The 72,089-nt window shown below is 39.5% G+C and overlaps 2 protein-coding genes across 2 annotated transcripts; one reads left to right on the top strand and one right to left on the bottom strand.

Moving 5' to 3' along the window:
• Window positions 1-23,999: 23,999 nt before the first annotated feature.
• Window positions 24,000-30,408, bottom strand: TIMM21 (translocase of inner mitochondrial membrane 21). Its single transcript, XM_082045575.1, has 6 exons — window positions 29,888-30,408; window positions 28,209-28,271; window positions 28,011-28,108; window positions 26,628-26,701; window positions 24,589-24,694; window positions 24,000-24,491 (listed from the first exon to the last, which is right to left on the bottom strand). Exons 1-6 carry the CDS (start codon window positions 30,183-30,185, stop codon window positions 24,399-24,401), a joined length of 732 nt encoding a protein of 243 aa, XP_081901701.1. The 5' UTR covers window positions 30,186-30,408; the 3' UTR covers window positions 24,000-24,398.
• Window positions 30,409-31,940: 1,532 nt separating this feature from the next.
• On the top strand, window positions 31,941-56,717 carry FBXO15 (F-box protein 15). Its single transcript, XM_082045270.1, has 10 exons — window positions 31,941-32,183; window positions 34,681-34,800; window positions 36,739-36,843; window positions 41,084-41,326; window positions 41,605-41,814; window positions 44,405-44,534; window positions 46,918-47,000; window positions 47,948-48,093; window positions 51,921-52,045; window positions 55,544-56,717. Exons 1-10 carry the CDS (start codon window positions 32,020-32,022, stop codon window positions 55,811-55,813), a joined length of 1,596 nt encoding a protein of 531 aa, XP_081901396.1. The 5' UTR covers window positions 31,941-32,019; the 3' UTR covers window positions 55,814-56,717.
• The last annotated feature ends 15,372 nt before the right edge of the window (window positions 56,718-72,089 follow it).

Genomic DNA, 72,089 nt, shown 5'->3' with positions numbered 1-72,089 from the left:
GTTTCACTTGCGTTCCTTTACCATTTATTTGGATACTGGCAGTGCTGGCTCTGGGCACAGGGTGTGTCAGCTTCATATTATTTTGATAAGAGAAGTCTGTCTCTTTCGTGACTGCTCAGGTCTAAAAGCACGGCTCACAATTTTGGGATACAGTGAAATGGTGGGTGTGCGTGCGCTGGCTTTCTGCAAAAAAAACCCCATTATTGTGCAAGTACAGAGAAAGGTCTTTGGATTTTAAATTCTTGGCAACTCATGAAGTTAAATCCATGCTGAGAACAGCTGCTCAGAAGAGACGGAGTAATTGCCTTAATCAGACTTGAGAGGAGCCATGGCTGCTGCCTGCAAAGCAGAGGGGACGCGTTAGTGAGGGGGTTGTGGGGAGAGCATCACTGTTGCCTTTTCTGGGGCACCAAGCAGTGTGTGATGAGCAGATTTTGTTGTGGGGTTACATATCCTGGCATTTTGCATACAGTGTTCTGACATAGTTTGGTTGCACTGACCTTGTGAGGTCCTATAGCTACTTTTTGCCTATAATGATGAGTTTAGCAAATGGGAATGTAAGCATTAAGGTCAAAGGCAGTGTTAACAGCAGATTCCAGCAAAAGCCTTTGATGAAACAGAGGCAATCCATAGCCATGGGGGATTTGAATCACAGACGTGCTGGTTGTGCGGTTTGTGGATTCAGAAAACATCCTGGGTGTCCTCCCTGTCCCGTGCAAAAATGGCAGACCTCACACGGGGTCTGCACAGGCTTTTTGGCAAAGCTGGAGGAAAATTGTTGACCGTAGTTTCTGTGGGTGCTGGTAACTTCTTAAACTGAAGTCCATTTTGATTTTATCTGTGGTTTTGTCTGTACAGTACAAAGTGTTTGCACTGGGCTGAGCGGCTATGATGTCTGGCCCAAGACACAGCGTGATTCAGTGTTGTCGCAGCATGACACTAACACACCTGTGCAGCTTCAGCTGTTGCAGCTGCTGCAGAGGTCTCTCCAGTACCATGTTGTTCAGTGAAGACATAGCCTTAGTTTTACATGCTGCCACAATACACCAGGAGGTACACGCCTTCAGCATATATGTGCTTTGTGTTCTTTTTAAGCCCTTTTGAATGTACAGGAGGGGGTTGGCTGGTTGAAAAATGGATGACTGCATTTCAGGGAACGTGCAGAGGACTGTACAAGTGCTAAAAGCTGCTGTGATTTCATTTAATATTCTTAACATTTTCTCCTAAGTGACTAAGAATTCCATTAAGAAATATTGCAGAGGTTGTACATTGGCTATACTATCATATAAACTGGTGTGCATTTTCTCTTTAATTTTGCCATGATATGCTAAAACATTTTACATCTACACTAGAAAAGAGGCACATGTTTTGAACTAATAGGCTACTTCTGCTTTAGTGGCATCCTGACAGAGAAGGATTAATAGTAATTATCTCTCAATAGCTACTATATTTTCTTGCGTACATTCTTGATGGTTACTGTGCAATGAACACATCTTAATTAGTATATTTGCATCTATGCCAATGTAGCAATTCCATATTTCAAATTTTCTTCACTGAGAAGGCAATCAGCCACTGGAACAGGCTCCCCAGGGAAGTGGTCACAGCACCAAGCCTGTCAGCGATCAGGGAGCATCTGGACAATGCTCTGAGTCATGTGGTTTAGTTTTAGGTTGTCCTGTGAGGAGCAGGGAGTTGGACTTGATCATCCTTATGGGTCCCTTCCATCTTGAGACACTCCGTGGTTCTATGATTCTATGAAATTCTTTGTTCCTATGTTATTCAGGGTTGGTCCCTGCAGGCTGACTTGACAGGATGAATTACAGGCAAGTCTGCAGTTAAATGTCTGGGAAGATCCATCCAGTCAGAGGCAGTTCAGCAAAGTCAGTAGGAGTTTTGCTGTTGACTTATTGACTCAAAGGTGCTACCCATGGACTCTGAAAGATATTTCTTCAGCTCTCTGAAACTGTCAGGCATATCCAATAAAACAGCTCATTCCTTTACCTGCCACAGCCCCTTTGTGCTATGTTAGTCTCAGTTATAACAGACAATTTCTGCGGAATCTGTTTCTTGTTCACACACAAAAATGTGGGGTGAGTTATTTGGCTTTAGCCAGAATTAGTATTATCCTCTTAGGGGCTACGTGAATTTGGTATGAGTCATAGTTTTTAGGCATACAGTACAGAAAGAAAAATGTTAAAGGTCTAGCGAAGTCTGCTGGTCGTCAGGAAAAGTCTGTGAACTTGTCAGCCTTGTTGGGGACCTGTTTTCCAATTTTATAGTATGTAACTGCAGGTCTGTAATAAGTGATGCGTGATGCAGACAAAAGCACTCTGAAATCCTATATCTGCTTTTTGTAAAGATCAGCTGAACAAATTAGGTTATGAATAGAGAAAAAATATCGATCTGATTCAGAAAAACAAACAAACAAACAAACAAACAAACAAACAAACAAACAAACAAAGAAACTGCATTTCCAGATACCTTTCATCTATTTTTCATTCAGGAAAAAATGCCTGTCACTGCAACACTGCAAAGTAGTGTGAAGCGTTGGTTGATAACCACAGAACTGTTTTGAAGCAAAGACATAATTCACGGGTCTGATTTTGTATGTGGTGATAAATCCCAAAGAAAATGGAGCATCAGGAGGTCTGAGGGCATCAGTTTGTACACTCAGTTGATGTGAACCCTCCTGGTGTCAATAAAGTTCAAGCCTTCATCTGCATGTCCTAAATTCTAAAGAAACCACCAAAGGGAAGAGAATTTTTCATTTCTAGGGAAGAAAGTAACTTAGAATTGTTCTATACTTCTACAAGAAAGAAGAAGCCTAACTCCACATCTTTAGGAATTGCCATCAGATTTTCATTGCTCTATGCTGCCTCATAGACACCCATTCCGTGGGCAATACATGGGATTAAGCACTCTCAGTGGAACCAAAACAATGAAGATTAAACAAACTATACTTTCAGTTATAAATAATCCTTATCTTGTCTACCAAGAGTTTTTATATCAAAAAGAAAGACTTAAATTATCTAATTGATTTTTCCTACTTTATTTTCTTATCTACTCCTTGAATTTGATTAAACTTGGGTAAGAAAAATGAACTATTCTTTCCCTTTTGTTTATAGACATTTACTTGCAGTGCCACTCTTTTTTTGAAGAGAAGAAGTGCACAAATTTTCTGTTTCTGGAGCCAACTGATTTATCCCAGATTCTTGGTTTACAGGTAGGCTCTGTGACCGTGATGAAAATCAGAGTACACTAAAATTTAATCCAAAGCATAAGAATCTAAATAAATAAAATAAAAGGAGAATAAATTTGTGAATAGGCAGTGTTAGCATCATTGTTTGCGACAAATTAAAACAACCGCTTCATTTAAAATATGTGTTAGTGTTGATAAAACTCCATTTTCCTGAAAGGGGATTATTTTTTTTCCAAAGTCTTAAATTCTGGGCTTGCAAAATCTAGAAATGTCCTCTGAAACATAACATGTATTCCTTATGGAGATTCTCGTTTTCCAAAGTTTTCAGTCAAACAACTGAAGACAACAAGACTTCTTATGTGGAGCATAAGGAACCTGAATAGACAACAAGGCCACCAAGTAAGAAAGTCCTATAGAGACACTTGGATATTTGGAATAGATGAGATCAGACCTAAGAATTCTACTGACACTTTCAAAGTCTGAAGATAATAAATAATGAGAAATTCTGAAACCACTTACCTTGTCAAATAGCCTACCTAATTAATGGTCTTCCAGAGTAGGTAGATAAAAGTTTAGAAGTGTTCTGCTTCAGAGCTCTTCACTAAGCTCTGGAGTGCTAGAGGTAACTGTAAAAATAATAATGTAATGATTAATAATGTTACTAACTGCTAAAATACTACTTACAGAAGTCTGAAAATCAGTTGCCGTAAGCCACAGAAGGTCAGGTAGTAGCAGAGAGACAGACAGTTGTGCTAATGAAATCATTAATGAACACAAACATGAGCACATCGGGTGCTGAATGCTGCCCTTGAACAGCCAGGCAGGGTAACCTGGCTCCTTCCAGTTCTGCATGGAAGTTGTACCAGGGGAAGTCAGAGCACAAGACAGGGAAGAGCAGGAAAAACAGTTCCTCGGAGTGTGCGATAGGATACTTGGAATTTACAGCAAAAAATGCTCACTGTTTTCAGCACTGGTAAGTGAAGAAACCAGTTGCATGTACAGCGTACAACCACCACTGCTCATGAGGGATGAATGCTGAATATGGCTGGATCTGTTTCCAGTAAAGCAATGAACTGTATTTTTTGTTCACCACTCAATGGCAGACTGGCATCAGGTCAACCAAAATGACATAGAGGCTGAAAGAATATGACATGTGGGATAAAAGGTCTCATTCTTTGCTCTTAAGTTAACTTCTCTCTAGTATCTGTATTTGTGCATCTCACTGCTACTGGCTGTTCTTTTATGGATGTCATTTTCTGGTGCCTGATTTATAGCTCTTCAGCACTTTTATTGCCCTACCATCTGTGCTAAACAGTTAAAGACACTTTTATTCTCAATTTTTCTTCAGGGAGTTAGAAGAGGCATCTGTCTCCAAACATTTTGAATCTTCCAATATACGTTTACAAATTATTTATGCAAAATAACTCAGACATGTTTTCAGCAGGATTTACAGATGCTTGACAAAAATGTAATTTTCTTACAACTTTAAATAAAACATGGTTGAAATCTGGCATGCATGCCCACATGGAAAACTGCTCATTTTATAAAAGAAATTAATAAAGTTAGGCTTGTAATTAGGGGAGTTCTTAACCCAAATCCTTAACTGCAAACATGCTCTTAAGTATTTCCCTGAATGAGGATGCTTAAATAACTTCATATTGCAATTTTTTGAATCTGTAGTCCTAACACTGCTAAACCTACAGAACACATTTTATCAAGTCTTTTGATCAAAAAGCTCTGCGTAAACAGCAATTAATCCAGTTACCACTTTGGGAACTCAGAAGTGGAAAAAAAGACTTGTTAAGGGCATCAGGGTGGATTTAAAGAGTCTGAGCGGGGCTTAAAACTAAGGAGTTTCAGTTGTCAGGCCATGGAAATAAATCCTCTCCTGACCCATGTACCAAGGGAAGAGGTGATGGTGTCGGTGGGTGTTCACTGCTGTCTGCTGGCAGCCTCCTCCCCAGCATACATGCAGAGCACTATCTGTGGGAGTTAAACTGTTTATGCAGGTGACCTAACACAACTTGGTAATTTTTTCAGTTTTTTCAATTGCTTGCAGTACATGGGAGTTTACAAACATTTGATACAAGGTGTTGCTAAACAGCGCTGGAAAAGCATCCTATTGCATTGCTATAGACTTCTGCTTATCACCTTTTCTATGGCAACAGCAAAAACATAACAGTTTATGGACATGACTGGGTGCAACTGAGACACGGTGGCTGAAGGAGCCACCCATCCCCAGGGTGAGCTGGGACCTGCTAATTAAACCAGGCCTGCCACTCCCTGCCCCTGCCAGGGACGTCTACTGAGGCTGCTGCAGTTACTGAGAATGAGTGGCCTGTGCTCTCAATGTATAGGAAGACAAAAAAGAAAGACAATAAAGAAAAAATCCATGTCAGAATAAATGTCTAAATAATTTAATCAGAAGTTATGCTTTGGGTGCCCAAGTAGAGGTCCCAGGCTCCCCACGGTAGCTGTGTTGGGTCTGCTGATTGAGTTTTGCAGCTGCACAGGTCTGATGGAACAGCAAGCTGCTCAGCTGGCTTCACCTTGCCAGGTGTGAAGGTTGCCAGGATCTGTCAGCATGCAAAAAGGCTTCAGTCAAGAACAAGCAAGATGTCACCTTCTAAAAATGTGATGAAAAAGTTTTCCAAGAGGGCGATTCCCTGTTGCTTGCCATAAATCCTGTAGGCAAGGGTGAGGTTCTGTTTGCTGTTTGAGAGGCTCCAGGGGATTTCCTGATGCCCGGTGGGATATTCACACAGATACGACCCAGCAGCCAGGGTTGCTTGGGTTTGGGCACCCTAGGGCAGTTGATGGTGTCACAACCCAGGAGGGGCTGCCTAGTCCTGGTTACTGGGAGACAGCCACAGGCAGAGGGCATTTGCATCAGCTTGTGGGAAGCAAATAACAGTTATCAACACTTTCTGGTGTGTTGGCAAAGCTCGCTCAGATTTTCTTGGGAATAAAAGGTTACATTTCTGCTGCAGAAGCTGTGCAGAAACATATCTGAAGTCCCTGCTTCAAATCAGAGGTTGCTGGAGCTGCCAGAAGAGAGTCTTGGTATTTTATGTCAGGTGGAAGAGAAATGGAGTCACTTTTTTTTGTTCAGCCTTAGCCCCAAAAATGGGCAAACTATATTTGCTGAAGCTTTTGGTGAAGCAGTGTGGGGGAAATCAGCTGATAACAGATGTTCATTGTGTAAAATTTAATTTCAAGTTGTTAAGCAACTGTAAGCAGGACTTGCTAGCTTTTATAGTTGGCGCTACCACTTTGTATTCATCAAACAATAATTGCTAATACTGTGTGCCTTATGTTCTCGCTGTTCACCCTTTGTTCTCTTCAAATTTCTAACAGCACAGCAATGCTGTCAAATTTGAAGTGCAGCAGCTGAAAGACAAAAAGAGCATCCTTAATGGCACGATTTCCATGCAAATACCATGCTCACGGAGCTAATTGCAAAGTTCACTTACCTGAAAGACAGAAAACTGCTTGGCAAACAAATGCCTTCACCAGGGCAGTACATTTGAGGTAGAAATATCTTACTGGCCACAATACTTTGATGTCGTTTATGAGGGAAGGTGGGTTACACTGAAGAAAAGCATTAAATCAATGTGACTGAGTTCATAACATGGGCAGACCACAGACCCTTCTCCAGCCCCCAGTTTTCCAAGGCCCAGGTGCTGCAATCCCCTTTGTGCGGACAATCAGGCTGTGGTGTTCGCCACTTCCAGCAATGAATCTCCACCAGTCCAGGGCAGCTGCCTGCTCTGCAGGCTGCGCTGTCCAGGACCACAGTGTTTGATGGACAAGAGCTGTAAAGGGCTTGCTATTCAGCATTAACACCCCTGAGATACCTGTTGGCGCAATTTCAGTGTTATTGTTTTACTAAGAGTGGTCAGAGCCTGCCCAAATCAATTCAGTAAACTGGGGATATTAACATCATAAGTAAAAAATGCCAAAACACTTTAGTTGTCCCCGTGGCTTTCCTAACTGAGCTACCTGTCCCACTCTGTGGCTGGTCTGGACCTGATACTGAGAGGTTTTAGAAATAACGATTCATGTCTGAGAAGGTCTGGAGAGCCAAGGGAAGTACAGACATTTAAAAATAGTTTCCCTGCTGAGTTAATCTGTTTACCATGGGCATGTCTATATGAAAAACAGTTATTTCTGCAAGTGTACATGTCACATACAGTTGAAAGAACTCTCTGATACAATACATTTTTTTTGTGTAAACTGCAGGTGCAATTGAAGTGAAATTCAAATTTTAACAGAAGCATCGAAAATATGTGCCACGTAAACACACAGATCTGTTTATGCAGTTGCCTCTACTGAGCAGAAATGTCTATGGAAATATTTATATGCTCCATTAACTGGGACAAGAAAATAACATATATCTGTTTAGCATTGCATGCTATCATAACATTCTTCAAACAGTAATGCATTTGGTGTTTGTCTTCTCAGGGCCACGCTGGAAATGCAGTCTAAATAAGCTAAAAATATGAATTGAAATGGCATGGATTGAAATGCATTACACAGTGTGATGTGGACACTCTTCGCCAGAACTAGTGTCCTTAATTCAATCTGCTTTATTTCTTCTTGAAAATTAAGGAAATGAAATCAAGACCACTTTAGTGTTTTGTTTTGTTTTGTTTTTTTAATTTTGCATGAGAACATCCAGACAAAAGTGTAAAGAAAATAAACTAATTCACCTTAAAAGATGAATTCACATGAATTTTCTGGAGGCTGCCTCCAGAAACCATACCTGATTCACATGTGGAGTTTGAGGAAGATTTTAAAGGCCGACACTTGCTGCTCCTCTCTTCTCATTTATCATCTTCTCTCTGTGTTGCCGCCCAGAGTCAGCAGACGTAAACGTGCCCATTCCTTAGCTCACTGCCATAACTAAAATCACTGTTGGTTGCCACGGAGGTTCTGAATTTGGGAAATTAAGTATGTGATAAAAAGGTGAAGACTTTTAGCAGGGAAAGTGTGATGGTTGCTTCATATACAATATAACTATTTTTTTCTTCCCTCAAAGAGACAAAAATGAGGGGTTGCTTTATATTCACAGTCAGGTGACGCTTGAGTAATTGCATAGGCAAAGAAACTAAGACACAGAATGCGTAAGAGGTTTCATCCATATTAAAAGCAACAACTAGAGAGGGAAGCAAAGGATTAAGAGGGGATGCAGCTTCAGCATCCAACATGGCACTAAGTGGCTTAGCCCCCAGGCTGTCCCAAGAAACACAGGCAGGACTGCCACCACGTGTCACCCCGAATTTTGTGACCACATCTTGGGGAGTACCTGCTGTGAGTCTGAAGTGCTGAAGTGAAGCACAAAACCAAGAAAAAGTACACAGAACTCTGGTTTCTTTTGAAGTATCAACATGTGAGGCATGTCATGGGGGGTATACGCAGCTTCTGGGTCACAGGATAAGGAGGTCAGCCTAGGCCTGCAGAGGGTGACTGTAAGGTAATTTTGTGATTAAGCTTATTCTTGGTTAGCTGATCCTGAACATGCCCCATGCAAGTGAGGGCATGCTGGGGAATGAGTAGAAGGGGAAATCTGGAGAGCACATTGAAAAAAGCCTAGATGCTTCACTTGAATTTTCTTTGAGGTATGGGCTTAATTTATATGTTAATGTAGGTCAGTTACCCCTGCATCTGTCACCTTTACTGTTTTTCTTATCATGCCCTTGGATTATGGAAGAAAATATTTATATTGTGTACTATGAGGCTTCCAACTACCATTGGAAATTCTGTCTGTTTTTCAAGGAATCATTGAAACTCTTACCACAACAGTTGTTTATGACAAAGTGTAGAAAATAGGTTGAAACTTATTGCGCAGAACGTTGAGCAAATGGGCTGCATTCAGATCTGGCACTCACAATCTCCTTTTTAATACTAAATTATGCTACATTCAGCATAAACTACAGTTTGCATTAGAAACTTCAGTTTTCATGACTTGGAAATGTAAGCCACAGGCCTTGAAACTGTGACAGCACAGATTCACAGCTGTTGATAGACCTGTCATAACTGAAGTGTTACAGGGATCACCAGTCTGTGGGATAGTTTCTAAAAAATGCTGAGGTCTGAAAACTACTGAGGATGGAGAACTCCATCTCATTACTAAAAATGTCTAGTAATTAAAACAGATCTGGGAATAGTCACTCTTCTTTGTACTTTCCTTTTTCTTTGCTTTTGTGTGAAGGCTTGAAGGCAAAAGAGCTGGCAGTGCAAAGCTGTCACTCTTTCATGTCTATGAAGGTGCTGCTAAACTGCAAATTAAGGCAAAAGCTGAGGGAGTGTGCATCCTTTGCAGATAAAGAAGGACTTACTGATGCTAGTTACCATTTCTTGAAATCTGGAAAGATTGTAGAAGGAATGTTGTAGAGAACTGAAAAAAAAAAAAAAAAGTGAATGGGCTTAGGATAGTATTATTTATCTTCTAATAAAGTTCCCAGTTCAGTATTAGGAAAGCTCATTCCTTTCTGCAACATCTCTTATTTTGTCATGTAAGAAGAATCAATCTCAGAACTAAGATCTGCTCTCAATTTCCACCCATCCCTACCCCCTTCCATGATTGGTGGGAATCTATTATGAAAACTTGTAGAAAGCTTAGTTCACGGGTGTGAAATCATGTAAAATTTTCAAATGTTGTTTAAAAAGTTATTTGAAGTTTTAAGTGTTCCAACTTACTTCCACCAACTTTTAATCAAAAGTTCAATGAGATCCAGGTATGATGCAGCTGCACCTGCTATTAACAGCGAAGAAATATTCATCAGTTATTGCTGTCCTGTTTGCTTGTGAACTACACATGGGCAGATTATCACTTTATTGTTGCCATATATTTGTTCACTCTTAGAAATAATTTGCTCATTGCCAACACACTTGTGTTTGTGGCCGTTTACTGCCATGCGCGGGTTAGTTTGGAGCCCCAGGCTGTTGGGAGAGGCAGCAGCTCCTGGACAGGGATCATCTGCATAACCCTGGAGCCAAAGCAGCTGTAGATTAAGGTCAGTGAGATGCATGTCCAAGGCACAGACCTGCAAATTTCTCTTTGCAAATGTTTCACAATATCCAGTAAGTGTCAGCAGAGGGAGCAAAATCGTGACAAGTCTACCTGTTAGACCACTTGCAGTGCAGGATAATACACCCGTGTTCAGCTGGATCTTGTTTCCAGACCTGCTTTTGCTCCCTCCCTCTCACCTCGGGCAGTTGTGCTCATGAGGGACTGGGGGTCGCAAGCTCCGCACCCTGTCCCTGTGCTTGGAGATGAGGAGATGTGCTTCAGCCTCCACCTCCTCCTCCCCAGCCAGACCCACCGCGTTAGTGAAAGAAACGCTTCTGAGGAGTTAAGCTATAAATGGGCAAAAAGGAAGACCCACCAGTTAGGCTTAAAATGTTCTTCCAGAGCATATTTTATCAATTACAGCATTGCCATTTACAGTAGGTGGCAGTTCAACGACTTTTAATTGCTATTAGTCATGCAGCCCCTTGTATCGTGGAGCGATGTGTGTGCTCCCAGTCACAGCACACACTGCTATGGCTTCTGTTTGCGTCAGAAGAAAGCTGCACCCAGCTCAGAGGAACGTATTTTATTCTTTATATGCATAAAGAAGTAAATGCTGTCCCTGAGTGATAGGTTTAGCTCTGTTATGCATAAAAATCTTTGGTTTGTTTTGTGGTGGGTTTGTTTTTTGTTTTGTTTTGTTTTGTTTTGGTTTTGATCTAAGCTTCAAAGTGAGCTTCTGCTTCTTGACATACTCTTTTTCAAGCATGAGGAGCTTTTCACTAAAACCAGATTAAATGCAGTGCAGGGGCGTGGGATGTCCAGGATACACTGGACATTTTGGCCCTTCATTATCAGCACTAATGCTATCTGCTTCCTATGAAATTTCCTGTATAACCATGGATTTCTTGAGGTATGGCCTGATAGAAAGGTTGGTACTGTGGTTTTTTTTTCCTGTGACGTGACATATTATGTAATAATTTCTGTTCTCATCACTTAAATTGACAGAGTGATGAGATATTCTTCCCAGAAAAATGCTTTTGAGTATCTGACTTGAAATGTATTTAACAAATGTGCTCAAGAGTTTCTGTAAACGTGTTCCTTTGGGTTTTTCAGGAAACTCATGCTTTTGTTCTGAGGGCTCCTGCCTACTGGCCCAGGCTTTCTGCAGCTTCAGTTCATTACCTCATTCTCACATTATTCATCTGGGACAGGTGATTATTATAGCTTTCATTCCAGGCCTATACATAGCATGAATGACAGAATTTAGTTTAAAATCAGTATTTCCTGAGTCCCATCCCTGTGCTTATTCCTGGTTGCAGAAAATATCTGTATCGTTACTGACAAATCCTTATTTCTACTAAGTAAATTATTTCTGTGTGAAATTGTGCTTCTCATGTAACCCTGTATATTGCGGCAGAGATATATAGGCGGTTCCAAAAATATCCATGGTACTTCTTGTCTTTAAAATCACATTGTGACCTGCACGGAGTCACACAGTGCACGGCCACAGAAAGCATATCCTGAAGAATGCGCATGGTATGCAGAGGTCTGAAGGACCACCCTGCAGCAGCCCCCAGCAAACCACCTCCTATTCCCAAGGAGGAGATTAATCACCCTTGTATTAAAGGCAGGAAACTTCCCCAGGGCTCCAAGACTGAACACAATATAGTTTTGAGAAAGCCATCAAATGTCAGCCAGTTGCAAGGCAGAGACTCCCATGAGTATGACACCAGTGGGCACAGCAGCAAAACCTTTATAAGTCATCACTATCACCTCAGCATGGACTGGTATGTGCTCCTGAATTTTATCGCAATACAGCAATGTAACTACATCAGATTGGACATATAGCAAAAGTATTTAATGCTCTCCACAGCAAGATTACTCACTGACTATACTGTTGCCTGACAATATTTACAGAAGTATGTTACATTTAAAAATATGGACTTCACTGCATGGAATACATAGTCTCTTTCTTGACATTATGATGGCTTAATTTTTTAGAGTGTTACTTTTTCTTTGATCTTGTGCATGTATGTGTTGACATTTATGTTGTGGTTGATAATTATGTTGGAGATGTCATGTGGGAGCACTTCACTTAAGAAGCACAGGGCCAGTCCTCCACAAAAAGGAGGTCACTATGTTGTAGGATCAGCAGGATGTGTGGTTCCAGCTAAAGGGCCTTGGACATGTTATAAAGAAATATGTTTTTCTTGAGTGGAAGAAGTGATAGCCCAGGCCAGTGAGAATGATATCTCAGGTCAGAAAACTGCCCCTGTATGCATGATGTGTGAATGTTGGGCCTGGGCGTTTGAACGAGTGGGTCAGAACACTACCCACAAGATATGCATGGGAACATGACTGAAAACAGTCACAACATGAGTGTGGTGTGTTGGGAATAACATTTTCTGAAAAAACATCCCATCTAACCTCTTGGTCCAGGCCCATATCTGTAAACCTATAAATTGAGAACTGCCTGGCTCAGCTCAGCTCTGCTCTGCCTGGCTCTGCTCTTGCTGCTAACAAGAACTCTGTGTCTGTGCATCTGTCCATGTCTGTCTGCGTCATTCTTCATCAACGCACTATGTCACATCCCTTGTGTGGGTAGTGCAGCGGGATGGCCAGGGCAGGCTGTGACATTGCAGTTGGTTCAGAATTAATACTTTCAATATGAAAAATGTAGGTTTTTACATTAACACAGGAAACATAGCCATCTTTCATCTTGGTATTCCATCCAAAAAATCTGACAACTGCCAGTGAATACAGCAGTATTTTTCTGGCCTTTAGCATTACAATGCAGGCTGGAGTGGGGCATCATCAAGGAAAAACTGCTGTCATGATTCAGTGCAGGAGAGGAGATTAGAATTGACTGCCTCTAATCTTACCACAACTCACATACTTTAGTGATTTCTTCTTTCTAATTCCCCTTGAAGTATTTACCAGTGGACTATGTCTGGAGCTTTTTTAGCTGTCAGCGCCTGGAAGTTTGGATGGGATGCAGAACATCAGTTCAAAATGAAAGGGTTGATCTGACCCACCATCCAAAATTCACATTTGTGAGCTCTGCATGGCCTCCGCAGATCACAGCGATCTCAGGAGCATCACTGGAGATCTGCCCTCCCATATGACTTGATCAGTAATGGTAGGTGCATGCTTTTGAACGGCCTCAGGAGCTGGTTTACTTTGATGTTACACAAAAAGCTTAACAAGAAGGTAAAAACCATATATAGGTAGGTAGGTATTTCTATTCTATATACATAATAGATATTATACAACATGCATGCTCTACATTACACATATATGTTTTTATATATATGCATATATCTGTATTTATATATAGACATATGCTACATTAAAATGAAAATAGTTGCAGAATGGGGCAGAAAGACTGGTTTGGATGACATTCTTGTTTGGACTTGATTGTTCATTTTTTGGTGGGACAGGGCTGAATTCCCTGAGTTTTGTTTTGGATATAAAGCATTGTGCATCATATGGTATATTGATACAATCCTAGGCAATACATTGAACGTATTGTTGCTGTTTCATGTAGGAATCAGACACCCAGTAAAATTAAAATTATTTCCCTGAAATCATTTCACTTTAACCTGTGGTAAAATATTTGATATCCAGATGATGCTGAATTACAGGCTGTAGCCATTGACTTCATACCACCTTTTAAGTGAGTCAGCGTGATGGAAAAGTTGGAGAAAGCCACGGGAGAAAAGCTGCCAGCTCTAGAAACCTTGGAAACTGAAGGTGTAATATTTCTTCCTCAGCTTTCATCCTGCTAAATTAAATATAGGTAAAAAAGAGAAATGCAGACATGGAAGTTAGGCATAATATTTTGAAGGGAAAAAGAAATATATGCAGAGGCTGGCAGGACTCCCAAAAAAAGTGTTTAAAAAGAAATTCAGGGAAAATAAGTGGGAAGAATACAAAAAATTAGTAAATCAGGACATCTTTCACAGATGTTTTCGAGGAAAAATAGTTGCGGCTTATTATGAGGCTTTGATGTCCAAGACAGGTGATAGAATGCTACTTTCTGTTTGAAATCTTGAGGTGCCTCAGCTATTTGTCTCTGCCACTTGTATCCTTACTAGTGTCACATACTTGAATACAGTGGGTTTCCAGCATCACGGAGGAGGAGAGGGCACCTGGACCTTGCCAGGTCTCATGCCGAAAAGCAACTGGTGATATTCTGCAAATCTGTGCTCTGCCATTGGGTTATGGCTTCATGTTATTAAACATAGTGTGATGCACGGCCTCAGACAGCATACAAAATAGCAATTCACTTCCAGCTCCTATATGGATGTTGCAGTGCTAATGAAGCAAATCAGATCTCAGGGACTACAGTCACTTATTTAGTGTGTGTATAAAACAGCTGTAATAAGACATTGTTATGGCTGATATTGTTATGTTTCTAGTGGGAAAAAAAAAAGTAGGATTGAAATTGCAAAACAACCTTGTTCCTATAAAAAGTGAAAACATGCTCGGATAAATGAAGGTAAATAGAGATAATTGTAGAGAGTAATACAAGAATTCAGTTCATGCTGGAAAACATAATTGTGATTCAGATAAAGGGGGATTGTAATTAAATGCAAGTTGGATAAACATAATTATCCTGGAAACATTTCCCAGCACAGTACCAGGAGGTTTTCAGATGTAGAGGCAGATGCATGTACATGATCCGGAAGTAGAGACACCTGCACCATCAGCCCCCTGGTGCCCACGCTGCCATGCCATGAAGCAACATGGGCAGCAATGGCAGCAACTGGCAATAAATAAAGTTAATGTTGAAGTCTATTTTACCTGCGACTGTAATTGGCAAGTGATCTCCCCATCTTCATCCCAAACCACAAGATTTCTTATTCCTGCTGTTCCCCATTTTCACCCCATAAATATTTGTACTTGTACATATATAACAATTAAAACTGACATTTTCTATTAAATCCCTGATACTTTCTTTTAGGCGTATTGTGTCATCTCCTTTAGATAGGTAATGATAAGCTTGCTTACTACATTTTTTGATAATTGGTATTATTTTAATGTGGATATTTAAACCGAAATACAGTAGTTTGATACTGAACACTGAGAAGCAACCGCAAGCTTTCCAAACTGAACTGCTTTACTGAAAAAGGTAGTTGTGCTTATTTCATTTATTTGTCAAGTTACAAATGTTCCTTGATGACCTATATGAGATGAAGGGAATCAAAGGTATTCCTCCTAGGGCAATCACAAGACTTCCAAACAAGCTTTTTTTGTTTGTTTGTTTGGTTGGTTGGTTTTTTTTGTTTGTTTTTTTTTAACTTTTATTTCCTTTTACTTTCAACATATTTTTGTACATTTTCAACTTCTAAGTATATACTATTATTACAAAAATCTAAATGTACTGATTTAGAATATAAGATTTACATTCTTCTATAATTCCTATAGATTATTTTACATAACACAAACAGAATAAAAAAAACACTGAGAACTTAATAAGAAGAGCTATCAAATACTTCCGCATTCAATTATTTATAGTACACTTCGGAACCATTGTTTCATAATCCTTGGTATATATTCCCAGCTGCCTAAGGAGAATGTGCACTGGAGGTTTATTGTTCTTTATTCTGAGCAAGCGAACAACTCTTTAGGGACTAAGCCCCCCCCCCCTTTATTTTTTTCCCCAGAAAAACAGAGGGGAGATCTTTCTGCATTCAAATTTATCTTTTTCCAGAGCCGATTGTATTCTAGATCTTCAAGTAAAATTGACAACCTCATATACAGAGGTCAGTCATGAGCCCTTACGGCCTTACTTCAAACTTGCTCCTTTAAACCCTTTAACTTTTTAATTTTTTTTTAATCTTTGTGCTTTCCTAATGTGTTTCCATCAGCTTACAGGCTGCAATGAATCCTAAAAGTGGGTTTTGACTCAAAACCTGCCCCCATTGTTTTCTGTGCTTTTTGGACCTAATCTTTAACATAATGGAATAATCCCATGAGTATTAGGACAGATGATATCCCTTGTGATAGTGAGATGAAGCTTGGAACAAAGTGAATTGAAATTAATTGTGAAAACCCCCAGCATATCATTTTTGTGTCTTTATTTCTGCAGCTGGCATGTGTTGCAATAATTGTCTTACTCACATTCCTGTCTTCCCTGCTTGTTAAGTGAGTTTGTTGAAGTTTCTTGTATCAGACATGCATATATGTGCAACCATTCCCAAAATCATGACTCCGTTGCCTAAACTGGTTGTTAAAACTTGATTTCCATGCTGGAAATACTTATGTATCAAGGTCATTTTTAAACTCGATCAGTCATGCACAACAACATTTTTCTTTCCTAGTCTAAAATTCTATTTGATTTGCATGACCTTCTGCTTACTGAAGCTTAGCAAACAAAATAGTCATTTTTTTACATTTTAAAGTTTTCAAAAAAATAATTTCCTGACGGTATATTTCATTGTGTCACGATACAGCAAATCTACAAAGGACCTAGACACAAATAGAGGTCATGGAGATGACAAAGTAACATTATTATTCCCATAAACCAGTTCTAAGAATGTTGGCTGCCTGTACTATACACACAAGTAGTTTCGGCATCCACAAAAATGAAGGCAGAGATGGGAAAGTTAAGATCAAATTGCACACCTACCTCAAATACATTTTTAGTAGTCTGCCATACAATTTTTATTGAAAAACAGCATTTCAGTGACATAATTTCATTTCCTAAAGGAGAACAGGTTTTTGAGCATATATAATATATAATTATTAATGCTGCAATGATCAAAACTTAACTCTGGAAAATTTGTTTAATTTCCACTAAAATGTCATTGTTTTGGCACTCAGTTCTGGCAGTTATTTTTTTCTTGCCAGCTTTAGTAACAATAACATGACAGTTTTACCTGCAAATGTATTAATAACTGGCATAAGCTATGATTTTGTTCTTTCCCAGAGAAAAAGAGGAAAGAGCTTTAAAAAGGGAATACTTATGTGTTTGTTGCTTATATTTACCAAAATGTGAAGCTGAACCTTGCAGTCACTTTGCTTTCTCCCCAGGCAAGCATCACCCAGTGGGAGGATGGAGCACTCCGAGCTGTTCACCATGCAGAACAAGCACTGGCCAGATTACTGGTAGGGCAATGATCTAGTGAAGCAGGAATTACTTTTTAAGGAACAACTTAGGCTAAGAGTCTTCAAAATTACATGTTCTAAAATATGATGTTTAAACATTATGTTTAAACTCAGTGAACGCAGTTGTTCTCCTCCAGTGCAGAAGTACCACCAGGTAAAGTGGTATTGCAGATGAGATCAGTCTTCTCTAAATAAAACACACGTCTTGCTGGACAAACCACCATTACCTAATTGTGATGAAGATGTCCCCATATATTTGATTGATTTAAATGGGACTTGAGAAAATGTATTTTTAAACATGGATGCCAGCTCAGTGCAAAGGGACTGACAGAATTTAAGCCTCACAAGGAACATGGAAAGAAGAGACTAGTTTCCACAAGACTTCTATGTTACCGAGAGCCTAATTTAGAATCATAGAATGTCCCCAGTTGGAAGGGACCTACAAGGATCATTGAGTCCAATTCCTGTCCCTGCATGTGACAACCTCACAGTTCACACCATGTGTCTGAGGGCGTTGTCCAGTCTCTTCTTGAACACTGTCAGGCTTGGGGCCGTGACACCTCCCTGGGGAGCCTGTTCCAGTGCTCCACCACCCTCTGGGTGAAGAACGTTTTCCTCATGTCCAACCTAAACCTCCCCTGGCACACCTTCCCGCCATTCCCTCAGGTTCTGTCATTGGTCACCAGAGGGAAGAGCTCAGCGCCTGCCCCTCCTCCTCCCCTTGTGAGGAAGCTGTAGCCTCCATGAGGTCTCTCCTCAGTCTCCTCTTCTGCAGGCTGAACAAATCAACTGATTTTAGCCGCTCCTCATTCGGCTTCCCCTCCAAACCCTTCACCAATTTCATAGCCCTCTTCTGGACACTCTCCAGTAGCTTTATATTCTTTTTATACTGTGGCACCCAGAATTGCACACAGTACTCCAGATTTTTCTTTTACATTCTAATATTTTAATTGGTACTTTACTAATAAGTGGATTAACTAGCACACATGATTTTTCTTTTTTTTTTTAATATGAACTAGGGTTTTTTCACTTACAGGTATTACTTCCGATTAGTGCTCCAGCATTTATATTCTGCTATTTTTAATTTTATTATGTAAATTGGGGTTAATTGCTGTCTGCAGAGTTTAAAGTAATAGCTAGTGTAGATTATAGGCATTATTTACCCCCAAAGACTCTTTTAGCTACTCATTTAAATTTTTATTCTAAACATTTTACAGTAAATAAGTAGTTAAAATAATAAAAACCAAGGACCAAACACTGAAACACTGGGCGGTGCATCTTTATTTCAAAGGAGGAACACACACGGGACAAAGAGTTTTATTCTACACGAGACACACACCTGTCCTTAATGTCTGCATAGCAACATTGTCTCTGGGATTTGGAATTTTGGGGGAAAGTGAGGGAGCACCGTCCATTGCAGCAGACCCTCATATTCAAAACCTGCACACAAGAATAGCACTACACCCATCAGATGAGGGAAGAAGAAGAGAAGGAAAAAAAAAAAGGGAAAAAGGAGAAAAAAAGAAAAAATAGGGGAAAAAAAAAAGAGGGAAAAAAAGAAAGAAGGAATAAGGAAAAACAAACCAAAACAGAATTAAAAAAAAAGAGGGGGAGGGGGGAAATAATAACAACAACAAAAAAAACCCTAGCCTCTGAAAGACTAGGAAGCCCCTTTACAAGAATTTCCAGTCCCATGCTCACACAAACCAGCTACAATCACCTGGACTTCAGCAGGGCAAACTTTGGCCTTTTCAAGCAATTGCTGGGGAAAATCCCATGGGCAAGGCTTCTTGAAGGTAAAGGGGCCCAAGATAGTTGGTTAGTGTTCAGGGATTGCTTCTGCCAGGCTCAAGATCAGAGCATCCCGATGCAGGAAGTCAAGGAAGGGAGCCAGGAGACCTGTGTGGTTAAACAGGGAACTGCTGGGTAAGCTCAAGTGGAAGAGGAGAGTTTATGGATCATGGAAGGAGGGACGGACCACTTGGGAAGAACATGAGGCTGTTGTCAGAGGGTGTAGGGAGGCAACTAGGAAAGCTAAGGCCTCCTTAGAATTAAACCTGGCGAGAGGGGTTGAGGAAAAAAGAAAGAGCTTTTTCAAATACGTGGCAGATAAAACTAACACCAGAGGCAATGTAGGTCCACTGATGAACGAGGTGGGCGCCCTGGTGACAGAAGATACAGAGAAGGCAGAATTACTGAATGCCTTCTTTGTCTCTGTCTACTCTGCCGGAGGCTGTCCTGAGCAGCCCTGTACCCCTGAGGCCCCAGAGGAAGGCAGGACAATGGAGGAGTTTGCCTCGGTTGATGAGGACTGGGTTAGGGAGCAATTAGACAATCTGGACTTCCATAAATCCGTGGGTCCGGTTGAGATGCACAAGCAGGTGCTGAGGGAGCTGGCTGAGGTCATTGCTGGACCACTCTCCATCATCTTTGCCAAGTCTTGGGAAATGGGAGAGGTGCCTGAGGACTGGAGGAAAGCAAATGTCACTCCAGTCTTCAAAAAGGACAAGAAGGAGGACCTGGGTAACTGTAGACCGGTCAGCCTCACCTCCATCCCTGGGAGAGTGATGGAACAACTTATCCTTGGTGCCATCTCAAGGCATATCAAAGATAAGAGGGTCATTAGGGGCAGTCAGCACAGCTTTACCAAGGGGAAGTCGTGCTTGACCAACCTCATTGACTTTTATGAGGACATAACGAGGTGGATAGATGATGGCAGAGTGGTGGATGTGGTCTACCTTGACTTCAGTAAAGCCTTTGACACAGTCTCCCACAGCATCCTCGCGGCTAAACTGAGGAAGTGTGGTCTGGACGATTGGGTAGTGAGGTGGACTGCGAACTGGCTGAAGGAAAGAAGCCAGAGAGTTGTGGTCAATGAGGCAGAGTCTAGTTGCAGGCCTGTATCTAGTGGAGTGCCTCAAGGGTCAGTACTGGGGCCAATATTATTCAATATATTCATTAACGATTTGGACGAGGGAATTGAGTGTACTATCAGCAAGTTTGCTGATGGCACTAAGCTGAGAGGAGTGGCTGACACGCCAGAAGGCTGTGCTGCCATCCAGCAGGACCTGGACAGGCTGGAGAATTGGGGGGTGGAAAATTTAATGAAATATAACAAGGGAAAGTGTAGAGCATGGCATCTGGGTAGGAACAACCCCAGGTTCCAGTATAAGTTGGGGAATGACCTGTTAGAGAGCAGTGTAGGGGAAAGGGACCTGGGGGTCCTCGTGGACAGCAAGACAACCATGAGCCAGCACTGTGCCCTTGTGGCCAGGAAGGGCAATGGCATCCTGGGGTGTATTAGAAGGGGGGTGGTTAGTAGGTCGAGAGAGGTTCTCCTTCCTCTCTACTCTGCCCTGGTGAGACCACATCTGGAGTATTGTGTCCAGTTCTGGGCCCCCCAGTTCAATAAGGACAGGGAACTGCTGGAGAGAGTCCAGCGCAGAGCCACGAAGATGATTAAGGGAGTGGAGCATCTCCCTTATGAGGAAAGACTGAGGGAGTTGGGTCTCTTTAGCTTGGAGAAGACGAGACTGAGGGGTGACCTTATTAATGTTTACAAATATATAAAGGGTGGGTGTCACGAGGATGGAGCCAGGCTCTTCTCGGTGACAACCAACAGTAGGACAAGGGGTAATGGGTTCAAACTGGAACACAAGAGGTTCCACTTAAATTTGAGAAGAAACTTCTTCTCAGTGAGGGTGACAAAACACTGGAACAGGCTGCCCAGCGAGGTTGTGGAGTCTCCTACTCTGGAGACATTCAAAACCCGCCTGGACACATTCCTGTGTAACCTCATCTAGGTGTTCCTGCTCCGGCAGGGGGATTGGACTAGATGATCTTTTGAGGTCCCTTCCAATCCCTAACATTCTGTGATTCTGTGAGTCTTTGATTCACGTTCCCCCGGTGTCCCCTCCTCTACCCTCCCCCCGGAAAGAAGTTTAACTGGATTATTGTGTTTTTCAGAATGTTTTGAAGGTAACATTATTTAGGGCCAAATAGATTTTGGGTTTAATTTAACCCCTAAATAGGGCTAAATTCTCTTCAAAAGACACCATACTACTATTTGGCTTCATGAACATTTTGGATGTATATGCTCATCCCTCTTACAGTTGCATTTAGCTAGCATTCTGGTTACAGGGATTGAAAGCAAACAGCATTGTATCTTTCCAGTTTTTATCAGCAAAATATTTTCCTGCCTCTTTAGTATTTGGCTATTTAAAATGCAGGATGATATACAAAGATGATTTCTAGATTATATATTCCTCCACTGCAGCTTCTTTCCAGACTGGGAGATGTTTTGTTTGATGTGAAGTGCCAGTACGGCTGCATATCCGGCTGCTTTAAACAAGTGTGTTCACTCATCTGCCTTTTTAAAACTCCACAGGAGAAAGAGGAGCTGTGAACATGACAACGCTGCACTCCATGTAAGTACAGGATGAGAAACATCTTATTTAGAACTGTCATATTTGGGCTACCCTAACAAAAATAAACTTGAAAGTAATCACCTGACTTGTTTCTCTGGATTCTCCAGTTTCTTGAAATGCAGTGCATAAAACAGAGGTTCGTACTTTGCTTTTAGACCGTCATAGCATCGTGGAGAAACCATGAAGGTCAGTTGCACTATGAACAACTCCATATCCACTTCTGTCTTTTAAATTACACTTGTGTTTCTTTCTTATTGCCAGTTTTGGTCTGTCTCCATTATTCACATGTGGGTATGGACTGACTGCCAGAGCCAGACAGAATCATTATTGACTTTGCTAATAATCCTTCTGACGCCTGTAACTGCAGCATTGATGCCCAGCTAGGGAGCACAATACTGAGGCCTGACACATGCCAAAAGTGTGACAAGGGCACTTTGTGCAAGAACTGTGGTACTGATGGCTTTACAGATAACTTCAAAAACTTCTATTCTGATGTCTCAAAGTGACCAAATGACTAGAGATCTGATTCCCAAACAGACAGTTCTTTCATGCAAACCCTGAAATACATTGTATTTCCATGTATGTTAGAAGTCCTTGCTACTGAAAAAAACTGTAAATAAATTCAGTTGCGAATAATCAAATTCTTAGTCTTCTCAAGCTAAAGCCAAACAGGCACATTAATCCCAATGGCCTATGCTTGCTGTTTTACCACAAGCGTGATATAGAATTTCACACACTTGCATTGGTTGGAAAAACATCATTATGTGAGGTCAGCATCTTTTCCTTCCCAGAAAATTTCTAGTCCTGGCAGTTTCTTCTGTGCAAACAAAGCTCTAAACCAAGACAGAAATAAACCTAATGGCTGTCCTCTTTGCTGTACCTATACCATTTACTATAAAAATGTTTTTACTATTAAAAAAATGTTTTTTACATCTTGCTTTAGGAAGTATTCCTTTCTCCAGCTGTGAAGCCCCCTGAAAACAAGCCACAGTTGGATTAATAAAAAAGCAAAGCTGGGACACAGAGTTACAGCAAAAAACCCGGCCTGACAGTTTTGTTGTTGACACTGAGGTTTATGACAGCTCTCAGGCAGCTTGATATAAATAGTTATTACATTTTCTAGTTTAAGCTGTGTATTTTTATTTAGTCTTACTTTGTAAAAGGTGAAGAATTATGACATTTTTATGAAGGTACACTATGGGCTTAAGGCTAGTAATTTAGTATTAATTATAAACATATATAACTTGCAGTATTTCTGATATGCTCTGACAAATCTGCTCCATGTTGCATTTGTGACAAAACTCTTGCAGAGGTGGTTTTCAGTAACCACCATGGTATGACACATGCTTACAGTGACTGGGCACAAGTGGTGGCAGGTAAACATGGACTGTAACGCAGCAAGTTGCAATGAAACAATGAGGGCCTCAGGTATTTTCCTTTTTAAAAAAAATCTTTACTGGCTAACAAATGAAATTACTGGGAGGCAGATAAACAGGACAGCTGAAGTCCAGTAAAGTATTACTAAAGGTCTAGATAAGATACTTGTGGCATTGTATGAGGGAATATCGTACGAACTTCAGAACAGTCCAAACGTACAATTAAATGAACTCATAATAAAGGCTGATAACATCAGTGTATATTTAATGTAGGGATAATTCACCAGTGAACTAAAAAGCTCATAAGATAGGACAGAAAACTGCAGAAAAACACATTAGTTGGTGTTTAGGAAATTGGTTAAAGAAGCTAAAACTTGAACTTTTTTGGTTGGTGCTGCTTGACAGATGGGCACCACTGAGTCTGATCATTAATACACAGGGTTATGTTTGCTATCTGCCATGTTGCACTGAGGAAGAAACACAGGTGAGAAATTTGGTCATGAGTTGAGTTTTTCAGTTTGGGTAAAACTATATTAATCTGTTTCTCAGAAGATTTAGATTACTTAAGTTAATGGAGAAACTGTGGGCAGTGCTGAGCTGCTACACCACTGTCATTAGTGGAGCAGCATGGCAAGTGCTGGAAGGAGCAGACAGCACCACTGTTCTGTGTGATGTTCATCTACTTAGAAGATAACAATATTGAAATCTTTCTCTTCAGTCATTTGCCAAGGATGCATGTCTCTACAACCCATATTCTTATATGTCTTTGGGTTAGATCCGCTTTGCATCACTAATATACATTCTTATTTTACATACATCCTTCTTACTTACATAAAGGCATCCACAATGAAAACAGTGAGATTGACTACACTTAAAATACCACTTTCTTTATTGCAGTGCTAGTAGAAAATCCAAGCAAGGGAAGTCAAAAAGCTCCACAAACAAACCTAAAATCTTGGAAGACTCAGTTTTTGAGTGTGTAGAAGTATTATCCAGCATCAAACTGTTTATTATGAGCCATTATTTTCCTATGTCAAAATATTTGCCATAAGTGATGGCTCTACTGTTTTTCATTGGCTTCACTTCAAATCCTGTATCTGTTGCAATGAAAGACCTTAATGGAGGCCCTGAGAGGTGATGTCCTGTAGCACAATCCCAAAGGTGGAAGATACAGTCAAGAACACTGAAGAATTCATGTGTAGACTGGCAACACTGGTATTACCCAACGCTCAATGAGATGAAGTGGCAACTTTGATCACTGGCTATCATCTGTTGTCTTCTATGACAATAGTTCTTCTAGGATAGGTGTCAACGTCCACAAATATGTAGCGGACCTCAAATCTTCCTCTTTCAGGATTCTGTAAGGAAAATAATTTCAGGTTCTGGTTCTTTTTCCTCTTCAGTAGTGTAAACTTCACATTAATCTTGTCAGCTATGTCAAGCAGTTGTACGTACCTCTTTGACTTCCATATGGACTGTTCCCCGCTTCCCTGATTCAGTGCCCTCAATATAGAACTTCAAACGCATATGTTTCAGTCCATCCTTTATGTATTCAATGTGACTAAAAAGAGCAAAACAAAACAAAACCCCACCCAGCAAGGATACATATTATATGCTAGTTAAACTTTAGATTTAAACTTATTTAGAGGAGCTGCTTAACTATTTTTTGATTAAGTATATTCCAATACAGTCCTTATGCTACCATGGCTTCCTCTCTACAGCTCTTCCCCAGCTGCACTGTAGAGCGTATAAAGAGTAGCAGAGTTAGAAAAAAGAACTAATTAGCAGTTGAGGATTAACAGATGCTTAAGTGTCCCCACCCCAGTCCTCCCCTCAAAACTCAGCAGCAATCCAATGGCTGAAGATTCTGGAATTTCCTTGTATTTTTTAAAAATCCTCAGATTCAGAGCCTGACACCTAGAACGGAACACCTACATCACCAAGACTGCCAGGGCTTTTTTTAGGCACTTAAAGTTACCAAGCCAAACAACACAAAATGTTTTTTAACTTAATTATCAAGTTGGTTAAATCACATCAAAACAAACAATTTATGCTTTACTTATTTTGATAATGATTTTGTTCTCCTGAAGTTGTGTAACTTTGGCACTGATATCAGATCTCCAACCTATATGTCAATATTTAGACTGGAGTTAGGTTATGCTCAAGTGTTAGATGAATAGAAAGGTCACATCACTTTCAAGGCAACCCCTTCCAGAAACTAATAGTCAAACTACAGTTCTGGTGCCAGTTCATGTTTCCTCCTGAAATTACTAAATGCCGAGCTTGTATTTCCATCAGTCATACACAGATATACACTGTGAATTACGTTTCCAGTATAGTTTAAGGTGACACGATGGGCTACAGAGAACAGATGAATGAAGAGCCCTACTGTAGTAAACTCACATTCAAGGTGTTCATACATTAAAAAATCTTTATATTTTTGAGACATTTAAGGTCATCCTTGAGACACAAACACTACAATCTTACAAAGTCCTCAGCTCAAAAATTTATTTAAAATACTAGACTTTCCAAATGATGGAAATGAAATACTAGGAAAGCTGACAGTACATTTACTTATTTACAGTTTGTTGCTTAAAATATTTGTGCATATCCTTTTCATTTAGCAGCTCACTTTAAACACATTTACACGGAGTTTAGTGAAAAGATAAAATTCCACCAGTAAAAATCGTCTGGCTCCAGAAAAAAAAATTCTCAATTTAACGGTTCAAATTGTGTATCTGGCCTTATATATCCCATCCTATATGAAACCTCCTTGAATGAATTCAAGTCAAAGAGCCCACTAAAGACAAAGCCTCTATTGGGTTATAGTGCAGGAAGGATTTACATTTTGTAAGAATTAGTTCTTTTGTTTCCTTCAAAAGGAGAATAATAAATAGACACACTCATGAAAGGTTTAGGTGAGAGAAGTTCTGTTAAATGCACAGGAGAGATGTGGCCTCGAGTACAAAAAAGCCATGTAAGAAATGGGCAGAAACACTGCATATCAGCTTGGGACAATACAGTCACTGCAGTGACTAGAACCTGTACAGTTATAATAGTATGTCCTGCTCTTTCTTGCCTGCTAAGAACTACTGCTTTGAAAGGAGAAAAACTCTCGAAAAACAATTTCACTCTATATGAGGGTTTCAGACTGTAAACTTCAGTCAGATCCCTGCTCCCCAGATGCATGCCTAGGCCTCTGTACTGCTCTCTTAAGACTCATCCTATTTTTTGGATACCAGCTCTATGTTTACCATGCTGACCATTGCTTATTTTGAGGCACTCAGAACTACTGTTTTATATTGTACGTGCGCCATACTTAGTGGTATGTGCCACACAAGAGGTACAGCAAAAAAATTCTTTCGTTTTCACTCAAAAGTAAGAAGGACATTGCATACAGTTCATTAATTGAGATCTAACTTGCTATGATGTGACCCAAAATGTCTTCGCTGTTCAAAAACGAGTGTCTGTATGTGGCAAACACCAAAGGGTACCTGACAAACTGTCGTCTTCCTCTTCTTGTTGCCTCTCCATAACCTTTAATAGATTCACCAAAAACACCAATTACCTACAAGAGAAAAGAGGTTTGAGTTGTCAGAAGGTATCACATTCAAACAGATATTCAGTATCAGCTGACACCCCTGCTGTGAATACATTTTCTTTCAACAAAATGCCCCTTGCAAGTCTGATGTGTCAAGAACAGAAGAATTTATGAAAGAAAACAGTGTAAGGAAAGTTTCTCTGTATTTCAGTGCTTGTCTTCACAGACACATATTAAATGTCTAAAATAAATCCTACTAATACCTTCCATTTGTACCATCCTCTTTGATTATGACATTTTAATCTCTCTTCTTATTTTATACTTTACTGACTTTCTGTGTAAAAAGGACAAAAAGCAGGAAATATTTGCTCGTGTCCTCTAAGATGATGTTTCAAAGTTTAAAATGCAAGTGCACTCCCCTTCACATTGTCTAAAACCCACTACCATTTAAGAAATTCAATTATTTTTTCTTTTATTTTTTCCCAGATCTATAAAGCCAGACCAAATTAACCTAGTTTTAAACTTACTTTATAGTTCGTTAGAAAGGGAAGGTGATTTTTACTGTATAAGCACTTAAGTTTTAATTTTACAAACTTGTTCCAAAGCAGTCTTCATTTTTATTCTAGTGACAACTTGTCACTTCATTTCTAGGTTAGCCTCAGTGGCACATGCGGCAACCCTGTTTTACCTCAAGCGGTGTTTTTAAGGATCTAGTTTTAGACTGATTTTCATTTACATCTAGCTATCTTATGTGCATGTGTGATCACATGGCTGTTCTCTTTCCTGTTGTCTACAGGAACGCGAACTGTGTTTCGAATGAAGAGTTTAAGTTCCTGGATGCTTGTGGAGTGCTTGCAGACTGACAGGACCCTAATGCAAGTGTCACAACAGAGTAACTGTGCAGAGGAAAGACAGCAGGCTAGATCTACAAAACTAAGCGGGATCAGTTTCCTCCCTGACCTGCAAAACTCTTTAAACACGACATTTAATAGGCACTCAGGTACGTCTATAAGACTTTGTGTATGGAGACACAAGCACATGCTCTGAAGGAGCAGACACTGCAGTTACATCAGTTGTTGTGCCCTGGTACACTCGCTTAACTTGGCTTTTAGCAGGCTAATTAGCTCAGGCCCATTAACTTGTCCTAGCATAGGCTCCAATTTGGAGCTGACCCAGCTCTGGCCAGCTAAAAGCACCAGCAGATCTGCTGGTGTTCACCTGCTAAGAACCACGTGGGTCTTCCTGTAACTTTGGTTGTGAGATTCCTTGTGAAAACATTTGACTCAAAGAGAGACAGTAAGAAACATAAACTTATGAAGAAAGTTCAAAAACCAACCTCAGGGTGAGATCTGCACTTCTCCAAGGCATCTCCATAGATCTTACTTGGACTAGAAGAAGAGAATAGCTCTTTAAAAATCACATAAAGCAAACCACCTGCAACAGAAACAACAGCAAATGGAATGAAAAACTAATCAAACCAGATGGAATTAATGAAGAACATCTTCTGAGAAAGAATATAATTTAAAAAAATAACCTGTAACACCAATTCCCACAAGCACCACAATAAAGTAGGTAAAGTCTCTTCCAGCTTCTTTCACTGAAATAGACAGAAAACAATGGAGTTAACAATCTTGCATAGTAAGACTTGCATAACTTTCTTATTCAAATGCTCCTGTATTATCTACAGCTCAAATAACATTTTGGCAGAAGAAAAAATTCCAGTATCAGCTTCCATAATGCCCCATCACTAAGAGACCACAGAACATCTCTTATGTTGTGCAGGGCATATCTATATCTCTATATTAAGCTTTACTACTGTTTTCCTCCTAGGTGTTTTCAACACCCAGAATAGCACTTATTATTACTTTTCCTGTAGCAGGAGAGCTAGTTTATTTAAGAACTAATGAGGTATTAGCACTGCGGTATTCAAGCTACCATATAAATCCATTAATCATAGCAATCCTTATGCAAAGAAAGGGAGAAGTAAAAATAAGTGTAAGCTTCTAAATTGCACACAGTGAAAATAACTGATTTTATGAATTCTCAATCAAGTGAACAATAAAAAGAAGGGATATTGGACCAAAAATATGTATTTATTGAGACCATGAACTGCAGTTTAACCAATTAGTTTTTAATCTATTAGTTTTGATGTAAGGTACAAGTGTTGGTATACACTGCAAAAAAGTCCTATGAGATCTGCTATTACAAAATATTTCTGAGAACTTGGGAAGAGACTACTCATTTGTTCAAGTGATAAGGTGCACCTTTCAGCAAAGCACAACTTACCAAGGACACTTTAACAAATGTTGTTCCTGCAGCTTTCTGATCAATTGAGGACGTTTTTCAAAAACTGTTTCAAAACACTTAAAATTTCTGAGGCTAATTACGTAGTAACCGCTTTTCACTGAGATGAATGAGACCAACTTGAGTGACAATCATTCTATAAAGAAACCAGTACCATGTGTAGAGCTTTGACCCTTTAGCTGGAAGTAAACTTGTTTTAATGGCATTGAGACAGGCTGTGTGTGACAGGTGCTGGAAAGTTCAGAGAAGGGCAACGAAGCTGGTGAGGGGTCTGGAGCACAAGTCTGATGAGGAGCAGCTGAGGGGCTGTTTAGTCTGGAGAAAAGGAGGCTGAGGGGAGACTTTATCAAACTACCTGAGATGAGGTTGGTCTCTTATCCCAAGTAGTAAATGACAGGACAAGAGGAAATGGCCTCAAGTTGCACCAGCAGAGGTTTAGATTGGAAACATTTTTCACGGAAAAAGTTGTCAGGCATTAGAACAGGCTGCCCAGGGAAGTGGTTGAGTTTCCACCTCTGGAGGTAGTTAAAAGATGTATAGATGTGGTTCTCATGGACATGTTTTAGTGCTAGAGTTGGGTTATGGTTGGACTCGATGATCTTAAGAGTCTCTTCCAACCAAAATGATTCTGATTCTATCCGTGATGTAAATTCTACACTGTTTGTAAGAAGACACATAACTTTTGTTCTGCTTGTGCAATATATACATTGAAATGTATCAACTGCTGCAAACAACACAATGTGAAACAAACTGGGCTTGCTGTTTTTCAGAGAACTGTGGGTTTTTTTTTTTTCCAGTTCCTGAGTTTTGGGGCTCTAAAAATCTCAGCTGTGGCAGTAATTTCTCAGTGCCAGTCTCTCTGAGCAGCGCTCAGTGTTCCCACTCACGAGTGACTACGGTCCATCTTACCTTTCTGAGCAGCGGACAGCACCGTTTCTTCCTTCCGATCCCTTTGCACGGACACCTGTTTGCTATTATCGCCGGGTTTTTCCGCTCTCAGACCACCCGCCCGCGTCCCGAACCTCTGCCGGGCGGCCCAGAGAAGCGAGGGGGGCTCCCTGCAGGGGGGCTGGTGCCGCCACCCCAGACAGGGCCCCGGCCCCGGCCCCAGCAGCGCGCAGCTGGGCGGAGCGAGCAGCCACCGCCCCAGGGCGGCCCGCAGCCGCCGGCCCCGCTGCCCCGCCGAGGCAAGGGCGGCGGGCAGCATCCCGGGGCACGGCTCCCAGGCGCCCTCACGGAAGTACGGCGGAGGCAGCCGAGCGAAACGGAAAGTTTCAGCAGCTCACCCCCGTTCTCCCGGGGGGGGGCACCCTTCGGGGAAGAGTCAGGGCAGCCTGCAGCCCTGAGCGCGGCTCTGCTGCCGGTGCTTCGGGTCAGGAGACCGCATTACCCGCCGTGCAGCCGCCCTTCGCCATTGCCCCGGCGGAAATCTCGGGGGTGGAGGGGAAGAGAGCAGCGGCGGGCCCTGGGAGCGGTAGTTTGAACGGGCTCCCTCTTGCGCCCGCCGCTGAGAACGGCTCCCGGCAAGAGTACTACAGTGACCGCCATGCCGAGCGCCGCCGCAACCCGCCTCGCCGGGGCGGTGACCCGCCGGGCGGTGAACGGGGCGGGGCTGCTCGCCGCGCCGTGCTCCCCCTATGTTTAAACAACAAAATGTATATTTATTTTTATCTTGCGCAACAGCCGTGCAATTGATGTTTCGACGAATGGAGACCAGAATACCTGAGCAGACCGTGCTCCGGCTTCCCCGGGCAGGGCGCGCAGCACGGAGCTCCCCGTGGGGCAGCTGACAGGGCGCCCGCCCGAGGTGCCGACTGGGGGCTCAGGGTGGGAGTCGCTGCGGCTCCCCGCTGTATTAACAGTGTGTCTCCGTGTGCCCCACACTGGGCTGCTCGGGAACCCAACGCCGCTGCGGCGGGCAGGGGAACGTGCGGCGCTCACCCCCCGGGGCGGCCACTGCGGTCCCACAGCCACCCAGCCCCGGGGCCGCCCCGCTGGTGCGTTCGATGCCCGCTGCGGCGCACGCCGGACGCTCAGGAAAGCTGAAGGGAAGCACGGTTGGTTTTATGGTGACCAACTCCCTTATGAAAAATTCCTTAAAGAATACCGCATATAGATTTCTAGGCATCTAAGAATGCAAAGACTGAAAAGCCTCCTCTTTAGCAGAGGCACTCTCCTGTCATCTACCTGTTTTCACAAAACTAATTATTTGGCCTTGTTTCTGTCAGATCGCTCTCAATTTAAGAGTTACGCCAGAAAAAATATGGTGATGGAGAGAGCCACGTACAAATACACATAACATTGTGATTGCTCTCTGTATGAGACAGCTAGTGATTGTAATGCACATGAATTTCTTTATATTCTAATCATACTACCATATGATGTAGAATAATTCTTAACTTTTGTCACAAAATTACGAGTTGTAAGAGTGAAAACTTTTATTTGCTCATGAGAAAACGGGTGGGCTTGCTAGAGAAATAGCCAGAAGCAAGAATGAGGGGCAATGGGCAGAGACTGAAGCACAAGAGGTTCCATCTGAATATGAGGAGAAACTTCTTTACCTTGAGGGTGCCAGAGCACTGGAACAGGCTGCCCAGAGAGGAGTCTCCTTCTCTGGAGACATTCAAACCCACTTGGACACATTCCTGTGTGATCTGTTCTGGGTGAACCTGCTTTAGCAGGTGGGTTGGACTAGATGATCTCCAGAGGTCCCTTCCTCCCCAACCATTCTGTGATTCTGTTAATGTGTCTTTATTTTGCCAACATAGATACCTCATACGCCTCGGGGAGGCGGTGTCCCTGCCCTCCAATTAAGAACAAACTCCTTTAGGTGCGACCATGAATCCCCACAGACCGCCTTTCGCTGGGGCAGTGGCAAAGGGGAGGAATACAGAGGCGGCCCGGCGGACGCCCGCCCACTTCCCCGGGGCAGCGCTGCCGGACGCCGCTCCCCCGGGCTGGGCACCGCCCCGCGGCTTCACGGGGGACGCGGCAGCGGCCCCTCCCCGGCGCGAAGCCGCAGCCCCGCGGTGCAGCTGGCCATGGCGACGGGTCGCGGCCGGGCCCTGCGGCAGTACGGCCGCGGCGCGGCGGCGGGAGCCGACGCGGCAGCTTCTCCTGGTGCCGCCATTGTCGGGCTGCCGCGGCCTTTTACCCCCACTGCTGTCGCCAGCGGCCCTCGGCTTGGCCGGGCTGCCGGGCTCAGGTAACGGTCTCCCTGCCCGGCCTGAGGGGAGTCCGTCGGGGGCGTCGAGCGGGAAGCCGGGCTCTGCCCCCCCCGAGCTGCCTGCTCGTCCTTTTTCACCTTGTCCGCGGGGAGCGGATTGTTGGTTTCCTTTGACTCCCTTTGCTGCTCTGGGAAACCCCTTCCACTCACCCGAGGGCTCTGGTTTCCAGCTCTAATCTTGCCACAGCTCAGGCCTGCACTTTCTTGTGCATGGTGCTCTCCTCCCTCTGGCTCTATGGAGGCCAGTGTCTTTGTAGAGGTGATGCACCTTGTCATAGTAAACCCAGCCATTTCCAGGTGTGGGGAAGGCCTGGGTTTAATGCACTGTTCTCTAGGTAGTGAGGCTTTAACTGGGGTATGTGCTTGAGCTTAGAGGAGTTGGTGTAATAAGCGTTAGCCTGTCAACAAAGTATAGCTGGTGTAGTGGCTAATGTATATAAGTTCAGGGTAGTTAGGCCTTTGTAACAAATGATAGGATTTCTTTGTGGAAGGTGTGATTAGCTTAATTGTTATAGTACTAGTTCAGCTTCCAAAAATCTAAAGCCAGTCTTAGAAGCAAAATTGAGAAAGCAGTTTTTTTTCTTCTAACCCATTGGTACAACCTTGGGTTTCATAGTTGTTTCATTTTCCCTGTTTTTTTAACCTGTAAATGGAATGGATAATACTCACATTTTTAAAAGACTTCTGAATTGTTGGCTGATAGAAAAAAAAAAAAGGTCAAAACATTACTGTTATTTCTGTTTATCCCCAGGTATGTGTTAACATTTAGAGAAGGAGACAAGCTACAGATTTCTATACATTCTTTGAAATAGATGTATTCCCTGACCAGCAAAAAGTCACGTTAGAAGTACTACAGGGTATGAAAGTGAAAATACTGGTACAAAACTGAAATCCCAGAAATTGAAAGCTAATGAAATAGCAATTGAGGTTGTTGTGCCTCTAAGCAAGAACATTTTGTTGTTACTAGAAGTCTCTAAAGAGGGGGATTAACAGTTATCAATTTTTTTAATTTGGGCAGGTGAGCTTTCTCAATGTGGTGTAAAAACATTTTGTTAATACTATTTTCAAATCTTGGCACACACAATACTTTAAAAATACTTTGTGCCATAAATATGCTGTTGTGTCTTCATACCTGGAATACTGCATACAGGCCATGAACATTATGCTTGGTACCAGGTAAAGTGAGTTGTAAAATCCAGGCTCCAGCTCTTGTACCTGGAGTCTGTGTAGGTATGTCACTGTAGGGTATGCCCAAACTGGGTGTCTTTGTGCTTTCAGCATAGACACAGGGTAGAATAGCCTGTGATGTGCTGCCCAGAGTGATACAGAAGTGGTAGTCTGCTGTTGAACACAACCTGTGTCTCTAAATCCTTTTAATGGCTTTTGAAAAATGTAGTTTGTTGCAGCTTCATATCGTTATCTAAGTGCATTCTTGGTAATAAATACATGGATAAATAATTTGCTTGTCCTTCAGGGCATGTTTGCTATACAGTTACTTTTTTAGTAGTTGTTCCTTTTGTTAGTCTATCAGTGATTGGCACCCAAGCAGAAATGTGCATGTCTTTTTGTCTCATGCGTATAACTATTTCCAGTAAAACTTCAGATGTGGGGGGGGAGTGTGTATTTATTTTTATATATATATATTTAACATAGCACAGTTGACAGTGTAGGGCAGAGTTGTTCTTCCAGTCTTTGAGCATAAACCATTCTTACATCAATAAAAGTACATTAAATGGATGCAGTACTCACGTACTTCAAAATTAGTTTTTTCTTGCCCAACATCGATTGGTTGCTTACAAACACAGATTTGGATTGACCAGGTGTTGGAAAGTCAGCTGGCAATACAAATCAGCGCTAACAGCATGTGGGGAGCTCTGTCTGCTCAGTGCCATCACTGGGTATTGTGCTGGTTTGACTGAAAATGAGTTAATTTTCTTCATGCAGTTAGAAACCTTTCCTTTTCATAGCTAGCATGTCATTATTTGGACTTAGTTTGAGAACAAGAAGATAACACCCTGGGACAGAGTTAATGTTTTTAGTTGCTCTGATCTAAGAGCCAAGTTGGATGGCTCAAAAACATCCCTGGAATGATATTGCAAAACAGAAGATTAATTGGTGAGTTTGACTTACTGCAAGGGCCTATCAGGAGCTTGATTATGGTGGCCATAGCTGTGCAGCTGTCTAATGTTAACAAATCTCTACTGGATTTAAACTGATTTAGTGGTGCGGCACAATTCCTTTCTGAGTATTGTGAGAGATGAGGAGAGACACTTGTGAGTTTAAATCTGACATCTTCCTGATGTCAGGTATTTTAATGTGGTGGTGATTGTTCAAATTTGTGAACTGATAGTAATGAGTTACCATGTGATGTGTTTCCTGAATCCTGTCTTAGTTGAGACATGGTGTCTAGGTGTGCATAATGTGCATATTTCTTCATTTTGTGGTGATGAGACTCCTAACAGCTTTTCCTTTTTAGAAACAGGTCAAGAAGCTTTGCTGCCAGGTCTGGGGAATGTTCTGAAACTGTAAATGCTGCGATTAAAAGTCTGCATTTGACACCTTCCATAAAACCTAAACCTAATTTGTGCATTGAAAGGTATGTCTTTAGCTTAGGAGCAAGGGTGGAAGGCCCCTTGCAGACTATCAACCATGTTTTGATTGCTTACAGTCATGTTTGTACCTTGGAGATATCCATGTCAGATGTTCTGAGTGGAAAATAAAATATTTGCTTTCCTGGCCTACTTTGTGATCCTTGGGTTGACTTTCTGATGTTTTCTGGTATGGTTCTCCCGCATCTCCTCTTCTAAGTTCGTATGAAATATGTAGGTTTTCCAAGTCATACAAAGCCTTCAGCAACACCTTTGCAAATCATAGGCTGTGTTCCTTGGGAATAAAAATTCTTATTGTATTACTTCAATAAAAGCCAGTTTGGAATTAAAATTCAGATGTTTCTTTTGATGGTGGTTGCTTTGTATAGAGAGGCTTAGGATGGTGGAGTGGGATGAGGGGAGAGAAATAACATGTCTGCTGCATATTTGCTGCAAGGTAAATGGTTCTCTTCCTGTTGGACAGTGAATGGGCACTTTTGGTATAATTGTTTTAATATATGATGCTAATGTTTGATATAATTGTTTCTTTTTGAAAATTAGTTACGTTTCTACAAAAACCATCTAAGAATATGTTATGAGATTAATTAATTTTCTTTGTTTTATACATTTTGTAGCTTCCTGCGTAATCGTTTATCATTTTTCCATTGGGTGGCCCATTCAATCCTTTTTGCTATTAGGTTAGTGTGAAAGACAAGAGAAAAAAGAAAAAAAATCATTTTTTCAGCTTTCTTCAAAGAAAAAATAATGTTGCAAAAACTACAGTTGATAAAGCTGGATCAAGCATATTATTTTAGCTAATTTGCAACTTTTAAAGAGAGAATTTCTAAAGTATCTATGTAATAAATGCACTGACTGCTTTGGATTTAGTGTTTGAGTTATTTCACATAATAACTGTGCAAGTTTTGTCATGGTCACTGCTATCTTAGTGCAACTAAGATTTTGGGTTTTAATAGAAACCTTGGAGTATTGGCATTATTATCACTCTGCTTGAAAGTTACATGCTTCTGAATAAAGTATTATAAATTGGCAAGTGTTGTAAATGACCCAGTGGTAAATGGACAAGAGAGACAACCGAGGTGTCGACTTTCACAGCATTTTGTGTTTTCAGTGGTGATTTTGATGTTCCAATACTCTCATGATCCAAAAAGAGTATAAAATGCATCTTTTTTAAAAACTCAGTGCAGCTACCAGATACTTCTTGAAGGGTACGAGGTTTCTGTCTGTTAATACAAAAATCACAGTGGCTCATTTCCAGGTTGCGCTGTAGTTGTTGTACTTGGACTGGCACCTGCATTTCAGGCAGCCTTACAGATGCAAAAAACCATTAATTTTCTCCAGATGCCACTCAGCTCTTATTTTGAATTTCACATCTTTCCGTTGACATAAATTAAAACCGTATGACACTCTTGGGCCCACATGGTTTGAAGGTTTTGATGAGGTAAAGCATGATCTTGCTGTTTGACTAGGACATACCTGTCCTTGTCCATCCTGAGATCTAATGCCACAGTCAGGAGAAGAGCGAGTATACGCAGTTCTGGTAAATGCTGGTGGTTATGGACCAGGTGTTAAAATTGTGATACAAGCAGTGAGAAACTGAAGTTGAATGAGGTAGTTTCATGTCAAATGGGGTTAAAATTAACAAAGTTTAATGAAAATGTGAACCCATAACTTTTTATGTGATTGTGCTGAGCCACTTGAATGAGCTGGGGTGAAAAGATTTAAACAAATATCTTACATCGATGAGAGACAAATTGGAACCCAAACTCTGCAGATTAATTCTGCAGGTCAGTTTTAATTTCTGTGCTTACAAGCTGATAATTTCCATCTTTTGTTTTGCTCTTGTTTGGAATCAAAATGTTTTGCCATTGTCGTTTCTGGAATTTGCAGGCAAGTCCAATGGTATTTGTCTTTCTCTTGTTTTCCAGCATGCCATCAGAAATGCTGATGAAGATATTTTCCTATTTGGATGCTGTGTCCCTGTTGTCTGTTGGTTGTGTAAATAAGCGCTTCTATCATCTGGCCAACGATAAGTAAGGAAGAGTGAAGCATAAGTGCTAATCTTAATCGTGCAGCAGTTGAGTTTACCTGAGTTATGAGTCTTTCTAATTTAGTTTTACTGGTGCCAGAGCACTGATGCATGTACCTACTGGCAATTACTCTGCTGAAAATGTACTGCATAACTCACAGTGCAATGTGTTTTATGGAATTCTAGCTGTGCAAGCCCTGTTGAGTTTAATGGGACTTATGAGGCAAAAACTAAATACAGTGTTTTGAAATGTTGCTATTAGCATTTATTTTGTTGTAAAATTTGCATATATTTGTTTGTATTCACATGTACCTCCAACAGCTTTTTTGTTCAGGCAATCCTTAGTGGTGTGTAGTCAGTAGCTTTGTAGAATTGTCATAGCTTTTATAATTTTGAAGTACTATTTATTTAGCTCTTTCATCAGGTTTTTGCAGAGGGTTTGATTTAGTCAAGTGATTCCCTAGTGGGTTTTATCTGTTGTTCTTTTTGTCAGATTTCAGTGGCTTCTAAATAAAAAAAAAAAAAAAGTGAAGATACTGTGATTTTTTTTTTTTTTTTTTTTTTGAGAGTAATTGCTTTTACAGAGTTCACAAATTGCTCCTACCAGTATCATGATAATCTTGTGAAAGGATCGAGAGGTTGGTATGCGATAACTAGGGTGTCTGTGTATCTTTTTTTTTTTTTCTAGAATTCTGCTGCATTCATGTTGTTTAAATGAGAAAATGTCTTAATGTATGGGAAGTTGCTGCATCTCATATTTATCCATTTCTCATTTGCCAAAACTTGCGCAATGAATCGGTGAACGTTGGCATCGACACCTTTAGAAGTGATGAATTTAAAAGGAAGGCCATAATCCAGATTTATTTTTTGAGGCTGTCAGGAGATGCATGTAGATAAAAATTGCATAGTTGACATAAATTATATATCTTAATATGTGTTTTCCACTTCAGCATAGTAAGGTAGGATAAAATTGTGGCTGTTCAAGGGAAGCTGATTAATCTGTCTTCATCTCAAGAATGTCTGTTTCCATTTTCTAATCCCAACAGAGATTACTTTGTGTGCGCAAATGGGATTTGAGGAAGAGATACTTTCCCTTATCAAGGAGACTGACTGGTTCAGTGTGACTGCGTCACTTCTTCATGATGGATTTCCGTGGACTGTCTTGAGCCCCTGAATCTTGTGGTGAATTAACAGAAGTTTGAATTGAAGTCCCTCCATATCTCTGTGACAAATCTCATCTTGCCTTTTAGGCAGAGTGTCTTTTGAGAAGATGCTGTCCTTGATGCAACAGAGCCATCAGTCTTTCATCGTGATTTATCTGTGCTGCCTAATGCAGTGCTTTTTTGGGGGGGCTCTTCCAATAATATCTGTGCTGCCTAATGGAGTGCTTTGTCTTTGAGCTCTTCCAATAATGTCTGTGCTTTAACAGTTCTGTGGCACTTATGTCTTCAATGTACCTGTTGAAGACAAGGAAATGCTTCTGACCTCCCTTTCTGCACCCCCCTCGCCCCAGTACTTTCTGTCATGCAGTGTGGGAAACTCAGATGGTCTGTCTGAAAGCCTGAGGGTTCTGATCACCAGCAGAGAGTGCCTGTGTAAAAGGTGAGAAGCCAGAGCACAGGGGAAGATCGTTTTGCCATTTTGGTCAAGTGATGACTGACAAAGATGCGTGTGTGATTCTGGCATTTGAGATAGCAGCAGGAGGTTGGGTTGGCTTGTTGTGACAATATCTAATAAGAGTCCTTGAGAGGAGTATTATACTTAACACTTTGAGGCAAAAGTGGCACACATTCGGCTATGAAAGAGGCAAATTCATGCTTCCCTGTTGGTTGCCTTTTTGATTTGTCTGCCGTGAATTCCTCAGAAGTTGAGGATGAAGGAGTAGTGATACCTCCCTAAACACTTGTGATTCCAAGCCCCCCTCGTTTTTTTTTTTTTCTCCTCTGCCATCCTACCCTGACTGAATTTTTGAGCTGCCTGAACTGATTTTTCATCTGCTTGTACAATGCTGTTTTGGGAAAGGAAGAAGCAATTTGTAACTGAGAGTGAGGAGAAGGGTGGTAGGTATTGGTGGCAAATCTGTCTTCATTCAGCTTCCATTGCCTGAGATTGTACCTTCAAAATGCAGGAGATGCCTACTACTAATCCCTGTCTTTTCAGCACTGAGCAGCTAGATGCTGAGCATCTCTCCCCATGAAAGAAAGGATGTCTGTCTTGGGAAGGGGTTTCTAGCTAACAGGAGAGTTTTATAAGAGGACATCTTACTGGACATTTTAGGCTGACTAAGAGCAGTTGGATGACACACAGCTCAGTTTCCTCTGATGATGGTGTGTCAAGGACATCTCTGTTTTCATCATTCTGCAATTCTTAGCTGCTTTGGAGATAAATAATAATTTCCTTCCTCTATCAGAAATGTTTTATGCTATCTGATAACTGGGTTGTCTTTTGTGAGGTATCTTGAATTTTTGTTTTACGTATAGGAATCTCCCCCTGGAATTTGGTGAAGAGGAAGTTGGAGGCTCATGTTGACTGTGAACCCCCCTTTACCAGTCATGGAAGCTTATGGGTCTATGTGTTTCAAAGAGCTTTGAGTCAGAAAATGGCAGTGGGAGATTGTACGTAGACCTGCAGAGCAGCAGGCTGGAAGGTTTTTGCAAAATTGCTGAGTACGTTTCCATCAATAACGAAGAACCTGGCTCTCGGCATGTGGGAACTTATTCTCAGCAGCTGATGAAGTGAGAGTTGTTTTCATGGGTAGGAGGCAGTCTGGGATGGATTCAGTCCTTGAATGCTTTAATGCCTTAAGGAGGGGAAAATGCATTACAAAGCAAGTTAGTGCAAGTTTGCCTGGGGATAAGTGAGGACTGGTGAAGGTAATCTTGCTGATAAATGGTAGAGAATCTCTCTTGAGAATTTGTTTCTGTTGCTATTAATTTTCTTTAGTGCACTAATGTAGGCTGTGTGGCTAGCACTTTAAAAATAGAAAACTTATTGGAAGCCTTTATTCACAGATTGTTGTTTGAATTCTTGTAAATTCTTTTACTCAATATTCCCTGAACTGTGTTAAGGATACTGGGGTGTGAGGGGCAGAAATACAATCTCATAATTTTCCTAACAGGAAAGAGGTGAACCCATCATTCCTGTTACATGTTTCTTTGATCTCTTCAAAAAGACAACTCTGAGCTTTTCAAAAGAGGGTGCAGAGGGGATTGACATGACAGTGGTACCACCACCAAACATAGGTGATTCTAATTGTACTACTCCACCCCATTTTCAGCTGGATCTGTGTGAGAAACTGGAGGGGTCCAGCCTGTCTTTGTTGGGTAAGAGGTGTTGAACCACTTTTTTTCACCAGCTGATTTTGTGTGAGGAGGATGCATTAGCGTTTTTGAGCAGAATTTTTGAAAGTAACTGCTTAACCTTAAATCAGTTTTCACTTAAGTTGCTGTGTATGGCTATGCTGTCTCTGAGCGTCCTCCTGGATCCTGTATTTTCAGGAAGACAGACAAAAGTTACCTTTTATTTGTTTCCTCATAATAGCTTTCTCTCAGGGAGGTACTGTGTGGTGGTTTTTATGTTTGTTTGCTTGTTTGCTTGTTTGTTTTTTAATCTGCTTCTGTGTCAGTGAAGGAAATAGCAGCATAAGTGGAAGGAAGGCTTTTTAAAAACCACATACTCTAGTGTGCTCTTAAGAGGCAGAAAACAGTGGGAAGATCCCAATATCTGATGATCCTACTTTGAGATGTTTATCAACCTTACTGGCATATTGTAAAAATTAACTTTTTTTTTTTATTTTTTTTCTGTGGTAGAGCAGAAAGTCACAAGTGGATCTCATTTGGTATGTGTAATCCAGAACAAGAAATGTGTTCAGAGATTCCATGTTCTTTGAGATAACCTAGTAGGCCCATGGGAAATGCTGACATCTTGTATCTATTGGTTCCTCTGCCTTCATGTTTCATGTTTGCACCAGGGAAACTGACTTCATATAAGCTGTCGGAAGGTCAAAATAGGGAAGAGTGTATAACTGTGCTTTTACATTTTCTTGACTAGTACTTACGATGCTACAGTTTCTGGTTTTCTATAAATTTAGATTTCGATCAAACCCAGTTTACTGATAATCTATGCCTTTGTGTTTTTCTGCTAACATTATGATGAGTGGCAGCTGAGACATGCATATAAGAATCATTAGGTAACTATTATTGAAATTTATGTGTTTTTTCTCTTTATTCTGTTTTTATTTTTAGTGGAATCTGGCTGAAAATCTATTCCAGTTGTTTTCAAGCAAAAAAGACAATGTGGAAAATGAAGTCTGACCAAACAGAAACTGTTTCTTTGGGCTGTATTCCTCTATGTGATAGAAAGCCTGGGTACTGGAAGAAAGAATACATCTTAAAACAAATAGCTGCTGTCAAAACTAGAGTAATGCGACTTGTTAAACCTGTAGATCCTTATACAGGTCTTCCATGTAAAAACAAAGAAGCTATGAAGTAAGCAATGCCTTGTCACAGAAGATGTTTACTGAATAACAATATACTGAATATTAATGGCTTTGGAAATGCTAGGGAGATATGGAAATGGAGCTATAAAATGTATATCATAATGGGAAGATATGGTGGTAGCCTATAAATGGCCTAGCCTGAGAAACATAAATAGCAATTAGTAGAAATTTTAAAATTCTGTTGGAAGCATAGTTTAATTTTGTCACTTTGATAATTTTTTTTTTTTTTTAAATACCCCTCTCTCCTCTCAATTCCTAAAATAACAGAGCCTTGGGCTTGAGTTGGATAATTGTTCTAAAGGACAAAAATGGAAAGGAACATGTAATGGAGAAGGCAAACCTATCATTTAAGGACACATCTGTTACTATACTTTGGTATAGTACAAATTGGCCATGCTTGGACATCCTGTCAACCCTAAAACTATTTGGAGTTACACCGTTGCTTCCTGACCAAAGCAGAGCTCACAGCAAGAATGGGTGAGTTTTAACATAGGATTTTTGTGGGTTTTTTGTTGTAATTGGTTGATTATGTGTCTGTAGGAACAATCTGAGCTTGGTTTGACTTAATTCTTTCTTAGAAAGCCTCTCTGTAGTATTTCTTCCAAAGCCTATGGCCTTCATTGGTAGAGATTTTTAGCAAGAAATAGATAATAATCCAGCAAACTATGACATTAATTCACAGGCTAACGTAGCTACTAGCGTGCAGCATACTGACTGATAGGTCTTGCCTCGGGAAGCTGAATCTAAGGCATAGATAAAAATGAGCATGAAATAAACATGTAGATCTGGGTTAACTTGAGACACTTAGATTGGAACAGTTCATCAATGTTTGTGTGGCTACAATCCGGTAAACTATGTTACTAACATTGATCTTCTTCTGTCTGATAGGTACGTATGTGAATTTAGGGAACCTGCTGTTTGGCTGTGTGTACAATATATAAATGTGTATATGTATATTTAAAAAAAAAAAAAAGGCAGTCCACAGCACAGTGTTGGATGGCTGTTGTTTTGTAACTTAAGTGTGTACAATATTTTTCTGGCATTATATTCTGAGAAAAGATTTTTAAATTGAAAATGTGCATTTGAGATATATATGTATGTGATTGCTGTCAGGGAGTTTTCCACATGTGTCCCATCCCAACAGATGAGATGAGGGACGAGTTAATTCTAAATGTGACACGTGCCCTGACTAAACAGATGAGACCAGGTGTGAGTTAACTCTGGGTTAATTCTGCACGGTTATGTGAAGTGAATGACAGACAATCAGTCCCGGGGTCCAATTCAATTATGAGTTTTAGTAAAAGTACGTGTTGGAATACCAGTTACAGCGAATAGTGACTTGGCAAAAGTATAACAGAACTTAACAACACATTAACAGTAAAAGTCCTATTACGAGCGATGTATTGGCAACCATTAGTAGTTATAATATGAAATTTAACCAGAATCCAACAGCAGAGCTTGAAGATGGTGTTATCCTTATATGTTCAAAAGGGAAAGAGAGAGAGTGGTAGAGAGGGAAGGAAAACTAAGGTATAAGAGAGAGAGAGAAAGAGAGTAATATAAATATGAAAGGAGAGACAAAGAAATGAGGGTATAGAAAAACGGAGAGAAGGAAAGAGCAGAGAGAAAGGAAGAAATAAGAGTGAGGGATCCATTCTCTTATGGACCCATAGTGTGGATGACAGGACTTATATGATGATGTATGATGGGCTCAGTGTTCCACGGCGAGGATGCTGGGGTTTGCTGTTCAGGAGCGCAGCGTCCTCCGGTGTCCGGTTCAGTTCCCGAGGCGAAGCTGGTGGGCTGAAGAGTCCTGAGGATGCTGGATTCCCTTCGGTGAGGCTGGTGGGTTGAGGGTCCTCAGGGTGCTGGATTTCCTTTGGTGAGGCTGGTAGGATTCCCTGGCTGTGCTGTTTTAGGTGAGCTTTTTTATAGCTCTCCGAGTAGAGAAAAGTCTGCGGGGGAAAGGGGTGATTGCGAAAGATCGACAAGTCTGGACAAGTCCTGGGCCATGTTGAAGGATCTCAGCTTTTTCCCTTTGTTTGCCAAGCTGGGAATATCAGAAGATGGGGCTATGTGCCCTATGGCTCATCCTCCACCTCTGGTATTGGTCAGCTGGCCTAGTCTGTGGCTCATTAGCTTGTCCTTGATATGTAAATCGCAGTTCACCTGATACTAAATGTATCACCTCCTGTGGCTGGCTGAACTAGTTTCACCACAACGTTTTCAGCCATGATCCTTATCAATACACAACAATGTGTCTGTGTCTTATGTGTCATTTTAGTATATGCAACGTCAGCTACATGCTTCTTACACAAAACCCCTAGCAGTAGAGCTCTGAAAAGGGAGAACGGTTGTTCACCTACAAAAAACATGGTTCTTCAAGCAGAAGCAAAGTATTTGCCTACAAAAATCAAGAGAAGCCTTTTCTGTAGAGGCTGAGTAGGTAACGCAGGCTCCACTTTCTGCTGTTTTTAGTGCATCATTAGCCAATAAGAATGCCAGTGGAATATGAACTTGAGTTAAAGGGTGTTAAATCTGAGCTAAATGGAGCTAAATAGCTTTGATGACAGACAAATTCTAGAAATAACATTCTAAAAAAGGGAAAGCTTCCTCTAACAGAAGCTTTTAATTTATTATATTTATGATTTGATGCTTTCCTTGGAATTTTACTTGTGTGGAGGAAGAATTCACCTTTTTAGTAGCTTGCTTCATACTGACAATTGTTCAGTGATTCCATCTAGTACCGGTATAGTAGTACAAACAAATTATAAAGTAATTCTGTGGCTATTTTGAAATACTGGGCAAGCACATAAGTTTTTCTTTTTAAAGTAGTATATCAGGCCATCCTATTGTGGCTTTTGTTTCTTTTGTAATGTGCTGAGATCCTGCTAGTGTACTATGGTTCAAAGGTAAAATGTATGGCTGTGCATGCTGAATGCTTTCAGAACTATTTTCATTAAGTGCTGTTGGTCAGACTTCAGGGTTAAAAATGAAATTAGCCTGAACTTCTACATATATAAGGAGACATAGTCATGTTGCTACTTCCTGTATGTTCTTTTCAAAGACCTCGTCAACGTTCCTTAATTGCTGAATACCATCTTGCAAACCTGACTGAAAGTGGTGTAGCACTTGGTGCTGATAAGCTTGTCCAGCTCTTCAGTCTGAATCCAGAACTCTTAGTAGGACTTTGGAAGGTAAGATAACATTTTGTTTCAATACTTTACTCTGACGTGAAGAAACTGAATCTTTTTGCTTGCAGTTTTGGATTTTGGGAAGTTTTATTTGTTTGTTTTTAATATTCCTTTTTTTTTTTTTTCCTTTCGATTTTGAAAGATCTTGTCTGTAACTACAATAAAATCCAGGTAAGGACAGCTAGCTGATGATTTATTGTATTAAAAAAAAATCCACCTCCAATTAAAAGAATAGTTATGTCTGATAGTATATCAGATACTGTGGTGACTTTTTTTTTGTGTTCAGTTGTATTTATTAGACAGTCTTCACGTGTCAAAGTTTGGTAGCCTAGAGACATTGTAAATAGAGTGGTTTGAGGAGAGATGTGCTTCTTCCTTTGACTCATGCCTTGCCCTGTCCCTGTCACTTGAAGTGATGAATTCCCACAAGGCAACTTGGCTAGTTATTTCCTTTAATCTACATCACCAGGTAGTCGTATCCTGCTCCAGCAGTAACAATGTTGAAAATCATGCCTGTCTGGGGACATTCAGTTCTTGATATTAACTGTCTGAGTTAAGGGGTTAGTCTCTGCAGGCTATGTGTGCAGATGGATGTCTTCAGAGAGCAGCGCAGAACATCCAAACTAGATGTCTGCTCTAAAGGAATCTGTGTCTTTGCACTGAATACACTGTGACCTCACTGTCTGCCTGAAGTTGCTTACAGTTAGGTGCTGTGGAAGCCCATCTCGGATGTTCTGCTCTTGGTCTGAATTCAGAGGTGGCAGCCTTTTCCTCCTCCCCCAGTCATGCTAATGATGTAGACAGAAGTTATTTGGCTCTGGCAAGGAACTTCCTTCAAGGAGCCTGTGAACAGTTGTTCTAAACTCTGTCTCATTTCCAACTGGAAACTGTTGCTGCCTCCAGTGTGCACAGTCACCAGAGGAATGGTTTAAAACCACAGAAGGAATATTTGGTTCACTCTTAAAGCTGTCTTTTTCTTAGAAAACTTGACCTTGAAAGCTGACCTGCCTGAGTCTGTAATGGGTTGTCTCAGCCTATGAAAAGCTCTGATAATTGAACAGTCATTTCTTCTGTATATTCAGAAGTTTAGTAGATTGGTGTCTCTGTGTTGCCCCTGTGGTCTAGCTAGTGTGTTACCCGTTCCCATGCTTGGAAAGAGACTTCCTTCAGCACCTGGGAATGGTTCCATCATAACTTAAGTTACACAAAGTTGTTAAGCATCAAATGCCTCACTCTAGTATATTTTTCCTGCTTACTTTTCTGAACAACTGTTCTTAATCTCTATGTAGGCAGAGTAACATTAGACAGTTAATTCTAGATGGGTGTAATATTTGTAAATGCCACACTACTTTTTTTTTTTTTTTTTTTTTTTTTTTTTTTTTTACACATAGCTGTGTAACAGAAGTCGTTGATGCTAGTAGTTTTGACAACCAAGGACATGTTATGTGGGCCTTCTGCTACTTGGTCAGAGAAAAACTGAGAGCCTCTGTGTGACTGATAGATCTCTGTCATTACATATGTTCTAGCTGTAATTTTGCACTACGAATGTACAGGAATAGCTAAAAATAGAAAAAGTTCAAATAGGGCATGTAATTTTCTTTTTGATAACCCCGAGACACGTAAACAATAGTTACCCACTTTTCAGGACAGTAATAGACTGCTGATAGGGAATAATTTTGCTATCAACCTATGTGTTTGCAAATGTAGGACTTAAAAATGCATTTAAAAAAATTATTATTTTTTTTTAAGAGCTGAAATCCTAGCATTCTGTGTACTTGAAGTAATAGATACCTTTGGCTATGTTTAGTTCTCACATTGAGCTCTGAAGTTGCCTTTGAGATATATAGGCCTATAGAGATATCTCATATCATTTTCCCAGGAGCATGTAATCTGGTGAAGACATCTGGGGTTTTACTTTGAAATTCAATGTTTCTGTTGAATAGCTCTGTATTCTTCACTGGTGTTAGCCCTCTTTGTAAATAGTCCCTTACATATTAAAATAAGCTTGATGCTTAGGTATTTAGTAGCTGGGAATAAGGCCTGTTTGAGCCTTTCTAGGTATCTGGTTTAAAGTGGTAAGTAGAAGCTAGAGAAGTACAATTTGTGGATTCCTGCTGCTTTTACCCTGACATAGCTGGTTCCCCCTCTTTCCCCATAATACAGAAATGCGCTAATCTTTTACATATATTCTCTATTCTTGTGAAAAGACAGTAGCAGTTATAGGCCTCCAAGTGTTTAAGCAAGCCATTATTATTAATATCATTACAGTTACTGGCAGAGTAATGAGCAGCAGCATTTATCTATGAATTTTAATGCTCAGGAAGACCTTGCGGAAAAAAAAAAGTATTTCCAGATGAAAATACTTCTACTTTAATTAACTTTTCAGGAGAAAAATGAAATTGCTTTTGTTATGGCGAGTCTTCATTATCATCAACTTCTTGAGAGAAGCACTTTGGGTTCTGCTACTGTGTAAGTTTTGGTTTCTCCTTTGTGGCTAATAAAGATAACCTTTTGAATAAAGCTTTGAGTTTTACAGTTAAAATTGGCTGCTGGTAAGAGGTTTATATTTAGGCAGTAATTAACTATTCTTGTTTAATATAAACAACCATTATGGTAACTATATACAAAGCTCTAGAAGTATTTTCATACTAAAATGTTGCCATTGTTATGGTATTACGGAGATAATTTAAACATACAAGTGTATGAGTACTTGCTGTATTAAGAAAGATAGAAATACACTGCATATGCTTTCTCCCTTTCCACATACAGTCTTTTTATTCCCTATTCCTTTCTGAAGGACCTAGAAAAGAGGGGAGACATTTTAGGAAACAAGAAAATAATCTTTAGCTGTGTAATGGGAGAAAAAAAAATCTAGGAAACTGGTAAGGTACCTGCATTTATTTTTCAGTCCTATTGAAAAACTAGCTGGATTTCCTATGAAGTATTTGTGTATATGTGTGCATTGCAGTGTATAATATAACTGTTTATACACTGTGAGCTGTTTAGAAAGATGGAGTTTTTTTAGCTTTAGAGGATGATTTTGGGGATTTATTTTCCCCCTAGCCCACCTCAGCTTTTTGCTCAGATACTGTTGTATCTACTGGTAGTACTGTGTGCCCACTATAATTTAGTGTGGCTCTTTTCACACAGAAGTTGAGACTTAACACCGTCTTCCTTACTACCAAATAGGCTCCTGTGGAGAGGCTGCTCATTTGCCCCTGGGATTTGGGCTCTTCTGGCCATTTGTGTGCATTAGTTTGTCTTTTAGGTTAGGCACGGACAAAATTATTCAATAACTGCTACTCCAGAGAAGTCTGTAGCTACTTGGCTTTGAGATTTGTAGTGTTAGGGCTATTTACTGTGTCTCTGTGAAGTCATTCTCCCTTGCTTAATTCTATTATCATTATTTTTTAAAGCCAATATGCCTTTCCACCTAATAAACCTGTATTGGATGACATTGACCCAGAATATGGCCTGCATGACTACAGTCTACATCTTGATATGCATGGTAGAAGCTGCACCTACCTGTGTGGGACATTCAGGAGCCTCTTCTGCAGAAAAGGTAGAGTTGACAGAACAGTAATGTCTGTTTTTAAAATGATCCCTGCTGTTATGTTTTTCCTTTTACATCCAATATGTCTGTTTTAAGGGGAGAAACTGAAATGGATTTTTAAGACTAAGCTATCTCTTTGTTTGTTAGGTGATTTCTTTATATCTGTGTGGTGTGTTGTGTGGTTTCACAAGCTCGCTCTATGTGAAGTCTGCCCGCTATAACACTGACACAATGTCAGGCCTGAGATACAAGGTCTGCAGATTGTCAGGGTATTTTTGTTTGATTCGGTGCTGAGTTAATAATGCAGCAGCACAGCTTTTGGTGCAGGTTGGTGTTCTTTTCACTTTTATACTGTGAGGGAGAGTAAGTTTGTCCTCACATATTTTGGGGACCTATTCTGTAGAATTCTTAAGTATACTTTAGGTGCATTGACAGATTAAATATGTCAATACATTTTTAGAAGATACTGTGATCTTTAAGATTTATAGCTTTTATTTATGTCAACCTTAGGTTGCCTATTCTTATATTGTTTCGTTGTGTGATAAACAATTTCAGTGATTGTTTTTAACTGCGCTGCTTTTTTTTTTCAACAGTTAGCATTTCTTTTAATGAGATGTGATTTGCTATCCTTGCTGTTCATGTACCACCCAACTTGATAATTCTAATGTGAGTGATCTATCTCTTGACTTAACTTGAAAACAATGCTTCCTTTTTGTCAGCAGAGGCAGATTAAAATATTAAACAATTAAAATTGAACACTGAAAATGAATTATTTTTTCCCAGTATTTTTCTGATAACTACTAATGAACTTTCTATTGATTTCAAAAAATACTGCTTTGATGAAGACAGTAGAGGGCACTGTTATCAGGCTTAAGTCTTTTACAGTGTTAAATCGTTAGAAATTTTGTTCTTTTTTAAAATTTGTATTTGATGATTCTAAGTACCGTCATTTAAACTGAAGCCTTGTGTGGAGTGTTGTAGTCCTTTGAATTTCAAAGCTATGTGTTTTCAGATTCCCGAAAAGCTCCAAGCTCGAAATAAAGGAATACTTATAAGGATAAAACTTTAGTGAAATTCTATCCAGGTAGCAATAGAAATCTGTCCTGAGGTGTTGTTCAATACAGCCATCTTCTTTATACCCTCAAAAAAATAAAATCTTCTGTAAATTGGCCAGAGGGCCAGTTTATTTTACCTTTTTTTTCTTATGTGAATGTCAAATTCTGTCTTCTGAAATGAAAATTTTATGCTTCCAGAAATACAGCTGTACAAGAGACAGCAGTATGTGGCACACTTTCTTTGTTGATATCACTTTTTGGTTGCTTAGAAGCTGCTTCTGTTAAAGATAAAGCTGATGTTTATGCAAATTGTAGCAAATGTCCAGGAGCTACAGCTGTGATGCCATCTCATTTTGCTAGTTACAGGATTTGTTTTATGATCATGAATGTTTTTGAACTGTTTAGGTTTTGTGTCCTTGAGCTGTGTGGCAGCCACTGGATTGTGCTTTCAGAGGACATGAGCCAGCTGAAGCCAGGGTTCTGCAGGCAAAATGCACAACGATTCTTTTGGAAAGTGCTTGATTTCCTCCATAATTTGTGCTCAAAAATAATGTAGTGAGGCAGCTTAATGGCTGGCTGCTGCCACGTATCTTCACAGTAATTTCGTGTTCCCTTTGCTCTTGCTGGTAAACATGGCGTTTCTGAATATGGCCAACAGTGCAGGTTTGTCCAAGCTGGTTTTATTTGACAATTTGCGCTTTGATTTTCGGCTCTGTTCTAGTGATACGGTTGTCCTGTTCTCTGGGAGGGCTCTGAAGCATGGAGGTCTCTTACATAGTGAGAAGTCTTGCTATTTCTTTAAATTATCTACCCAATCCAGATTTATTTTAAATTACGGATGTGCCATGCCAGTGGCACTTTGAACAACCTGAGACACAGATCAGTTGTCAGCTATTACACTGGAGCTTTACTTGTTTATTTGTTTCCATTAGGCAGCTGTACACTTCTGAGTTACTAGTGAATGTCAATTTGTTCTACAGAAAAACTGATTTATTTGTTGTGTTTAGTTTCATTTTTGTCTGCTTTTTGTTAGTGTTCGTTAATGTTGTACTTCATTTTGCTGCTCTGTTTTCAAATTGTTCTGCAAAATTCTTAACATTAAATTAAAAAAGTAATATCACACTTCATTGAACAAAGTAGATGGAGTATATATGGCTTCAGATCTTTTTTTTCTGTTAGTAATACTTGCACTGCAGTAGCTAGCTATTTTGCCACTACATTTTGGCTGTTTTTTAGCATTTTATTTTATGCTTCCTTCCATTTAAACAGAAATGGCAATATGGTCTTTTTGACAGATACTGTAGGGTGAATATGCTAAACACTTTCAAATTGAATGGAAAGTGTTAGGAAACTTTTTTTCTTATTTTCAGGAAGCTGTGACAGGCTCTTCATATGACTCATAGAAGCAATGAATACCACATCTAGCTTTTTAATAAACATTCTTGAAATGTATTTACCTAGGTTTTCAACTTTTTAAGCATGGCTTTGTAGCCATAAGGTAGTCTAAGCTTTCACTTTTCAATGTTGTTCCCTGTTGATGTGTTGTGCTTGCAAAATGTAATGGGGTGATTTTTGGGTGTTTAGGAAGCTTTTAAGATTTGTTTGTAAAATATCACATCTTGCGATTGAAATGTTTTTGCTTGTCATTGATAAGCGATTTGCAAGTTTAAATGAACTTTTCAGCATGGTGAGGCTGGCTGTTGCCACCAGAATTAGCATTAAGCCTTCCCTGTGAAAATACCCTTGCAACAAAGGCTTGGGTAGCAGAACAAACTTGCTTGACTTTTAGCTAAAAAAAGTGCCTTTGAACTATTAGGCTCTTTGTTTCTTTCCCCTGAGATTTGTTTACGTGATATATGTTTCTATATTCGTATTCCCTTTATTTTTATAACTTATACCTTAGGTGATCTATCTAGTAATGCAGCTGTTCATGTTATTAATGCTGTGCAATAGTAGTGATGTCCTGGGCTTCATTAATTTATTAGCGGTATGTGTTTCACAATCTGTTTTTATTCCATCAAACCTTTTGAAACCTTTTCAAGACAATTGAAAAAAGTCAATCTCTTTTGAGGGAGGAGGAAGCCATACTGAAGAAATACGGTTATATGTAGTAATAAAATTCTAAAAAATTACAAAGAAATCTTAATAATTTTGTCAAAAAATGAAAGTGAGTCTTTGAAGACTATTTAAAAAATGAATAGGTCCATAATTTAAAAACTTGATTCAAATCAGCACATACTGCTTGTCAGTTTAAATGATGCAATGTCCTTGCCAGGGAGGACTGATAGTTATTCTTATATCCTGTCATACAGGGTTATTTGAGCTACCAGACAGAACAGAGAGATTAAAAAAGGAGAGGGAGAAAAACAAACCCAAAATAGGGGAGTATTTAATAGTTTATTTCATGTGTTATGTATTGAGCTTGACTTTAGGGGAGTGAGCAGTGATTGGAGCACTGGCAGCATGAAATTGAAGTATTGAATGTGGCATTTACTCCTTGCATAAGTATTTTAGGTGGCATTCCGATTTTCATAATCAAACATACCAAGTACTTTTTTCTAGCTGTTGCTTCAACTGTGGATCATGGAATGAAAGCCCCAAACTGCAACTTAAATTCTCTATAATGTGCTCACTATCTAGCTGTTGGTATATGTCAGGGTTCCTTACTGGTGAGTGGGAGGAAACAAGAGATGTGGAGAGAAGCAGAGAGAACATTTACGGTGTACTTGGGCTTAGTTTGATTTGTAGTAGTATAAAGTTCTATATTGTTATTTTTTTCAGGCGACATTGCAAATGGATATTTGAGGCTCCCAGTTGTAACCTTAAAGGATAATACAAAGCACGTGCCTCTTACTGGGACACTTGGCTTATCCTGGGAAACAGATGCATTGAAAGGCAATGTAAAGGTAAGTCAGAAGTATTTTTTTGTTTCTGGAAATACTAACCTCGAAACAGAATTATGTTTATGCATCCTGAAGATGATAATTTAAAAAAAAAGTGTTTATTTGTGTGAGATGTATGTAACTAGAAAAAAATAATTTCAAATATTGCAAAAATGATGTGAATTTTGAGGGGAAAAAAGTTGTATCCTTTCTGTTATAGCATTTAGATTGCATGATAGATCCATAATGTGTGTGTGATGACTCCAGTGCTTTCCACTCAGCAGAGATGTTGTGACTGACCAGCGCTACTTGGAAATGCTGCCCAAAATACATCCTGCAGATATGCTTTTTGTGGTTATGTGTGGTTTTTTCTTTGGTGTTGGTGTTTTGTTTGTGTTTTGTTTTTTTTTCTTCTGGAAAGAAATCTTGCACCCCCAGGGAAACACTGCAGTTCTGTTGTAGCATGTCCATGCAATGAAAGTTCGAAATTATTGGAAAATGTTAAAATGCTGATGGACACAGGCAGAAACTCCAGTCCCCATTCATGCAGTCAGCACATAGCTCTTGAGTCATGTACATGGGTCAGCTGGATTAACTGTTTGTATTTTAGAGGAATTCTCACTTGATCTCTTGTATAAGATTCCTGAAAGAATTATTTTAAAGTTTGAGAGTAGTTCTGTAGATTTTGCAATAGTGGTGAAGGTACGTATATTTATATGCACTTAGCTGCATTAATATTTCAAAAGTACCAAAAATTCTAAAAAAATATCTAGTACAATATTTGATTTCAATTTTGGCACTTAATAAAACTAATTTCTGCTAATCCTGCGTAAGTGTGGAGTGGAATACTGTTTGATAACATCATATTTTGCTCATAGACATTCACATACTTGTTTTATAGTTTACAGTGTCAGCCAGCTTTCCTGTGCAATCAGGAACATAAATTTTATCTTAAAACTTAGTAATCTGCTAGTATTTGTCAGGAATGTCAAATGCAGTTCAACCTGGATTACAATTTTCAGTCCTCCTCTAATTGCTCAGTTTTAGCAATTTTTTTTTCTTTAAATTCGTTGTTTGCATAATGACAAGTTTGTTCACTCGCTTTTTTTTTTCATTTTGTACTAAAGTTTTTTGAGTTGGGTGTTTGCTTTCAAAAGAACAACAAATCCTTCCCCTATGTATTGTTAATTAGAAGGAATTCAAGCTAACAAGAAAACACTTTTAAGGCAATTGTTTGTCATCTTTCTTTAATTGCCATGATTAGTCATGAAGAACCAAAATGCAGAATAGGTGCTTTTTGAGGCTTATGAAAAATTGGTTTATTTTAGTTTTATTTTGTGTATCCCATTAATTCTTTAGAACTACTTGCATGCTTAAAGTTAGTGGCATTTTAGGATGTAATTACAGAATATGTGTCATTTGCTTGAAAAGCATACGACAGAAGGTAGGAAATCTGGCTGCTGTGTTGGGCAGATATCAGAAAATTAAGGCTCCAGGGAAACCTCCTTGTGGTCTTTCAAAATATAAAGGAGGTTTATGAGAAAGACTGAGAGACACTTTTCACCAAGGCCTGTAGTGACAGGACAAGGGACAATGGTTTTAAACTGAAGGAGGTTAAATTTAAATTGGATATTAGGAAGAATTGTTTTTTGTTTTGTTTTGTTTTTTTCTGATGAGGGTGATGAGGCACTAGAACAGGCTGCCCAGAGAAGCTGTGGATGCCCCATCCCTGGGAGTGTTCAAGGCCAGGCTGGACGGGGCTCTGAGCAACCTGATCTAGTTGATGATGTCCCTGCTCATGGCAGGGGGTTGGACTAGATGGCCTTAAAAGGTCCCTTCCAACCCAAACCATTCTATGATTCTCTATGATTAACAGCTGCTTGGCAGATTTTTCTTCTTGCGTGAAAATAATAATGAGAAGCACATAAAAATCTGGGAAATTAACTCTCAGTGGAAATGTAGCCTTTAGTTTAGCTCAGGCCTATGTGCTTACAGCATAAGTGATGCTGTGAGTATTTTTTTTTTCTAGGAAAAAATAAATAATATCAATTTTATTTTTAAACCCCTCATTTTGTGGTGAGAGATTGCACATGCCAACACATAACTGTGGGTAGAATTCGATTTGGCTTTTGACATAAATCTCCAAAACTCTTAAAACATTGCAAGGCTAAATAAACTCAGCAACAGCCAGGAGAACGTGCCACTACTTCAAATTTATTTGAACTTTGTCCAATACTCTAAGCAAAAAAAAAAAGCCAACTTTTTTTCTTTTTTTGGGGCACTTTTTAATAAAAAACCGAGATGCTGAAGTACAGATAGCTAGAAATACATGGGAAGAAAAAATCCTCCAACACTCCAGGCCACCTTGCTTTTTTTTTCATAATTGGCCTTTGATATGTAAGATGTCAGACCAGAAATTCTGACCATTCTTTCTTGTTTGAAGTAAATTTATAGCTCATATATGTAAGTTACTAAATGATCATCAGATTTGGCTTGAATTTTGTATTTCCAGTGTAGGCTATAGTAACAAACTTAGGGAAACTGTATCATGTTACCTCTTGTGTTTGTGCCATCTGCTCTGTATGTTTCATTGAAGTGCAGTGAGAGTGAAAGAAATTTGAAATCGATGGAAGCACTGCTTTGTAATATACCATACCTAATTAATTTTTTGGCACAGAATATGTGATGTTGGTTTGTTTACACTTTTGGAGTGTGTGGTATTCCTGGAAGTAATGAATATCTTAGTTAAGATAATCTGATTCATTTAGTGATTCAGAACTCATGAGAGTAGGTAACAGCTGATATTAACAGTGACACACAACCCATGTGCTTTTAAGGCACGTGTGAAACCAGCAGTTTGCAAGTGCCTAAGAATTGGCATCCTGACCTTAGCATTATAAAATAATGTTGATTGTGCCGTGTTGTAAGGAAATATTTTCAAGAGTTTTTAAAAGGAAGAATTATTCAAAGGGTAAAACGATATGTTAATGTTACCTTTTTGGGAACTGAATCTTGCAGCCATTCAAAAAGTGCTGTATACCTTTCATTTGTAGCTGGCATATAAGGGTAATTGTTGTGTGTGTGCAGTGCCCTGGAGGTGGTCTCTGAGAATCTTTGCAAATGTTGCTGCATTCACACAAGTTTAGCACGTGAGTTTAAACTTAGATTTCTTTCTCATATCGGAAGGACTAGCGATGTTTGAATGGTAAGGTAACTAATAATTGAGAAACACAGATCCTAAAAGGCTTTAAAATGTTCAAGAATTAATGTCTGATTTAGGTTGGCAGTGCTACCTTCTGTAGGAGTTTTTGATGTCTGAAAGTTGCATTTCAATTTCTGTAGGAAACATCCAAGTATTTGTAGCTTTTAGTAGTCAGTAGAGCACTATCAATCATATTTTCAGTTTTTAGCCTTCATATCAAAAATGCCTCTCTGAACTCTGATGTTTCTCCTAAAATCAGGGGCAGATCTAACTACTGTGCCATGACACAGGTAAATAATTTCTTCTGCTTGTGTTTGTAGGACTGCTACGTGATGGATTTTACCCTCTTGGATGAAACTGGGAAGCCCTTCTGGTGTTTCAGTGCCCCAGTCTACATGGAACTGTCTTCCAAGGCATCCAGCCTCTATGACTACATGGGTCACATCTATACCACAGACTATGCAGATTCAGAGGGTAAAGTCTGTGTTGAGTTCATATGGTTGGAAGAAACCAAGGAGTATTTTATAGTCAATTTGGTGCTTTATATAAGCACCAAAAAGGTAAATAACTGGTATGGAACAAATTACTGACTTAACTGGGTCACAAATTTCCTTCAAACACAAAAACACACTAAACTTTTGATGCTTAAAGTTGATACCAATAAGCAAGACTGTTTCTGCAAGTTTTTCAGTAACAAGTGCACTTGTGTATATATATTTATATATATAAAATTGATATAGGAGGAATTGAAGAGACGTTTTGATAAATGGATGTTTTTCTTCTCTGGTGAACATCACATGGTTAGTCTGTTTCTGATACTGGGTATATTGTAATTATTTCTAGGATTATTTTTCTTTATAGATACTTGTTCTATGGTTAAATAATTGCTTCTTGCGAGAGCCATACTGTGAAAATGTCTTACCTTACATAATCTACACTATTTTTGAGAACATTGACTTTTGTGCCTAGTAGTAAAACAGCATATGTGCTGTTCTGTTCAGATTATTTAGAATGTTATTGGTAAATAACAGTTTTTGACAAGTTTTGTTAAATGCAGAAGTACTTTTTTCATAAAATAGTTCACTTAAATGTATTCTAGTAGGGTATTTAAAAGGTAGGCAGGAAGTGATGCATCTGAACAATGCAGCATTCATTCATTAGAAAAATCACATATACTATCTATTAGAAAATTAATTTGAAGTCATATTTCATCTGTTTTCCCAGGTTGGGACCCTCTGTCTGATCTGAACCTAAATATTTGCCTCATGTATTGGCCTATGTATTGGTATCCCAACCATCAGCACAGCTGAGCTGATACCTGCTCTTACTGAATGTACATAACATTCAGTTGCTTTGGAAACAATGCATATCTGATACCATTTATTTCACAAGAAGCATTAATATAAAAATTGAATGTGTGTGTCTGATCCTTCATGTTATTTGAAGTAACTTTAGGAACAAATCTACTACTCCTGTATAAAAAAAATAAAATTATGTGAGATTGGGACTCCAGTGTCATTACATGGCGTGTTTGAAACCGCAGCAAATTTGTGTAGTTTCACAGCACTTAGTGAAGAAAAAAGCACAGCTCTCTTGTTGCCTTCTGTGACTTTATTATGGTAGCATTTTGGTTCATGCAAGCAGTGTTTATGTGGAAGCACCTGTGCTCTATACTGCAGAGACAGTAGGAGACCTGTACTGCAGTGACAGGGTTGTTTCTTAATGTAACTTTCAAAGATAATAAAGTTAAGGCTGATTCAGTTCTAGTTTGACTTGTATAAGGTTGCCTAATGAAGAAATGGAAATATTTCTGTGTTTGGTCCTTAGCCAGTGTAACAAGCAGGATCAGCTGCATTCTGTCTCCTTTCTTTTTGACTACTGATGGGGAAGAAATCACATAGATGTTTTAACAAGTGGACCAGGTGTGATGAATTCCAGAGTAACAGACGCCAAAACTCATACTGCACAGCCAAGTGGCCAGTCAAGTTTTTCTTTTGTGGCACCACAAGGAAATGGTAGCCCAGTCCCAAAGTCTTCAGTCACTGGCCTCACTGCTAAGCCTGTAAATGAAGATGTAGAATTGTTCTGGCTGCATTGATCCTTTGAGATGTGCAAGCATGTTCTCTGACCCGCTGTGAAGCTACCAAAGTCAATGGAGGTGCAGCAGCCATCCAGTGGTTAAGAATTCTGTCACTGCTTATTCTAGCTGAGTTTTTGTTGCATTTCCAATGGTTGGTTGGTTGGTTGGTTTGTTTGTGGGGTTTTTGGTTTGTTTTTGTTTTGTTTTTTAAGTACTTAATTTTCTTTAAAAAGCAATTTTGATTTCCAAGGCATTTGACTTAATTATACAATTGAATGTTTTACAGAAAATTCTGGTGTCACTGTTGGAAATGAAACACGAGAGTATGGCTGTCCTTACCCCAATACTCCAATCTAGTAGCCTGAAAGTTTACTAGCAGTAATAAAGAGGTGGGCAAGTCTTTAGCAGCACTGTCAACCTAAAAAGTGATACAAGGCGTAGCAGAGTTTCCTCAGGGTATTGCTAACTTATTTCTGCTGTTCATAAACAAGAATATATATTTGCAGCAGACCCAAGCAAATGACGGTTCTGAGATCTTCAAAAATGGAGGTAACTGTTGCAGAGCTTTTCTCACACATCTTCACTGGAATAACAGGACCATAATCTTGTCCTTCCTGAAAATATGAAGACTAAGAATGCATTCTTACTTCTTCAGATAGGCCTGAGATGGACCTAAACCTGCTGTAGTGTTATGCCATGTTTACACTGCTTTAATTTCAGCTGACAGTTGATTTTAACTTGCACAGCAGAAGCAAACTGAGTAGTTACCACCTGTATGATCAAACCTGGAAAATTACATGAGGCTTTACTCAAAATTCATTTTCTTCAACTCCCATTTTCCTTTCTTTGTATAAGTGAGAACATAACGCTGAACCTCCACAAAGAAAATTGGTGACATTAAGTAACAGCATTAGCCCTTTTTATGAAAGAAAATATAATCTGTTCCAAAAATACTACATGGTTTGATAAAATCTTTAGCTAATCTTCTTCCAAGTTCCTTTTTATATACCTGGTGCAAAAGGCAGCAGGGTGAGTTGCATGTCCCACTCTGTGGTAAAATAGTCTTGCTGTATGAAAGGCAATTATTACAAGAAACAGGCAAAATGGAGGCACCACTTGAAATCTGATCATCAAAATACACAACTGGTCATGACACTAAGCCTTACATCACATTTTTCTCTTAATGCCTCAGGATTTCTTGCAGCTGCTCTTAAAGGTTTTGTTAGTATTCCATACTGAAGACAGGACAGTGTCTTTCTTGTGATTGCATCGTTTGTGCAAGTAGTAGGACAGTTTCTGTGAGAGAAAGTATAAGCACTTTTAAGTGGAAAAGGTTGAAAAGTTAAAGATTTTACTTTTATTTGTGTGTTCTTCAGGGACCAACTCATCCAAGTAAAAAGAGAGTAGCCAACATGAACTCTTAAATCTGTATTTTTAAGTACTCTGCAGCAGGTAGTACTGTAGTATTTTTAAAAGGGTGATTTACCTGGTAGGCAAGCATAAAAACAGTACTTATGTTTATTCTATTGCAAATATAATAGTGCTCATTTAACATAATAAGTTTAAATTGCATTGAAAAGGAATTAGTTAGTATGAGAGAGTGATTTAATGAAAGGGCTTTTATGAGATTATTCCAACAGCGGAGGAGTTGTCTTTTTAATAGAACTACATTTAAATGTTAATCCTGCCATTTGTCATTGTTTTGCCAGATGTCTGCTATGTACCTAAATGCTTCCATTTTCTGTGTTCTTGATTTTATTTTTGTCTTCAATAAACAATTCATTAATATTCTTGGGCACTTAATGTTATCTTCCACTGATACAAGCTGGAACTATGTTGTTTTATAACATCTAAAGAATTGTCTTTAATGTTAACACTGCCACTCTGGAATCATTGCTCTTTACTGTGGTTGGCTTACTTAGTGGGGAACTAGTAGCAGCTGTATATTTCTGAGGTCTGTAGTGTAGGTTAGTAATCATAGTATTTTGCTTCAAAGTGGCTTTTCACTTTTCTTGTTTTTTCTTCCCATCCTTTTGCAATTGCTATTAGAGATTCAGCTCTGCTTTCATTGTGTGTTTCTGTTCCCATGTGCTTTTGATACATTTGGTAGAATACAGAAGGCAGTTGTTTGCTGGATAGGCTCATCACAGATATATTATTTTTTTTCCTGCCTGGCCTCTCTATCCCTATTTAGCAGGCATGTTTTGATTCACGTTTGTCTGTTAGGTATCTAGGTATGGCCTTGATTTCACTGAAACTGTTCTCATTGTCATATGCTTGCTTTTTGAGACAAGGACTGTCGTGGGTGTGGGTTGGTTTGTTTTTGTTGGTTTGTTTGTGTTTTGTTGTGTTTTTGTTTGTTTTGTTTTTTGTTGTGGTGTTTTTATGTGTTTTTTTTTTTTTTTTTAATTCAGCTAGGCGGCTGTCTGATGCATGTGACTGAATACTTAGCAAAAGTATAGAATAATAAGGATACCACGAGCTGAAAGGGATTAATACTGTTTCGGAATAAGACTCCCGACAAGTCATCAAGTGGTATACCTAAAGTATATCCTAATCAGTTACCATCCAGCAACAGTCAGGTAGTAGCCTACCCTACATTTATGAGGTGTTCCAACACATTCAAACAATTACAAGGATATTTAGCTAAAAGCTCTTGCTTTTCTGCCTGTCTGGCATATTACTGCAGCTCAGCTGATATGCAGTGACTCACTAAATTGTGATAACTGAATCTGAGCTCAAATATAACTGAATTAGAAACTGCACAGATAAAACAATGTTTCAAGAAATCAGAATGAGAACAAGCGATGGGTTTTAGTTCTTGCTTATGTGTAGTGCAGGGGTGTCCAACTCATTTTCACCTGTGGCCACATCAGCCTCACAGTTCCCTTCACAGGGCCGAATGTAATTTTAGGACTGTATAAATGTAGGAGTAGTTACATTGATACAGTCCTAAAATTATATTCGTCCCTGTGAAGGCAACCACGAGGCTGATGTGGCCCCCGGTGAAAATGAGTTGGACACCCCTGGTGTAGTGGGTTAGAAGGACGTTACTATGAAAAGTTAAATCCTGTTATTGTTCCTTGTGTCTTGCTTCCAGCATTTATTAGAATGGGAAATGATGCCAACAAGGGTAGCTAGTCAGTTGTGTACGGTGAGGAAAGATTTACTGTGCTGAACATCAAAGCATTGCTTATTCTGTTCTTACTTCAAATTTTAAACCATTTAGGAGTATTTCTTATGCTGTGCCTCTTTTGAAATGTCCATGAAAAAGGAGTAATACTACTTTGTATTAATGCTAATTCAGTTGTGGAAGTGTTTATAATAAAGTTGAAAACTGTAGAGCTTAAAACTGAAATGGGAGTTATTCTTTCTAGGTTTTTTTATTTATCTCTTTTTGAAGAGAAATGAACCTTTTGAAGGAAAATGCACTTATGAGTCAGATACTGGTCATATATTAGTAAGTAGAATTACTTATGTTCTGCATATAAACTACTTGGAATGCATGTTCATAATTTTTTCTCTCCTGAACCAGTCATGCACAAAGTTAAATTCAGCTGTCCTGATGAAATCTTATAAAAAAAAAATGCAAGGTAGGGAAGAATGTGTAATAGCTAGTTAATGTACTGTTATTCACTAAATATCACAAATCAGTTTAGGCTGCAGGGGTTGGAAAGTATTTAACTATTAAACCAGAAAAACACCACCAAACCCCCAAGCTAAGGCAAGTGCTTAGCTTATCAGAGTTCAGTATCATCAATATTTCTTCCATACCAAAGATAAAAGATAATTTTTACAAATATACTGAAAAAAAAGTCTTGACGTTCAGAAAAAAATTGCAAATAGGAAAGATTAAAAAAAAATGTATCCTTATTAGTGATTACCGGTGGTTTTTTGTTCGCTGTTACATCATTTGTTTTATAACACCTTGATTTACGAAGTTATTTTTTTTTACCTGTTAGAAATGTGCAAAGAGAGGCGCCTGTGTGTACTTAGTGAAAACATTTAATAAAAACCTTAAAAGAGAGGTAAGGTACTCTGAAACTAAATCATTCTGTTCCAAGTTTGTTACCTGTATGACATAGTAAGTAATATAACATTGTTGAGAGAAAAAACCCCGCATTATATTAATTATTCCACATGTCCACCATGTTTTGTTCTAATTTTTACACGTGCATATAATCTTAATTTCAGTTTAAATTCTATTATAGAATAGGTTTGTAAGAATGCTATAGTTATGGGTGAGAAAAGACACAATTTTGTAATGCTAATGTTATGCTATCCTGAAAAAACATGTAGTGAATTGGTGATGGAGTGATACAGTTACTTAGTAATTTTTTGTATTTCAAGTTTTGCATCTGCTTACACATTTTGTAGGACATATGGTGAAGACGGAATTGGAAATACACTGTCTTCAGTATGTAGTAGAAGTAATTGACATCCTGCTCCATTATTTAGTCTCAACATTTCAGTTTTACAGCTTATATACAATGAAACAAAACAAAACAACAAACTGTGGCACAAATGTACTTGGTTGGACAAGCCTTTAAGCTATTGGTCTGTGTTGTGCTTGGGGACCAGGAGATTTGTGTCTGAATCCTACCTCCTGTTGTGTTTCAAGCAAGTGATATTCTAGTGTTAACAATCCATTTTCTGCTTCACTTCTCCTGCCATGGTATCCTGAAGAAATCAATTAAATACATATTTTCCAAGTCCCAAGCTCAATTAAAGATTTGCACTACCTCGCAGAATAAAGATTCATCTGATGTCAAGTGATTGGTTCAGCTAACTGTAAATCAGGCCTGTGAGCAGCCTGAGCCTGCTGGAACTGAAGCTCTTGCTTGGGATAGTACAACCCAGCTAGCAAGGTGTGGAATTGGCAGGACTGACATAGTAGTTAGTTTCCCACAGCTAAATTTATCTAAACAGACTTTGGTATGTACAAGGCATGAGCAGAAGGCAGTTGTTTTTGCCTTCGATATTCACTGGTATTTATATTAGTGTAGGAATTTTGTGAAGCACAAGGATTCTTGCCTAGTTTACTTGGTATTTCCAAAGGCTCAAAGCTCAAGTGTTGGACTCCAGTTTTATGCAGCTGGAGACGTCTTCATGTGTGTTGGTTTAGGATACGCTTTAGAACTGAAGTGCTAGTTAACCCATCTGTTGTTGAACTGTATATAAAAAAGTTTGCATTGTTTTATGGAGCTCTATTCCGTTAAAAGCCAGCCCGCAACATTGGGTTCTTTCTCAAAAACATGAATTCAAAAAAGTATCCGTTACTGATTAGTATATTGATACATTGCCTCATTCTCATTAACCACCAAACAGACTTAGAAAAACCCCTGTGCCACAAAGTTTACTGCTTTTGAGAGACAGAGGCTTTTTTTCTGGCGTCTCCCCACAAAGACTCTTTGTATTACTGTGTAATCTCTGATGTATCAGGGCCTTCCATTTAAGTTACTAAATACACTTATATATGTGGAATTTTAATTTACTGTCACTCTCTGAGACTCTTCTGCTGTGCTTTGGTTGCTCATTTTGTGCAAATTGTGTACAGTAATATTTCAGTGCAAAGAGGAGGATGTCTGCAAATTTTCAAGTCCAAAGAGAGTCCCATCTGCAGGTCAGGCTGCACATCCATATTTGTGTTACATGGGACATTTCTTCCAGGATTTATTAAAATTGCGATTTCAGTTGGTGCTTTAGCTCAGCTCTTAACATTTATTCCTACTAATTCAGCAGTAAGGATTTCCAGTGTAGATGTCATTTATAATCTTATGTCTCTGTGGGAGCTGAAATAAATTATCGAGCAGTGAAACTGGGCGGAATTACATTCAGTAAGAGAAAGAAGATTTAAGTTTTCTCATTTGCGTTGATACTTTTGCCTTGGCTATTAAAAATATGATTTAACCAAATTTCTAACTAATACTGAGGTATTAACATAAAACCAGTCTTGATTCTTGATTTTTATTTTTTTTTTTTTGCCAGAATTCATACAGAAACTCAGATGTTTGCAGTCTGCTCCAAATTTATGACTACATGATCCAACTGGATGTAATGCACATGGTTTGACTGTTTTAGCAGTTATTTGTTCCTCTGAGATTCTTTTCTGAAAAAGTAATTTCTTGTCTTTCAGAGATAAGAATAATGGAAGTTGATTTACCCCCTTTGTCCTTCAGTAACCATTTTTGCCAAGCTTTCATTACATCCTTGTTCTTACAGTGTAGACATACTTACCCAGGTAGAGATTACATGTGTATCTGTGTGTGAAAACTTATTTATAACTCCAGGTAATCATAATACATTTTCTAGCTGTGAATAATTTGCTGCCTTGTTTAAATCTGCAATTCGCATATTTTTCCAAGGACTGAGTTTTTTGAAAGTTTTTTTCAAGAACCATAGGCCAGAAGACACGGGTCTCTGTCTCCCTGACCCTCCCTCCCTTTTTTTTTTTCCCTTTAGAGGCCTATGTCACACCATTGGCACAAATTTCAGATAAAACGCTTTCTCCCTTTACTCCTCTTACTGATATATATATATTTTTAATTGTTTTTAGCCCTATGGAGGCGCCCACCACCTTGTACTAACCTTGCGCATTTGGCATTCCAGGCAGCTCCTGTGTAGAGCAATCTCATTCCTTTCATTTCCTTTTCTCATTTCAGTGTGATATAGAAAATAACACACTCTAAATTGAGCACAAAGTCATGTTTATAGAGGATGGCCCATGACAGTTCACTCTTTTTCACATGGGCAGCAGCTGGCATCTGTGCAAGGTCACCTGCAGTTAAGCATTCATTTTTTTTCTACTGTGAGGGTGCTTCTCCTCAAGGCACCAAAATATTAATAGCTGGTAGTCTGGTTGTCCTTGTAATCTGTTTTCATTGAATGATTCTGTCTGCTCTCTCCTTTCCTCTCCTGCTATATGTATTTCTTGTAAAGATGTTTCTATGAGGAAACAACTTTACTACTACAGGGGTATAGGGTAGGCAGCAACTAATGACTTTTAGGCACTGGTTGCTACCAGTGCTTCCCATGTAGCAGGTTAAGACTTGAACTGAAGAGCAGCACTGAGTTCTTAGAGGAAAATGAATGCTTCCTCCCCTTGGATTTCTCCATGTACCTCTTTCTTTCCCATGAAGTTAGTGAAAGACACTAGGAACAGGATTCTTACCTGGGGTAACTTGCTCAGGTGCACGGAGGCAGGGGAGATAAATCAAAGGCCTTTGGGTCCATAAGCTTTCTTGCACCAAGTTAGAACAAGAAGCTTGTTGAAGAGGGACTTGGAGTTTGGGTGGAAGCAGAAAGTCAATGTGGATGGTCCATGGCACCCACTGGTTTGTTGTAATCCTTATGGAAAGCTGAATTTTCTTTTATTTCCAGGATGTCTCTTGGAGTGCAAAGTTTACCCATGAGCAATTTACTGAGCAGTAATTTACTGGGAGTTTTGGACTAGCCCCTTTGCGATTTTTGTTACTGATGATACCAGTCTCCTGTGCTGTGGATCACTGTTCAGGAAATGCAAACTAAGGCTGGTAAAGCAAATGTAGCCAACAAATGGTAATTTTGCACCTCCTCCTTGGAAACTGCGACAGGAGACTGCAAGAAAAATGTCACTGTATGTAGTGGCATATACAAGGGTTGCAACTGAAGGTAGGAAAAGGTTCTGAACTTCAGGCTTCTATCTCTTTTTTAAATCTTTACCTGTTCCTTCCTGCTATTCTTTACATCAGATACTGCCTCTGTTTTATCTTAATCCAGGTGGTATCCATAGAGGGGATCAGGGAGATGTCCCTTGTTCATTTATCTGCTGCATATTTGGCAGGTTTGCTGCTGGGAGCTGCCAAGACCTTTTTTAGTTTCATCAGTGACAGGCAAATGGTCTGGCCGCATTCTGACTACAATAAATCTTGTGTGATCTCTTCCCACAAGTATGGAACTGAATATCTTATAAAAGTGTGGGGTGATTCCTGATGTCCTTGATGAAAACAACAGTAGCTGCCCAGTGGATTAAAGCAACTGAGAGACAGAAGATTCCAGTATAATATAAACTTGTAAAATAGCAAAGTTTGTACAGAATGCGTTACACCAGTAGCATCTGCTTACTACTGGCAGAATTGGACAGGTTATAGAACAGATTTCAGCCATTTGTAAGGAAAATGTGAACTGAAGCATAAATTTAATATGTATGGTAGCTGCAATCTGGCAACAGGGATTTAGTGAACTTTCTAGCTATCTATTCTGTAAAAGACATAAATCATAAACCAGCACTTTTCTCTGCCACTTTCTCTAATGCTCATTTTCATATTACAGTCCCATAACTTTGTGACTGGCAGCGAGAGAAGTCACACAGGCATGTGAGATTTCTCTCAGCTAGCAGAATTTTCAGGGTGTAAAATAGGGAGTGGGGGAGAGAGTCCTTTTATGAAAATTTTTAGCTTGTGTGGCTACTTAGTGATTCTGTGGAAGAAATTCCTTACTTATCATTTAGCCTTAAGAACATTAGCATGTAGGGGAGTTTAATGAGTTAGTTTAAATGGAAAAGAATTTTGTAATTTGCACTGAAATTAGTTAATCTTATTCACTGGGTTTAAAAAACTCCTGTTGATATTATAGGCGATGCTTTTCCTAGTTTGCATTTTAAGTGAACTTAAGGCTGTGGAAAGTGCTTCCTTTAGGCAGAGATATTCTAAGTAGATCAAGAATGGTGCAGCATGGATGGCACCTCAGCTTCATCAGCAGCTTCACCCTGGGAATGTCACCTCTGGACATGTGCAAGTAGCTCAGCAGTCAGGTCCTTTCAGCTTTGCTGCCTCTAGAGATGCTAAGGATGATGCAGCAATTTAACATCATCATCGTGTAGAAATTCCATCCTGCAGTAGCATAAAGCTGCAGTTTCATTGCGATCTTCAGTTAACTCTGGGGAGAAGTAGGTTTTGACGTGCAAGGAGTTTATATCTGTGTTACCTGCTTTTTGGTTAGGTGGCTGAGCTTATCCTGCTGCCTTGAAGTAACTATAAGGAAGCATATCTTATCTGATAATGAAGGAAGGCTGTCTTGAATTTCTTTGACTGGATTTTAACCAGTGTCTTGAAAGGTACTTTCTATTACAAAAATCTCACTTTGAGTATCTATGCATGCATCTAGTTTGGCTTTTTGGTAATAAAATCACCACCTATTTCTCCCATAGTCCCAGATTTTTTTCAGTGAGAATATTGACAGAAGTGTATCTGTGGGACAGGGTTTGATCCCAGCAGGACTTATGTGATAAGCATAGTTCAACATGGGAGCATACATTTGAAAAAGCTAAAGTTCTGTGAATACACAACTTGCTTTTTGTCTTTACATTTCCCTCATTGCCTTTATGAGAAGGTATATTCCTGTGCTTATTGGAAAATTTCTGTCTTTCCAGCATTACTGAGGAAGCACTGTTCTTATGTTGAAGCACTTGCAGTCATGCAGTGTAATGGTAAAATGCATTTCTTTGTAATCGTTCCTAATCAGGTTACTGTGAGAAAGATAATTTTGTAAGGTCTCTCTTAAAACCCTCTTTTTTTTCTTTCTTAGAAGTGACAGTTTACAACTGGAAATGGATGCTGAAAAGAATTCTAAAAGTAGCTGAACTGCTGGGTCAGTTTTGCTGGGCTCTCTGAGCAAAGTGAAGTTCGCGTCCTTTCCCTTTTCCCCCCTCCAGCCAATGTATCTTGAAACCGTGGCAGTAAATGTAGGGGTTGTCGTACAAATATCCTTTCCAAGTATCTGCTCTCCCCATGTGGCTACACTGATGAGCAGTCTTTAGTTTGTAGGTCAGGATTCATTTGCTTATATGTGCTTGTTTATCACTGCCCTAGAGTCACTCATTGAAGAGCAAGTCACTGAGTGTGCAGTTCTAGTTCATGCTCATTGTTGACCTTTGGGCTTCTGCACATTTTGTCTTGAATAATGTTTTTTTCAGTAGCAGTCTAGCTACCATCTAGCAGTTCCTGTCTCCTCAGTGATTTCTGCTCCAGGCTTCTTGTTTTCATTATGCCTGGGTCAATCCTGGTATTTCTATATCCTGCTGCAGTAATTTTGTAAGTATCTATGAAGTCACTTTGGGTGGAAGAGTCAGGTTGGTTCCACTCTAAAATGTGCAAGTGGGGTCAGAGTTGGACTTTGCTGCTAAGGTTTGTGTAGAAAATGGGTTATATTTCACTTCTTCTTAGTTAAATGGTATGGTTGAAACAATTGTTCATCTAAGCTGAAGCAAGAGATTGCTTTGAAATGTTTCTTATGCCAGCAGATCTTTGATCAATGAACCAAGAATCAACACCTTGTATAAATTTTAAAACTCTTCACTGCCCATGCTCAGCAAATGACATATGTTAATTCTTGATATCATAACAATGTTTTTGTCTAGTGCTCCCTTAGAGCTGCTCAGTTTTCTGCACAGCATGAGGTTGTATAGATTCAGAAAGTGCTCTGTTTTACTTAAAAACCCCAAAAAGCAAAGTTTTTTAGGGAGTAATCCTAAGTATTGTTTTTATTTTATGGTTTGGAAGATCTAATAGTTTGTATTATACCTTTGGCAGTGCAATCTTTGGCAACGTGGTTCTGTAGTGTAGATTTGTAGATCCATATACAGGTTCAAAGAGTAAAATAGCTATGGCGACATAGGGTTAAAGTGTTCATGTAGGACTGTGTTGATTCAGTTCTGGAACAGTAAGCATGGTGTTAGCTTGGGTATTCTTCTGAATTACTCTGCACAGTATGAAACAACATGTTAAATGTTATGTTAGTTATGTTTGGTATGTTTGGTATGTTTGTTATGTTATGTTAGCAACCCCAAGGTTGGAAAAACTGTAAGGGTTTTGAATTATTAGAAAATCCTCCCCCTGATTAAAAAAAAGAAAGAAATCTACAGGCTGCAGTGCTTCTTGAACTGATGTGCAGCATCTGAAGGTAGCCAAGAGCCATCTGTTAAGTATGTGATGAAGTTAAACGAGATACAACTGTACAGTGGCACAACTGTATAATATTTCTTATACCTGATGGACAAGGATAGTTCAGCTTGTGTTGAAGCCTATTCGTATGGCAGCTGCATGTTGCTTGCAGTAAGTAGATTCACCTTAAGTAGTATGCAATGCCATACTGACAGCTAAAAGGTGATTCTAGCAGGTAGCAAGAAATACGTTTTTGAGACAGGAAACAAGGTGTGCATTGTAACAGCAAACTTCTAATAAGATGGAAACTGAGGATAATTCATTATGGTGCTATAGAAAATGCTGTGGTTGCTGAACAGCTTATAAACTTTATTATTAGGATATTACAGTAACTTTTTGGCCATAGTGCTTCCCAAAAAATTACATATTCCATGTAGTGTTAGGGACTCGTTGCGTGCTGTATGCTGCACTCAGTAGAGATGGTTTTAATCGAGCATTTGCATGACCTCATTTGTTCCAAATGTTCTCTATCGTGCATGTGAGAGTAATTTATTTTAGCAGCTGGAAAATGCACTTGAGTCTGTGGTGTATGTAATTTTCCATTTTCTTGCATGCTGATGGCATTTAAAGGCTGTGAATTGTTCACAGCAGTAGATGCTCCTTCTAGGGGAGGTAGAACAACATTCTTGTTGTAGACACAGTTGGATCTCTTTAGTGCACCCTGCTGGTTTTGGTATGTATTTGAATAAATGGATAGATATGGACAAAGCGGACTCGCACAAACTCATAATTATCTGCGCTGCAGGAGATGTTGTAAACAATATTGTCTCAGAACCCCAGTGTCAGGCATCGTAGCACGTGGGAATAAAGATAAACCTGCAGCACAAAGCAGACTGTCTTTGGCCAGCAGGGAAGAGGTGTATTTGCAGAGAACAGAAAATTGCATTGGAGATAAGGGGATGACTCAATGGAAATATAATCATCTGTCAATCAAAATGATGGCTATAAAGAGGGTAGCCTAACAGTGTAAGTCTGTCATGCAGTCCTTGTATTTCTTTAGGATGTGAATGCATAGAGTGTCTTCCTCAGTGTCCTTTGTAGTCTTATCCCCACCTAGCAGAAACTAGAGAAGGGAAAAGGAACTACCTTCTTATTTTAAACTAATCATACCCAATTTCCACTTTTTAGAGGGCTTTATTTCTGTAAGTAGCTGTGATGAGTGATGTTTTCCTCTAAGAGGAGGGTGGATGTGCCGTTATTTCACACACTGAATACAGCTAATATTTAATTTTGCCCCTTGCCTGCGATCCATCTCTGTTCTGGCACCCATGGGAGGAACACATCCCTTTGACAGGAAAGATGAAATGGGAGGTGACTGGAAATTGTTTTATAAAAGCTGATCTGACGTAGACTCCTAAGAAGGCAGTAATGCATGGTTATGGAAGGCAACTGGTTCAAGGCTCTTATAACTGCGGTGCATTGGTGCCATCACTGTATCAAGCAGCCAGGCTCTATTGTAGGCTCACTCTTCCCACATTACAGGCCTTCTGATACTGACGCCTTCAAGATGCTCTGGTGTCCCCACACAGAGCATTGATTTATCATAAATCTTTCAAATGGGTAGCTTTGGAAAGACTGGTTGGTGATGGTGGCTGCCACTTTTTAAAAAATTTACCACTTTATGAAATGTCAAGACAGAAGTTTATATTACAGTGTTTCATTTAAAATTTTTCAGCCCTGCCTTTTTGCTTTTCCAAGGTGCTTTACAATAAAATGACTAAAATAATTGTTCCCTCACCCTTCCCCAAAATAAAGAAAGGCATTATCAAGCAGGTACTTTTTGTCATTTTGAAAACTTATTGCATATAAAGCCATAAAATGGGGGTGGCCAGAACAGAAAACTACTTTGACATGAGTAGATCAATTTAAGTCAGGATTTCAAATAGTTCAGCTGTTTAAAAACTGCACCAGTAAGATGAATTGATTCTATTGAGTCTGATTGGAGTGGGGGTGTGGTGGAAATCAATGACATCAAGTCTAGTACCATGTACATGATATCAACACAACTAATCTTGTCTTACTGCTTGCGTCTGTTACCTTCTATTTGCATTGACAATATTTCTCTTGAATTAAAATGAGTATTTTAGCAGAGGCAGGGAGTGAAGTCTTCGTATTGAGAGAGATTCTCCTAGTGATGAACACCTTGTGGGGTTAGAACCTAATTTCAGGAGTGGTGCATTGAGAGAGGCAGGTGGCAGATGTATTGTCCTGTTTCTCATTCTCATGTTGCCATCACAGTGGAGGAGAAAGAGTGAGCTTGTGGAAATGATAATTTATAAGAGTTACATGTGTCAGTCCATTTTTTTTTGTGTGAAGCCTTTTAGAATGCAAATATATTAGAAGTAACTGCAATGATTAAAGATTGTTGTGCAACTTCCCTTTCTCTCTGTGGAAGTTACCTTTTCAGAATGACTTCCACTGCTTTCATCTCAGCATTAATACTTTAGCTGAGGGATGTTTTATACTACATTTCCCAGAATGCTTATGTGGCTGACATCTGACTATTCTCAAAATAAATCACAATCTGTCATTTTGATGCCAGATTGATGGCTTATGATTTTCTCATGTAGGAGGATTGATTATGACACTACAAAGTACCTCATTGTACTAAACTGCATAATAAGGTATGAAGCTGTGTATTATTTATTATTTCCATCTTAAGGCCTTATTATTTCATTAACTCTGACCTTTTCTGTCAGATGTTATTGTTTCAGCAGAATCTTCCTGAAGTTTGTTTGCAATATTGAATTGTGTCCCTGTGTTATCTTATTGTATGCAAATGAGTTTCCTTTGGTATTTTTAGTAGGGATGGGGTTTTTTTTTTGCAGTTGTTTTGTACCTTTTCTTTTTTTCTTAGATTGCTTGTGAATATATGGAGCTGCCAGGTCTTTCCCTCCACTGAGGTATTAGAGTAGGCAAACAGATGGCTACTTTTCTGCCTTGTAACATTTAATGATTATTTACTATTAGCTTTATTTAAACCATGTGAAATTCTTCCCATGGCTGTTTATTTCCTTTACCATTTCTTCTGAGGGGCCTTCTGCAATCTGAGCAGACTATAACAACTGGATCTTCTTTGTCCACTGACTTCTTGATTCTTTCCTCCAATGTAGAAATCTGGGAGGTGTGAATCCCCTGGACAAAAGATCTGCTGATTGTTCTTCGGTGGGTCATGCTGATCCGTGTGTCCATTAATGCTGTTCAGAAGAACTGCAGATGTCAGGCTTATTTGTATGTTGTTCTTGAATCTCGCTTGGAAGACTCTTTAAAAATTGTAGCATGATTTCAGTCTTATTTTCTTCTGGTACAGGGGCAGTTTGACAAGGATTGAGAGTTTGAGGACTATATGCTACAATTATTACCTCTCATGGATTTTTATGTTGTTGGGTAGCGAAAGGGTGGGTGTTACCCTGTGAGTGAAATGAGGGCCATAGTGCTTGGATGCCCCTGCATGCCTAGGGAAAGATAAGGAAGCTTCCCATTCTCATAAACATATAGAAAATTGCTTTTTTTCCCATCTGATTAATTCATAGTATTGACTCAGTGGCTCACTGAGGCAACACAAAAATACCTCCTGAAATTTCAGGTAAACTTTTTGGGTGTGTGCCCACTTCGGGACTATGCCCACTTCTGGTATTTCTCAGTTATAGACTCAGTTAAAACTTTGAATGTTAAAACCCTTCCTCTTTCCTAATATTCCCCCCTTCTTCCCTCATCTCCTTACCTAATTAAAACACTAGAATACAAAAGAAGATTGCCACCCTTCCTAATTTGATGTTCAGTGCTTCTTCTGATCTGTGGTTATAA

This window comes from Streptopelia decaocto, assembly GCF_964273445.1.
Source record: "Streptopelia decaocto genome assembly, chromosome: 2".
NCBI classification, from domain to species: Eukaryota; Metazoa; Chordata; class Aves; order Columbiformes; family Columbidae; genus Streptopelia; species Streptopelia decaocto.
Note: the sequence above shows the minus strand (reverse complement) of the source record. Positions and strands in the feature narration are given on the sequence as shown.

Coding starts and splice junctions, on each gene's coding strand:
- TIMM21 (XM_082045575.1), bottom strand. CDS start 30,185: ATGCTGCCCGCCGCCCTTGCCTCGGCGGGGCAGCGGGGCCGGCGGCTG. Junction 24,695..26,627: donor GGAAGACGACAGTTTGTCAG/GTACCCTTTGGT, acceptor TGCTCTTTTTAG/TCACATTGAATACATAAAGG. Junction 24,492..24,588: donor TCCATATGGAAGTCAAAGAG/GTACGTACAACT, acceptor TTTTCCTTACAG/AATCCTGAAAGAGGAAGATT.
- FBXO15 (XM_082045270.1), top strand. CDS start 32,020: ATGGCGACGGGTCGCGGCCGGGCCCTGCGGCAGTACGGCCGCGGCGCG. Junction 32,184..34,680: donor GGCCGGGCTGCCGGGCTCAG/GTAACGGTCTCC, acceptor TTTCCTTTTTAG/AAACAGGTCAAGAAGCTTTG. Junction 48,094..51,920: donor GAGCCTCTTCTGCAGAAAAG/GTAGAGTTGACA, acceptor TATTTTTTTCAG/GCGACATTGCAAATGGATAT.